The sequence below is a fragment of the Mugil cephalus genome, chromosome 14, assembly GCF_022458985.1.
Source record: "Mugil cephalus isolate CIBA_MC_2020 chromosome 14, CIBA_Mcephalus_1.1, whole genome shotgun sequence".
Taxonomy (NCBI): domain Eukaryota; kingdom Metazoa; phylum Chordata; class Actinopteri; order Mugiliformes; family Mugilidae; genus Mugil; species Mugil cephalus.
The window spans coordinates 757,050-817,473 of NC_061783.1; the positions used below are offsets into that span (position 1 = coordinate 757,050).

The window sequence follows — 60,424 nt, forward strand, 5'->3', positions numbered from 1 at the left end:
GCTTCCAGAGTCGTGATTGGAGCGGGTGGCTTCCTTCACCTCTCACATTGGCTGGTCTTTAACAAATACACTCATCTTTTTACATACAAAACCCCGCCCCCCGTACCGCGTAGGGGGAGCCGAAGGATGCAAAACAGCGTATTTTAGCCCTATGTATTGTCTTCCAGGCATCCGTTCAACGTGGCTATGCATGATGAATGTTCGTGGTAAATACATTTCGAACAGATGTGAGGTGACACAGAATTGTAAGAACAACGGGTCATTCTTGAGAGCATTGTGCATTTGAGTTATTATTTGACAAATTTACTTTTTAAAATATTGTGTTTATGCATTATTGATAAGTAGAATCGATATAAATCAATTAGTTTTACACTTCCAAAACAAGTCGATCGTGAAAATTAATTTACAAGCCTCCTAACCATGCGCCTTCACCTTCTAATCGTAGTTAACAGCAGAACATATCCTGCGCCTCCCCCTCTTCCGTCTGTTTGTCTATCTATCTATCCATCTATCTGCCTGTCAGACAACAATAAGGGCACAGGCACACCGTGCGCCGTTTAGTCCTGGTACCTAAACACATTGTTAAAAGCCGCTGATAGCGGTGAAGAATCACTGATGCTGGTTAAGAATAGTGAGCGTTGACCATTTGCTTCTACACAGTAGCTGTTATTCTGCTGGATGATCTGAACACATCGGTGAGTGATTCTGTTCGCCGAGCTTGCTGCGGGGAGAGAATTTGTTGACATTTTTCACATTCAGCGCCATTTGCAGACAGGTACACCTACCGCTCCCTTTATTGTCCCTACTCTCCATCGTTAGTTTTTTTAAAAATGTATTTTTAATTTATTCTTGTTCTGTTTTCTCTTTGTTTCTAAATTGTGTGTGGAGCATTTCGTATTTATAAATTAATCGTACAGTTTAGAACGCAATGCCTACTTTGTTCCTTCTAAATACTGACAGGCCTGATTTTCATCATTTTGTTACACAACACGTTGAGGCAGAAACAGTTGGTGTTTAGTGGAAAACCTTCTCGCTCTCATATTGCTTAATGCCTCTAGCGCTGAAAACTGCCAAAATATTATCCAGTCAAGTGATGCTGTGGATGCAGGCGTTAGTCGGTGTTATCAGCTTTTCCAGCAAATTACACGATCACCACGGGGGCTTCTGATCTCCTACAACCATTGGAAGAGTCGGATGTTCATATTGTTCTCTTGAAAGTGGAAAGTTGGATCGGTTCCGTTCAAGAGCTGCAAATATTAATTCCACTCTCTCTGTTGTTGTTTTGTCTAGCACTTACCCTACCTACTGTTTGAACAAAGTGCTGTGTCCTTTAAAAATAATCATCACATTTTGCATGTGTTATTAATGCATCTTTATGTGCAAATGTTTTAGTTTCATAAAAATAATCTGTAAAACAGACACACACATACACACACACATTATGTATTGTTTAACAAAGCGAGTTGGTTTTGCATATTTTTTTTTAAGATTTTGAATATGTATAATGTACAATATTTGTATTATATATGTGTGTGTGTGTGTGTGTGTGTGTGTGTGTGTGTGTTTGTATAATAAGCTAATATTTAGCTACCAGGCAGGCACAGTTTCGGCTGTTTAGGCGCTGTATGAAAACGATCACAGGACCATGTAAGTGGGGTTTGCACACTGACTTCGTTTTAGTTGGTTTGGTAGTGTTCAGATTCCATATTCTGTGTATTACTTCAGTGGATGTTATGCCAATGTGAAGATCTGATTATAGAGGGTCCACTGAGGCTGGGATATTATTCAACTGAAAGGGCAACATAAATGTTTATAAAAGACATCAGTGTCATAAAGTGCTGACAGTTGATATGTTCAGCTCCATGACCAACAAATATCCTCATCTAACCTCTAACTCACATTCTCTGTTAGTATCCTTTACTACTATTTGACACTACATGCATCAGCCATGTAATCACACTGTCATGTGTGAACAAAGTGATAATTGACCCTTTGTTGGCCTTTGTGACAGAGGGGGGCTCTTACCCATTGTGAAGAATCACAATTACAAGTTTCAGTTACTAACCGAGTCTGCGTTTTCATTATGGATATGAACCTGCACATTGCTATTGTTTTTCAAACAACAACAGTAACATATGATGTCAGGACTTTACAAATGGATTACAGTAAAGTTTACAACTCAGTGAACCAAGTCCCAAATGCCTTATTTGTGGTATACAGTATGGTGGCGGCTATCATAGCTAAGGAGTTATCAAGCATGTGTATTTGTCTGTCTGTTCTCTATATATATAGAGATACAGAGATAGGGCTAGCACTTTACATAGCAGGATTCAGACTGTTTTTATATTATAGTATTATTGAACCCCAACTCTTTCATCTGAGAAAGCAGGAAGGTCTCAGACAGAACCAGAATTTGGCCCTGTGGCCACACTGGAAAAAAAAGTTTTAAGAGACATCAAAATAAACTCTTGGGAGTTTGGTGGAGTTAAGAGCAGGAAAAAAACAAAATGCTATAAATTAACAGATGCAGCTGGTCATGTAGCTGCAACACATGCAGTTGTACATCCCACTATAATGTTTTGGTAAAAACACAAAAGGATTGTGTACTTTCTATTCATTTAGGCTAAAATGACTTAAATTCACTTGTTGTTGCAGTAGTTGACTTATCACACTGTATGTGAAGGCTTGTCTTAAAGTGATAGTAACACCCAGTTTTATCATTGTATTAAATAGTCTTACTCAGATTAGTCTGAAACATTTAAATGTTATCCATATATCAACGTGAAATTGGATGTTGGGTGATTTATGATGTTTTTCTTATGACTCATTGCTTCTTATCGGTCTCTGTCGTTGCTTGCTTATGTTTCACACTGTGACATATTCACCATGGACAGATGATGCCTCTTCTCCATCACTGGAGACTAATAGTGAACAAAGAAATGCAAAGTTATATCTCCTCATTTTCAGTGTTGTTCTTCTTCCACATTTAGAGATGTATGGAAGGAGGGAGGAAAGGGAAGGGAGAACAATAATCCCTTTTTTGGTGATTAGTTTTTGTATTAGATGGTATCGTGTAATGGTTTTTACACAGAAACCTATTTACACACACTTTTGAGCACACCATAACTTAGTGTCTTGTGCTTTATGAGTCAGTGTTCTAAAACCACAGATATAGCAAGGACTTGGATGGCATCGATAAGATTTTATTAGGGATGGCTTGATACCACTTTTTAGCATCAGATACCGATACTGCAGCCTTGAGGATCGGCCGATACCGATCAGTTTGTTTTTGTAACTCTAAAAGTTGGTAATAATACACGGATGTAATTTGCTTGATACTGACATCTAAAAACATCACAGTACAACAGCTAATCTGGTCGCAAAAAAAAGAAGGAAAATATGTGACCACAGCTGGAGTTATGCTGTGACTTTATTAAAACTTAAAGCTCACATAGCTTTTAACAGCATTTGTAAACACTGCACCAGTTGCACCATTCTAATGTTTGAAATGAAATAAAAAAAACGTGGTGCAAATATTTAAATTAAATTAAATAATTTCTGTGTTTAAACAGAAATGTCACATTATACCTCATTGACATTGCAAAGATGCAATAAATAATTTCAATAATGTATGCAAGTTCCTGCACTGTAAAAGCACTGCGAACACACCTCTGTCGCGTGCAGCTGCAGCAAGCGTGTGACGTGTGTGGATCAATTGTAGAACGAGCGATTGACAACATGGCAGAAAGCCAGCCTGAGCCTTTAGTTGAAAAGAAAGGTAGGACAACTGCGGTCATTTGGAGACATTTTGGATTCAAATTGTCGGATGTGGAGCAGAAAGACATTGTTTGCAAAGCTAGCATAGCTGTCGTGTGTGAACCCCAAAGAAACATGACAAATTCATGTAACCATTTAAAGTTCTGCCATAAAGTGGTCTATGCCAAAGTATTGAAGGAGCAAGAGTGCATTAACTTCAGCCACCACCGCTTACAGTCCTCCATTGAGGACACTCTTTACAATGCCACTCCATATCCCATCGGCTCCTGGTGACAGCGAGGCACAACGGAGGATGTTACATTTATGGTATAAAAAGTTATATTTAAAGTTGAGTTTTGGTGGTTCATTAAATACCTTTTTTGAAATCAGTGAATACTCGTGTTTATTAATTGTGATTTCAATATCAATCAAAAATAATTGTGACTATTATTCCACACGGCAGACATGACTACAGCTCTGCAGGCTTCTGTTCACGTGACAAAAACATAGGCGAATGGCAACCATGGGACAGCTCAACAACAGTGTTAAGGCATGTGGTGCAAAGTGAAGTTGAGGATATGTGAGATAGTTTGGGCTTATGGATCGGATGGGGTGGGTTCTAATAAAAAATCCGATAACTGATCCAGTCATTTTGGCGTGGATCGGACTGGACCATCCCAAGATTTTATTGATAAGAATGATATTATCGATTCTGCTTATCGATACGATTCTTTGTCGTTTCCCTTCTCAATTCCTCCTGTGAATGCATGTTGCATGTTGTGTTTTTACAGTCCCTTCTGGTGAAGTGAAGTCACTTTCAACTGTTTCAGCCTTTATGCAGTCGCGTCTTCCTTGTTGTCACATGAGTGTCATGTGATGTGAACGATGTGCTTCTACTTAAAGATTCCTCTTGTTTTATGGCGGTTGGCAATCAAATTTTAGGTACATTACAGCCACCATCTAGAGTGGGATGTAAAGATTTGGCACGAATCGATAAGGGGAATCGACAAACACGAAGGCTAATGATATCTATGAACTGAACCAGTTGGAACCAGTTCTTTAAAACAACTGGTTATCGCTGCCCAGCTCTAGTGAGGACAAGAGTGGACATGGCTGTATCTGGATGAGAGGGGATGAGAGCAGAGCAACGAAGCTAGAGTGATGCTTTGGTAGCAAATGTTAGCATGTGGATGTTAACATGTTGCTCAAAGCACCGCTGCAGATTAACATCACTTCAGCCACTTCCATGTTGACGCTTTTGTTCCCAGTCACCACTGCATATGTGCTGTCAGTACATCAACAAATTAGGAAAGGTGAGATGTCTCACTCAGAGTTAGTTGAATTGGCTACAGTTAAACATTGTTTGGCATGGTACTGTATGCCGTGGGAAACACGCGTATGATGCCACTACCAACCTGTCAACTGTCGACTAACGCTATTTTCGACCCAAGCGTCCCCTGTACGCTATAGTATGTGTCGTAGACAATCTAAGCACATGATAGCATGCACCATTCCAAACATGTAATAGACCAAAATGCTGGGGAGAAACTTATCTAAAAGCCTCTATCAGGCATTGTCACCTAAATGAAACACAAATAAAACCCCAAGCAATTGTATAGGAAAACGACGAAAACGTGAAAACGGCAAATGTCCCATTTAGTGCTTCTACAAACCTCAACACGTCAGGATAGCCACACAAATGGGGTGCTACTTGAAGTGAAAGCAAAGATGCTGTTGATTACAAAGATGCCTGTCTCTGTCTTCACTATGTGACAAAAACTCAGAGAGCTAGAAGCCAAAGAGTCACAAAAATAATATTCGCAAAATCATAAAGTATGTCTTGCCTGCTGTTTTGTGATTAAAAGTGAGATTCCAGCTCCAAAAAATGCTGATAATGGCTTCTTCTATGACTCTGTGTCAGTTTGAAATTAATCATGAATCTCCCGTTTGTTTGCATAAAAAAGAAGAGGTTTGAAGATGTAACCCATTTATTTTGGGTATGGCATTTCTCACAGGAACTAGAAAAATAGGAATAGAGAAGAAGAGGATAAGCATCGAGTGAATTTCACATAAGCTCTGAGCATGCCTGGAATGGCAGCATTTCATTCACAGATGGCACTCCACCAGAATGAATTTATATGCATTGGTTGCAGTACACTGGGCAGTATATTTTCCATGGCCCCATTATGATATTCTGATGACGATATAATTTAACTGCTCAGAGTCTATGTATAGTGTGTGGTGTCTTGAAATTAATAAAGTCAATCACTGTTGCTAATACCTCACATATGCAACATAACCCTGATGCGTAGTTAGCAGCATGATAGCATGCTTCCTCTTTCCCACAGATGTTGGTAGGGTTCAGCTGTTTATTTTTTGTTCATCAAATACTCCTCGCCTCAGAGTCATTTGGGTCAGATTCACAGCTTCAAGTTTGTTTCTAGATATTTTTCCAGCACAATGGCCCTGTGTGGATCATGAGGCTTGTGAGGAGGGAGGGACAGTGACTGATAGACATCCAGATTCCAATGCGCAACAGCCTTTAATCCCGCACAGGGACAGATTAATTTTAAAGCTGCTTTTAGTGCTTAAGCCCTCTTTCAGCACTCTATGCTACCACAAAGTCTGAAAAATAGAAATGCTTAAGAACATTCTTACTTTTCACAAATGCATTTCAGTTTCAAATTTTTAACCAAGCCTTACTCTAACTTCAAATCTAAGAACATATTTATAGTGATTATTGTTTGATCCAAGATCATTTCAGATTCATTAAATTGTCTGAATGTTAATGCTTCAAATATTATTTGTTTCTAAGTTTGTGTTCTGTGTGGAGTTTGCATGTTCTCCCTTTGCCTCTGTGAGTTTTCTCCAGGGGCTTGTATGGTCAATTTAGAATTACCTGAAATGCTTGTCTTGGCACAGCCAAAAACATGACAATAATTCATCATTTACCATGATCTACTTCAGTCATTGAGCTTTGTTTGCTTTGCCGAGTGCCTCCAACATGGTGACTTCCGGATTGATGATTGATGCACTGTGAAAACCCTCTATTGATTTGTATAGGTTATAGGTCACAGTAAAGTTGGAAAAAGTTCAGTGTGGATTATTGATTTTGGTCTTATTTTTTTACACCACAAAAAAAAAAAAAAAAAAAAAAATAACAGAGGCATGTAGATTTTTGTATCCACTGTACTTAGATATGTGAACATTCTCAGTGATGAATTTTAACAAAGACAGATACAGGTCCTCTCTCACTGAAACTCATCTGTCCTTCACATATGTGACCCACAACTCACTGTGTTCACACTATGCCTTCTGGATGTTGGTCACTTATAGCTTTCCCAGGACAAGATCTGAATGGGACCTAAGAGGTTGTTAATGAAAATCTCATTGTCAAAAAAAGATTTTTGAAATATATAGACTTAGACTTAGACAGATTTGAATGATCCACAAGGGAAATTACTTTGTCACCGTAGCTGTGTTGTATATAAAGTAAACACAAGAAAGATAGAATAAAATGAGATTAAAGTAAAATTAAAATAAAAAGTGTAATCAAAAAAATTACAGAATTAGCATTATGAAAAAAATTACAAAAATAGTTGTCAAAAACAACGTCCGAGGTTGTTTGGTCAGTTGAATAGCAACAGCGGCATGGATCATCACATGGTGTTTCTCGTCAATGGTGTTTCCTTGTCGCTGGGGGAAGGATGTAAACGCCAACAGAGTGTGTCTGCCCGCAGAGTCTGAAGCCGGGCACAGACATACTGTGGTCCTAAGCCAGATGCTCAAAGCTCTTCTCATGACACACTCCCTCTGGGTCCCATCAAGCACACACAGTCCATCCATCCCGCCACCAAATACCTTGCGTTCCTTTGAGGACAGACGGCGCCACCGACCCGAAAGCTCCTTCTCTGCTCTTCCACCTCCAACTCCAGTCTGGCATCCCCAGGACTTCTCCTGAAGCTCAGCGGGACCCTCAGGCCTCATTCTGGGCAGCTCAGAGGACATGGACAGCGCTAACAGGAACACACCAATGGAACACAATGGCCGATCCGCCGAACTCCACAACCAACAACCAATGATACAGCCAAAAACAAAAATAAAAACCAAAAACCATTTGATTGGTTCAAGGCACCGAAAATCAACTGGCAACATGTAGCCACTCTTTCAAGTGCATTTTTCAAAATTTTTCATTTTTCTTCTCATTTCATTTTTTCAAAAACATATAATTAATTGTTCACTGTACTGATTAAAGGACAGTTGTTTACTGTTATTAGATTGCCCTACATTTTCTACTGCAGGTGTGCTCACTGGCATAATGCACAAATATATGAGGTTAATGAGAGGAATTATACATACAGGTAGAAACAGATAATTGTAGAGTTAGAGTCTCACTATTGTCAGGTTCTTGGACAACTAACCCTATTTACTGTTCAACAGTAACAGTCCAGGAATTTCTCTCCAAACTGTAACCACACAACTACCAAGATATCCCAACAATGCTGCAGCAAGTCACATCACAGCCCTAACTATTAAATATTTTTTGTTAATCATCCCCTCCTCTCTGACATAGTTTTTGTTGCCATATCAACATCTTTTCTGAAAGTTATACAGTTGTATGTGTTTTCAGCTGCCAGCTGATGCAGTTTTTGAGGCCATCACGTACTGTAAGTGATGTAATTAAATGTTTTTCTAAATACATTACAATATAAATGACCAGACAGGCACATGTTTATCACATGTTATCACATGTTAAGTCAAGTATGAGGTGATGAATATTATCATGTTGTTGGCAAACTACAAAATGTGTGTTTTATCAGAAGGGTGAGGATCCCAAAAGTCCCTTGAGTAACGTGAGACGGTAGATATAAGCTCGGTGATAGTAGAGACACTAGTGAGAAACCAGTGCGAAATAAATGTTCTTGCAGACATGTTAATGGTCCTAGTGTTGTGATTAAAGTGATTTCATGGATGTCATTGCAAGTTTATGTGTTCTCAAACAGGAGATGTTATGTGTAATGTTTTTATCTTTTCATGATGGATGGCAACAGAACACAGGACTTTCTAACTGCATATTACTGTATAATAATTTGTAATATCTGCTGTTAGTCTTACTGTTAACTAATACAATTTTTCCTATCCTATCCTGTGTTTTCCTGTGTTCCCTATACATCAAGCATTCTTAAGCAAAATAAACCCCAAAATGTAATTTATTCAAGACTCAAAAGGACATTCCTCCTCTTATATACATGACAGTCTATTTTTTCTGGTGTTCTGAAGGAAGTTTGGAGGAAGTATAAGAAATTAATACAAGTGACTTAATCAGTGAGGTAATACCTTAAAAGCAAAATTTGAGTTTACACCTTTATATAGTAATTGAATACCTCATGTTCACTTGATGTTGTCATATTAGCATGGATAGCGTGTTTACAGTGTTCTGCATTTTTTTTCTCTGCCTCTAACAGCTGTTGCCATGACAACTGACGAGGCTGAAAGTCACCAGAAGAAGGCGGCGCAGCAGGAGGAAGCCGGCCAGGATGCCAGGCTGCCTTCTCCAGAGGATGAGCAGCTCCAGCTTCAAAACCGCAATTCAGCTGGCCGGGGCCTCTCACGCCTCTTCTCCTCTTTCATGAAAAGGCGGTCGCAGTGTGAGGGCGAAGGGGGAGAGAAGGGGGAAAAAGAAGAAGAAGAAGAAGCCAAAGCCCCAATTGCTGATCCTGAACCTGAGCTGAAAACAGAGGGAGAGGTCGCCGTGGACCAGCATTCAGTTAGCAGTGCTGAGGCCCAGGTCAGCCCCTTAGCCATTTTGTCCGTCTTCTTCTGTGTGGTCAAAAAAGAGTTACCAAGAATCTTCAAATTGCAATTTGACATAATTCTAAGATGAATACCTGCATACACACACTCATTGGTCACCTCATTAGGTAGACTTTGCTTGTATAGGGTGGACCCTCTTGTCTTCAGAACTGGCTCAATTCCTTGTGGCATAGATTCAACCAGGTGTTGGTAACATTCTATAGAGTTTGTTATCGACTTGATAGCATCACGCAGTTGCTGCAGATTTGTCAGCTGCACATCTACAAAGTGAATCTCCTGTACCACTACATCCCAAAGGTGCTCTGTTGGATTCAGGTCTGCTGAACGTAAAGTCCATTTAAGTGAACTAATTGTCAAAAAAACGTTTTGAGATGATTTTAGCTTTGTGATATGAAGGTGTGTTATACTTAGGAACACTGTGGCATTTAAACAGTAGTTAATACTATAGGCCCACAGAATGGATCCATGCATTTATGTTGTTTGTATTAACTTATGACTCTACTCACCCTGTTGCCTTTCTATCAGCTTGAACCAGTCTGGTCATTCTCCTCTGACCTCTGGTATCACAGAGGCATCTTTGCCCAGAGAACTGTTGTTCACTGAATGATTTGTCCGTTCTCTGTAACTCTTGAGTTGGTTGTGCATGAAAATCCCATTAGGTCAGCACTGTCTGAAATACTCAGATGAACCGATCTGGCATCAACAGCCATGCTGCTATCAAAGTCTCATAAATTACCTTTCTTCACCATGCTATGTCTACATGCCAAAATGCACTCAGTTGCTGCCATGTAACTGGCTGACTAGATATTTCCATTAACAAGGACTTAAACAGGCGTTCCTACAAAGGTGGCCAGTGTGTGTATCCATGCATACAGTCTTTTTTCCCTCTGTAACCATGTCTGTAAACCCTGTGAATACATGTCAGAAATTTAGCCTGAGGTCACATATATACATGTACAGCATCTAGAAGAAAACAGTATTTCAGTGCAAAGAGAGGGTGTAATGTGTAGAATTTATCTGATCAGGGAGTTTTTTTTTATTAGGTTACATAACATGATGGTTAAAATTCAGACATCAACTGATTCATCACATCTGTTATAATATAAACCATATGCACTGCCTTGCACAACAATGTTTTGATGCAATTTCTTTGCAAAACATATGCCCAATATTATGTGGACATGACAACAATTCCTAAAATAACCATTAAGGGACACATTATGTAATTTTTAAGTCATTTTTTTTAGTGTAGATTTTTTTTAAATGAACTTTCTCATTTCTAGACACTTTGCTGTGACATCCAAGACTGTGGTCAGATGCAGTCTGTTTGTTTTCATTATTATTGGGATGTGTCTATAACTTGTTTGGAGTTCACCTGTGGCAAGTTTAAAAGATTAGTTATAACTGAGAAAGGCACATATTTGTATATGAGTTTTAATTAATTCGTGAAATTCTCTGAATACATTTAGTTTGATCATTATGGTTTGTTATGTGAGTTTAAGGGGAACATTTTACATACAAATGTCCTCTGAACGTTCCTCCTTTAAGTTTACTATAACACCTTGATGCCTGTAGAGGTAAAAATGCTTATTGTCGATAAATGTTTCAGTGACACTGCACAGTCATCAGAGTGTCTTTGTCAGGCTCTGCAGATAGAAAAGAAAGAAGCTGAGGAGGAAAAGGGTGGAAAAGAGGAGCGCAAGAAGGAGAAGGGAGAGGATGTTGCCTTTGAAAAGGAAGGAGAAAAAGAGGAGAAGAAGAAGGAGGTGGACGAGGAGAAGGAGTCTGGACCTGATGGAGGCCCTAAGGAAGAAAAGGAGGAGAAGACCTCAGAGGAGGAGGCCAAAGCCCCCAGAGCATCACGCCGTTCTAAGACCATGCAGATCAAAGTTACCCTGCTGGATGACACTCTGTTCGAGTGTGAGTTGGATGTAAGAACCTTTTTATTTTACATTTTCTTACACACGACACATCGTCATACACTCATACAACAAAAAATATTTGGTTACTTTCTTTAAATTTAATATAGCATACATATACTTTGGCTTTCCTACAAAACTGACTCCATCCGTAACTTTTATATGTTTTCATAAACAGCTGTAACAAGGCAAATTGTTAAGTGTCCAAATATATTTAATGAATCAATTATCTGACAAACAGAGAATAGGTCAGTAACTGGCTAAAATACACCATGGGTTCTTGTCCTTGTTCCAAGACAAATAATTAGCTACTGCAGTATAACTTATTGAAAAAGTGAATGCTAATAGATAGATGGAAAGGTGTCTTGGGCTATATATCAGCATACCAGTGAGATTGCTTATTCAGTCCTGTGCACTGGCAAAAGCACTTAAAATGGGCTCATTAGCGAGAAGATGGCCTATTCTGGTGGATCACATTTTGGTTTACATCATGAGTGTTGCCAAGTGTGTTTGTGTTGCTTACTTGGGGCACCAGGTAAGCAGCATAATGGCAATGACAACAGTATGCTTTATGGGAAGAAGTCAAGCTGGAAAACGAATTGTGAAGTTTTGCGCAATTTTCTGCTGGGAGACCTAGGGTCCTTCCATTGATCTTGTGGATTTTGTTCTGAGTCTAAGCATTGTTGCAGACCATGCACACCATTTCATTGAAATTGTATTCCCAGACAGCAGTGGCCTAATCTACCACAAAGTATTTTTTCAGGAATTATCTGAGGAACACAGCAAGTTCAAGCCTGAAACTATCTGCTATAGTTTGGGCAGACGAGAGCATGTCATGTAACAAGTCAACCAGGAGAATGCAGCCTTAATGTCATCCTAATGGGAGTAAAGACAAGTACTACACAAACCTTTGCTTTTAACTTTGCAGCTTGAACCTGCAGTTGCAAGTGAATGCTGAATGTTTAATTACTCCCGTGTGTGTGTGTGTGTGTGTGTGTGTGTGTGTGTGTGTGTGTGTGTGTGTGTGTGTGTGTGTGTGTGTGTGTGTTTTAGAAACACTGTAAAGGCCAGGACCTCTTTAGTAGGGTGTGCGACCACCTCAACCTCCTGGAGAAAGACTACTATGGCCTGGCCATTTGGGAGACGCCCACCATGAAGGTGTGTAAGATTCTAATAGTCAAGGAAAAAGAAGCTTATCATATGTAGACTGCACAGATTTTAACTGTTGTCATAACAAAATCTCATGCCATACGTAAAAATTTCCTGATTAGACTTGGATGGACCTGACCAAGGAGATTCGCAGGCAGGTACAAGGTAAGCTCAGCTTAAGTCTTTTTCATTTTGGTAAGATTGGTAAATTCATACTACGTGTATATTTATTACAACACACCGTCCTTTTCTTCTTCAAGGTGCCAACTACAATTTCACTTTCAATGTGAAATTCTATCCACCAGACCCAGCCCAGCTTTCAGAAGACATAACAAGGTACTTTGAGTATTTCAGTCATTTTGTGTATTACAAAGAATTTTATTGTATAAAGTCTAAGCCGTGGATGGGAAACTTTAAAGAATTAGATAAATTATCCTGGTAAGATCTTTCCTGAGTATTTCGATCACAAGTTGCCACCTTAAAGACAAACACATAGTACCTTCCTGGGTGAAATTAAGAACTGCATTAAGATAAACAAATTCAAATATCTCACAGTAATCACATTTGTTCATTTTAGGTACTACTTGTGCCTTCAGCTACGGAAGGATATCCTGCAGGGCTGTCTTCCTTGTTCCTTTGTCACACTGGCTGTGCTGGGCTCCTATGCCCTGCAGTCAGAGCTCGGCGAGTACGACCCCGAATTGCATGGCAATGAATATGCTAAGGAAATGAAAATGGCACGAGGTCAAACCAAGGAGTTGGAGGATAAAATGATGGAGCTGCACCGTACATATAGGTCAGAACACTGTCTCAACTACTTTTTAATTAATTTGCTAAATAAAGGTATTGTTGACAGTTATATTATTTTGCTTAAATTAAAATGCTGTATTCATATATTTACATACAATTTCGGTCAACTTTCGATATCCAGACAAGTTCACGTCTAAATGGTTGGAGAATATACTACTGGACTAGTATCAGCAGAGTGTAGCGTAGACAGTAAATATAGTTGTCGTTGTGGCAATATATATCAATATATGTTAGTATGCTTATTCTTTTTGTTTCTTACAAAATGCTTTATAACGTTCTACATTTTAAAAATGCAGAAACATGCTTGGAATTAGTTCTAACCAGTGTCTAGAATTGTGAACATGTGCAGTACAAATGATGGAAGTCATACTACTTGCATATATTCTTTACATCTAATCTTTATATATAGATAAATGAAGTAGCATACAAAGTAATACACCTAAAAACACCTAAAATGGCATGACTTAACTAAAATAACTATCAAGATTTACACCATATTACAGTAATCAATTAAATGCTCTCTGCACAACATTACCAGTGCCCTCTGATCATTAATATAACTATAGTATATATTTGCTACATTTTAATTGAGGACCTACATACAGTAATATGTGAGGGAACACCTTTCCCTGCTTTCATCAACACTTTCATCATAGTGCCAAAAGATTGTGTTAGATTCCTTTTGGGGTGTTGTGGCAGGTCAATGAGTCCAGCCCAGGCAGATCTGATGTTCCTGGAGAATGCCAAGAAACTCTCCATGTATGGAGTGGACCTCCACCAGGCAAAGGTGAGCACAAGAGCTCTAACTTATTGGTTCCATTTTATTGTTAAATGCTTCACTGAGTGATTATTAAATTGTAATTTGTCTTTTTAGACCACATACGATAAGGTCCTGTATAGATTAATTAAATCTATTCACTTAATGTGACTCTTAATATGCCATTAAAACAAATAGAATAGATTCATAAAGCCTGTATTTTGGGTGTCATATATTGCTTGGCTCACACGGAAAGAAGACATGTGATTTGTGAGGTTTTACATCAGAAACCAGGTCAATCTCTCTGTATCAGGGGAGGGATTTAAAATATATAGAGAAGTGAGAATCTTCGACTATACCACTCCCCTGTGGATGATTGTGAGCAGTACAAGCAAGCTGGACCTTAAAATTACATTCAAGATTGCAACATTTTTTAGTGTTTGTACAACAGCTGGAAAGCATTAAAAACAGACTGAGCAGACATAATATAGACGTAATAATTTAAGTAAATAATAATACATAGGTAAGCGTCTGATTTCATTAGGAGCTTGAAATCAAAATTAATCAGAATCACTTTATTGATCCCAGGGGGAAATTACTTTTTGTTAGAACAGCTCCTACTCAAAGTGCACCAGTGTTAAGAACAAAGAGCAATCAGAATAAGTAGGAGACAATAAGGATAAGTAAGAGAATGTAAAAAATATAGGAAATTTATTTATAACAATATGTACAAGATATAAGTGAAGTGAAACCAGTGTTCCTAAGAGACGAGGTGAACATAAATGATTGCACATTAATGAATTATTGCACATAAAATAAATAATATGGGTTCTGTACCGTCAGAGTGAGGAGTTGTAAAGGCTAATGGCCACCGGCAGGAATGATTTCCTGTGACGCTCTGTGGTGCATTGTGGAGTGATCAGTCTGGTGCTGAAAGAACTCCTGACCCTCTGACACCACTGTCAGAGGGTCCAGCTTCACTCCCACAACGTCACTGGCCTTGTGTATCAGTCTGTTCAACCTGCTGGCGTCAGGAACAAATGATTAAGATTATGAGAATAATGTTTCTGAAACTCATGCACAAAGACCCACATTTAAATGGTAGGTGTTACTCTAGTTCTTTAGACAACACCAGAAGTTTGGTTGACAGCTTGAACACCAACCAAAGTACAGCCAAGCATTAATTCATTGGTATTTAAGAGGTCTCTGTTTATTGTACTGTCTTGTTGCTAACACATTTCCTTTCAGTTATCGCCCATTTATAATCTGTATTTGTGGTGCTCAGCTTTGGTGTCTTCGCTTAATGAAATCTGCACATCCTGAGGATCTTTCTTTTTATTTTGAAATTGCCCTCCATCAAATGTTTAAATAAAAACATTTTACAAAAATGCCGTATAGCAGTATAAGTTACCATAAAAATGTAATTAAATAAATAAATAAAATGAGTTAACAAATAACAATAGGTAATAAAACCCACACACCCTACGACCCTAGTGAAGGATTAAGGGGTATGGAAGCTGAGATGAGAAAACTCACACAAATCCATCCATAAACATACACACACATGCATACACATACCTACATACACATATACCCACATACATACATGTAAATGAAGGTATAAAGATGAAGTATAAAAACAAGATGTGTGCAGTTCCTGATGATCATTAATAGAAATCTTTCTCTTATTTTGGATATCTCTGTCAGGATCTGGATGGTGTGGACATCATGCTGGGTGTTTGCTCCAGTGGCCTGATGGTTTACAAAGACAAACTGAGAATCAACCGTTTTCCCTGGCCCAAAGTTCTCAAGGTGTCATACAAGCGTAGCAGCTTTTTCATCAAAATAAGACCATCTGAGGTACATGACTTATAAAGTGAACAAACTGTCTTTGTTCACCGCTAAGTTCATACTAACCAACAACAAAAACAGTTATTTTTTTAGTTGAGCTGTTTGTGCGTGTTTGTTTCAACAGGTGGAACAGTATGAAAGTGCAATTGGCTTCAAACTGCCCAATTACAAGGCAGCCAAGAAATTGTGGAAAGTGTGTGTAGAACATCACACTTTCTTCAGGTGGGGTTTCTTTTTTCTTTTTTGAGCAATGTTAAGGACTTCATACAGTATGCTTGCATTCTAAAGAGGTCAGAAAAGCAGAATTAACAGTATTTGTGTGTAGGCTGACGTCAACTGAGATGGCCACCACTCCAAGGAAATTCCTAGCACTGGGTTCCAAGTTTCGGTACAGTGGTCGGACTCAGGCTCAGACCAAACAGGCAAGCTCTTTGATCGACAGACCCGCTCCTCTGTTCCAGCGCTCCTCCAGCAAGAGGAACTCACGCAGTCTTGATGGAGGTAGATGTTTTGACCATTTTAAGCTAGATGAAAAGTGTTACAGTGAAACAATTTGTATCTCCTCAAGGAAGACAATTTGGTGTAGAATGAGTTGGCCTTTATCTCTTGTCTTGTCCTCCATGAAGTCATTAGCACGGTTTACAGTTGTTCATTTTGGACATTCTGTAGTTACCATAATCACAAAACTCAAAGGGAAATTTTTATTTGTAATTTTATGTCCAATATCCTTTAATGCATGTGATGTAAGTGTCCAGGATTAAAATAAGAATAATTTAATAGTCATGCCACAGATCTGTTCAGCACTGCCCTAACACTACCTTGAACTAGATGTTCACATAATCATCATCACGTATTCATTTGTATAGTATGCTAAGTGCCTGTAAATTGCTGCTGCAACACTTACATTTCACAGTTTGGGATTAACAGAGTACTTATCTCTCTTTCCACCCCAGCAATGGCTTCTACACCTGACACCAAATCCACTCGTCCGGTCAGTGCCCCTGTTATGTCACCGGTGTCTCCTGGAGAGGTTACCTCATCTCCATTGCTAGCCTCCCTGTTTCGCTCTGACCACCATGACTGGTCCACACCCAAAGGCCACTGCTATGCACACAGGAAAACAGAGTTCAAGGGAGAATGTCACTCAGAGTACATAAGGAGCCACAGCCCAAAACCAGAGTCCACTCCAGAAATCAAGGTAGAATACACAATGCTTTGTGTCACCACATGTGTTAAATTCCATCAAGTTTTCGCTCACAATACTGAACAAAAAAAAAAAACAATGAACCTACAATCAGAGATCAGTCAGGACTTTGTCCCGTGGATTATTATTAGAAATCAAATTTACTGGATTAATCAAGAAACATAAAAATGTAAAAAAATAATAATAATAAAAAAAATAATAATAAAACAAAATAAATAAGGTTATTAAGGTTTATTAAGGTTATTGTCCCATGGAATGAATTCTCAATGTGACTATGTTACCAGACAGTGGCCAGGAGAGAGCGGAGGCACTCCCCCTCTGTGGCCATTACCAATGGGGAAAAAGAGAGAAAGAGCCAGGTTTGTTTGCTTGGTGCATTGTCAGATTGAGACTGGTTGCAACCGATTATATCTCCTTTGTGTAATGTAAAATATGAAATACAGCTATAAAAATATACATGAATGTTGTTTAATGATATACGCTTGAATGCAGCAAACACTAAATGGTAGTAATTTATGGTCAGACAGAATGTCTGTGGACTAACAGATAATTCTTTACAGTTACACTTACATAAAATGGCCCAACAAATCTAAACTAAATATACTAATATTTCCCAAATCAGTCTACACTTATCTTTATCTGTATTGCTACTCTTGATTTTCAATACCAACAACCACCTATATATTTAGTAAAATCTCTTAAGTGGAAATTGCTTGTACTGTATTTTTAATTTTTTTTTTTGCTTAATTTGAAATGAGATGTTAACATGTCTTTCTGTTATGGGGGAGCAGCACTCGCTTCAGGACAAAAAAACATCGATGGTGCGAGTGAGAAAGGTTAGCATGCATCTGAGCCAGTGTTTTTGCTGATCTGCCATCTGTGCATTAATTCCCCCATCAAGAATCTTTTGATTTGCTTCTTGCTGCCTAACAGTGCTGTTTTCCATTCCAGACACGGACCATGCTTTAATCTCTTGATTGCTTTATGATTTCTGCCTGCTTGGATGTTATTTTTTAGCCACTGGTATCCCCTACAGCTGTTGGACAGCTTTTCAAGTGTTATTGATCGTACAAAACTTACTGTAGTTTCTACAGAAACTGAGATGTGTGTACTATTACAACAAAATACTACTACTGCTATATCCAAAAAGCATTTAAAAAGGCAACTCTACTGGTAATAAGAAGAAGACTAAGAAGAAGGAGATATGCTGGTAATAAAACTGAATGCTAGAATTAGTTTAGCTTTATTAAAATACAAAGGATTTGAAAAGCAATTTAAAAGCTGTCACTGACTCTGTCTGCTTCTATAAAATTGGTAGGGAGTTCCAGAGCTGAGGGCCCCCGACTTCCTTGAGACATCACCAGCCAAAGCAATCCAAGGATTTCAGTCAATGGTTAATAAATCAAATTTAGATCAAAAACTGAGCAGTAAACAGTGTAGATAGCCATGTCAACTTCAAAGATGATATATTCATGTTTTATCATTTTGAATCTTCTACCCCAGATGAACCAAAGTCTATTATCCCTGGTTTGCTCATTAGATTAACAATACCAGTACACACTGTATGTCAGGTTCCCTATGAAATCACAAGACACAACCCAGTGAATTGTATGTATGTAAAACTGTAAGTGGGTAGGGTATTTTTCTGAACTATAGTATGTATGTGTATCTTTGTGCATGATTTAGGAATTTTCACCAGTCCATTACAAGACAACAGAAAAACTAATATACAAATTCCTGAAGTGATCCAGCATACACAGTGATACACAGTGAACGTCCACTTCATTTACACCGCACTGCTGCAGTATTTGCATGCACAGCATGTAACTTCCACTCGAAGCATTTAATGTTTATCTTTGTGCCTTCTCATACACTGCGTACGATTGGTATGTGTGTATGTCTGCGTGTGCTGCTGCACTGCACACACTGGTAACTGCAACCCACGCTCTGTGTTCCTAAGACCTTAAAATCTCTATTTTTTGTGATTTCATTTTATTCCCATTGTTGATATTGATAAGTGGAAATCATTTCAATGCAGTATGGTGAAGTTTGAATAAATTCAAACTACTCTTCTATCTTCCTTATTTTCCACAGAAGAGAGCTAAGAAACTTGAGGGTGAAACTATTTATATAAGACATAGCAATTTAATGTTGGAGGTTTGTATCTTCAGTCTTAAGATATCTATCCAAATTTGTTTTCAGTTTTCCACCTGCATGAACATTGTGTGTATGTTTGTTTTGCTTTGACTCATCCATTTCTCTTTCTTTCTTCCCTCTTATTTTTCTTTCTTTTCTTTTCTTTTTTTGTAGCTTATCCCAAAAGGGTTGGCATGCACTATTTTCCTCTCTGACTGTCATGCAAGTAGATTCGTCTTACTTTGAAATTTTTGTGCCATTTCAGCATTTCATTTTATGACATATATGACTGCGAAACCTCACCAATGCAGCTTGCAGTTTAGTACTTAATTGATCAGCATGTTTAAAGTGGGAGGTGTTTTTATTTCAAAATAAAACAATTTACACTATTCTAAGACATTTTGAGTTGTCAGAGCAGGAAATGCATGAACAAAAGTTTGACCTAATTAGATGTCCTAGTAAACTGCGGTTTCGTACTGTGACAAGTCAAAATGTCTACTGCAGAAGTGCTTTAGTGACAGTAATGATGAAAAGAAAACACCCTGTTCTCTTCCCCAGTCATATATGTCACTGTGATGTCACTATCATTTTCTGTACTCTTGTTGTTGTGGTTGTCATTTGTTCTTGTCGCTAAGGATTTAATTTTCTTTGTGAGACTGTGAACGCTTGTCACCCTGATTACTGTGGTCAGTGAGCTGTATTACATCCTGTGCTTTTGAGGAGAAAGTGGTGATAGTTGCCTACTAAAGCTAGAAAACACCAGTGCGGTGAAATTAACCCTCTGTGTGTAATGCAAGGTGTGACTTGCAACAAACCCATAAAACTGAACTTTACAGTAGAGTACAGTATGCAGACTACTGAATATGGATGTACACACCATTCACTTGCTGTGCTTTGGTTCTTTTAGAGCTGCTCACCGTATGTTTTTTTTTTTTTTTTTACCTCCAGTGTTCCTTTCATTAATGGGTTATCTTGCTGCCATTGATGAAAACTAGACACAGTGCAAGCACATTTCAAAATAAGAGCAATAGCACATATTAAAGAACTACTTGTCAATGTATTAGTTTTTACAAAAACATATTATACATATAACAACCACATTATACATTGTGAGTGATTAATTATTTATCTATTTAGGAAATTGTCTCCCTTTACTTAAACTATGAGTGTTCTCAGTCATGGTGTTCTTTCTATTGACCTAGGTAAATCCTTTTCCCTTTTCTTTCACATCTTTGTAAATTGTCTTGCACCATTGTGTTTACGCTACTGCTGTTATTGTTTCTCTTCCATCTACCTAGTTTGACTTCTATATTCTTGTTCAAGGACGTGGACAAGACCCAGACTGAGATCATGCGTCACCACACTAGCATCAGTGAGCTGAAAAGGAGTTTCATGGAGTCGGTACCAGAGCCTCGACCCAGTGAGTGGGACAAGCGTCTTTCCACCAGCTCACCTTTCCGTGCGAGCATCAATGGCCAGGTGCAAACAGTGGTGAGTCCAGAAACCTTAGCAGAAAGAACTTTTCCTTTTAATTCTAAAATGGAGTGGCAGATCACAGATTGGTAAATATAAAGATTCCATGTTGTTGAAAGGTGTGTGTTTTTTCAAGTGAAGTAGCTACAGTGTGCCAGCAGCTTGTGGTATCTCTGTGCTGGACTCTTGTGGAGTTATAGAGTTAACATGTCAAATGAGGATCCTTGAAATGCATATTCAGGTGCTGAACCTTAATACTGTGTATTATACCGTTGTTAGCAATGGCCATCAATGTGGTCCATTATGTCTTCATAACTATACACTTGTCTGACACTTGGTGGTGCTGTTGGCTTTCCCCATTCCATTCAACTGAATTTACATATATATTTGATGATTTGATATGGCATGTGTGTGTTGGCAGGATGTTTGTTGCCGTATGTATTAATGTAGCTGGAGTGAAGGTGGTCTAATCTTGTGGCACTCTCTGGCACACATTGCAGAAGGTCAGCATTGTTCACTGTGTCTTTATAGGCATTAAAGGGGACATGAAACAATCAGGGGCAGCACAGTGGCTCAGGGGTTAGCGCCTCCCAGCAAGAAGGTCCAAAGACATGCTTGTTAGGCTAATTGGTGACTCTAAATTGACCCTAGGTGTGTGTGTGAGTGCGATAGACTGGTGACCTGTCCAGGGTGTACCCCACCTCTCGCCCGATGCCAGCTGGGATTGGCTCCAGCAACCCCCGCGACCCTAGTGAGGATTAAGCAGTACGGAAGTTGAGATGAGATGAAACTTTTGGAACATACACCAACATAGTAAAAGTGTACATATTTTAAACATAATGCTGAAATTAAACATAATAAAACAGTAAAAAGTCAGCTTTAAAGAAAATCAGCTTTTAAAATGTATTTCTTTCGTTCTAACTGCCATCTTTATGTTACATCACGCCGATGTAGTTTATGGAGCTCCACAGGTCTGATACACAGCACTCCAGACCATGAAGATGAGGCCACGGCAGCAGATGTAGCTTAGAACTCCACGTCATTGGATTGGTTAGTTGCTTTGGCTGCAGTTTTTCTCTCAACCAATCCAGTGGCCTACGTGTTTGAGCCACTGACAAGTTGAAAGACCCTCGATCACAAGATCAGAAATTCAAGATCAAAAAAAAAAAGAAGCGAAAACCCCTTCAAGTGTTAAAAAGGGGCATTCAGATATTACCGTCTGTGTTTCATGTGGTGCAGTAACACGGAATAAACAAACTGTGTTGTTATCGCTCCGTTTGCCGCCTCACTCCACTGCATGTCAGAGAATGTTTATTTACTAACGATCCTAAATCAGACCCACCTTTACAGACCGTTGATATAATGATTTCATCCATCTTAAGTTAATAGTTAAGCAACATCTCGACTTTGCGCTGTAACATTTGTCCGGACTCTGAACTGAATTTACCACATTTATAATTCTTAAGTGACAAGAGGCAGAAAAAAAACTAATTGAAATCAGATCAATCAAATCAAACAAAAGCCTCAAAAAAGTACAAACTCCCAGACATCACAGAGATGTCGATTCGCACTGGATTATCTTATCTGAGGACCTCTGTTACGAGGTGGGTAATTTGTGGTGTAATTTTTACTATACAAATCACAGACATGGGTGGTTCACACTGGATTAAGATCATAGATGGTTACAAATTGGTAAAACTAGTCCCATGTGAATAGGGCTTTAAATTTTTGAGCAGCTGATGAACAGCCCATTTCAGTTAAATTATTGTTTTCAATAAATTGCCTGCTCAAATTTTTTGGTCTCTTCCTCCCATTTCTTTTTGCATTTTCAAGCTCTGTTTAGAACCTACTTAAGATCCAACGATGCAAAATGCAAATTCCAATTCAATTCAATTCAATTCAATTCAATTCAGTTTTATTTATATAGCGCCAATAACAATACAAATCGTCTCAAGACGCTTCACAAAAACCAGCCTGCAACCTCCAGAGCAAGCCTGAGGGCGACGGTGGCAAGGAAAAACTCCCTTTTAACAGGAAGAAACCTTGAGCAGAACCCAGCTCATATGGAGGGACTCATCTGCCGAAGGCCAGCCGGGTAGAAACAGAGAAGATAGAGAGAAAAGAAGAACAGGGGAACAGATAAGCAAGCTTCTGTCATAGATACATCTATTGAGCTGGAGGAAACATGTAGAATCTAATAATATAACACATAGCTGATGGGGATATAAGAGGATTCATGGGCAGGTTGGTGAATTGTTCATATAGGTAGGAGTGGACAACTGGAGGAGGCCGATGTAGTTTATGGAGCTCCACAGGTCTGATACACAGCACTCCAGACCATGAAGATGAGGCCACGGCAGCAGATGTAGCTTAGAACTCCACAGGTCAGATATTCAGCACTCCAGACCAGAGACCCTCACAAGATGATGGAGGGGGAGGGGAGCGGAGGGGAGAGAGTAAGACACAGTGGTTAGTAAATTATAAGAGATAGAAAATAAAATGATAAGATATTAGAGGACAGGAGCCAGAGAAGAAAGAGGAGAGGACATGTCCTCAGTGCATCGTCCCCCTGCAGCCTAAGCCTATAGCAGCATAACTAAGGGATGTTTAAGTCCAGCCCTAGCTATAAGCTTTTTCAAAAAGGAAAGTCTTAAGCCTGACCTAAACGTAGACACTGTGTCTGTCTCGAACCCAAACTGGGAGCTGGTTCCATAGGAGAGGAGCCTGAGAGCTGAAGGCTCTACCTCCCATTCTACTTTTAGAAACTCTAGGAACCACAAGCAGACGTGCACTTAGAGATCGTAGTGATCTGTTGGGACAGTATGGTACTATGAGGTCTTTCATATATGATGGAGCTAGGCCTTTCAGGGCCTTGTATGTAAGGAGGAGGATTTTAAATTCAATTCTAGATTTTAAAGGGAGCCAATGAAGAGAAACTAATACTGGAGTAATATGATCTCTCTTGCTAATTCCTGTCAGTGCTCTTGCTGCAGCGTTTTGAATCAATTGGAGGCTTTTTAAAGAGGTACTTGGACAGCCAGACAGTAACGAGTTACAATAATCCCGCCTGGAAGACACAAATGCATGAACTAGTTTTTCCGCATCACTCTGAGAAAGGATGCTCCTAATTTTGATGATATTATGAAGGTGAAAGAAAGCAGTCCTGGTCACCGGCTTTATGTGAGAATTAAAGGACATATCCTGGTCAAATATAACACCAAGGTTTTTCACAGTAGTACTGGAGGCCAAGGTAATGCCATCCAACAAAAGCAGGTGATTAGATAATGAATCTCTGACATGTTTAGAGCCAAATACAATAACTTCGGTTTTGTCTGAGTTTAAAAGTAGAAAATTACAGGTCATCCAAGCCTTTATGTCTTTAAGGCATGCTTGGAGTTTAACCAGCGGATTAGTTTCATCTGGTTTCATGGATAAATATAGCTGGGTATCATCTGCGTAGCAATGGAAGTTTATGCCGTGCTTTCTAATAATATTGCCTAAGGGAAGCATGTATAATGTGAATAATATTGGTCCTAGCACAGAACCCTGAGGAACTCCATAGCTTACTCTGGTATATATAGAACAGTTGTTGTTTACATGGACAAACTGTGATCTGTCTGACAGATATGATTCAAACCAGTCTAGTGCAGTTCCTGTAATCTTGATCACACTTTCAAGTCTCTGTAGTAGAATATTGTGATCAATTGTGTCAAATGCAGCACTGAGATCTAGCAGGACAAGTATAGAGACAAGTCCATTATCTGAAGCCATGAGGAGATCATTGGTAACTTTAACCAGAGCTGTTTCTGTGCTATGATGAGCTCTAAAACCTGACTGAAACTCTTCGAACAAATCATTCTTGTTTAAATGATCAAGCAACTGATTGACAACAACCCTTTCCAAAACTTTAGAGATAAAAGAAAGGTTGGAAATTGGCCTATAGTTGGCTAAAACATCTGGGTCAAGATTGGGTTTTTTAAGTAATGGTTTAATTACAGCAGTTTTAAAAGACTGGGGAACATATCCTGTTAATAAAGATAAGTTTATCTGATTTAATATGGAGGTATTAATTAATGGATAAACCTCCTTGAGCAACTTAGTCGGGATGGGGTCTAGAAGACAAGTTGATGGTTTAGATGCTGTAATAACTGAAGTGAGCTCAGGAAGATCAATTAGGGAGAAAGAATCCAAATATTGACTAGGTCCTACAGAGGTTTCTAATGCCACTGTACTTAGATCTTTGACAGATGGAAGGGTGCTATGAATTTTATCTCTAATGCCAACAATTTTATCAGTGAAGAAGCTCATGAAATCATTACTGCTGAGTTCTGGAGGAATAGATGGCTCAACAGAGCTGTGACTCTTTGTCAGCCTGGCTACAGTGCTGAAAAGAAATCTGGGGTTGTTCTTGTTTTCTTCTATTAATGAAGAATAATACGCTGTCATAATCTTACGGAGAGTTTTTTTTATAAGTTGTTAAACTATCTTTCCAGGCTATGTGAGCTTCTTCAAAACTAGTGGAATGCCAAATTCCACTTGTTCAAGATTAAAATAACACAGTTTTACAAATATACAACTGTAACACAAATTGTTAAAATGTCTTATTACAGACGACTTCGTTTAAATTCCCTTCAAGATTCTTCCTTTAGAGTGCAGCTAGAACAGGTGGTGGTGTCAGTGGTAAATGGTGGAAATGAACAGGTTTATCCCAGTCTTTAACTTTATAGAACTAATGTTAACATCCAGGAGCAATGCAGGTCATACCTCATTTAATTGGTTTTGTTATCTGCTCCTCTTTATGTAGCTGCTCAGTGCGACCGCAAATTGAGCCAATGACGTCATGTCCGGTGACACAACAGCAGTGGCAATGCCCTGTGTTTTAACAGTGAAACTTCAATGGCAAGATTTTGAAAATTCTTTCGCAAATCATGGGTTAAAACTTATATAATCTTTTAAAGACCTTCTTTAAATTATCATACCTATGTTTAGTATTTCATGACCCCTTTAAGGAATGCAACTTAAATGCTTTGGCTTAGGTCATTGGCTAACTTGTAAAAAGGTGTCACATGTTCTGATCCCTAATCTGCTGCTGATTACTCCTTTACAAAGTAACTTAGTTATTTTACTGATTACTTAGATTTAAAAGAACTAAGTTAGATTACAAGTTACATTATTAGGCCACCCGTCTCAACGTTTTGCATATACTCACTTCATTGTTGTTTGGTGTTGGAGCACCTCCAAATGTTTCTTTCGCCAACAGAGTGGACAGTGAATCTTAATATTGTTTCCTTTAGCTGACACAAACTCAAAATAGTGCCCTATTTCCAGCTAGAAAATGCACATCTCTCTCTTCCCTCCATTGATGTTTGTGTCGCTGTGTGGTATTACACTTGAGTTGTTGCATTTGTGACGTCATTCCTGCAAAAATATATATTTTTACTCATGAAAATGGAGAAAATAGTAACACACAGTGATTTGGATAAGTAACTTTAATCTGATTACTGGTTTGGAAATAGTAACACGTAAGATTACTCTTTGAAATGAAGGTGTGCCTACTTTCCAACTAATTGATGAGGTCACAGAAGCGGTTCTTTCGTTTCATTTCCCAGTTTGTACATGTTCACGTCTTGTCCTTGCATATTATTCCCTCCTACTTAAGATGCGAGCAGAGGCCAAGAAGAGACACGAGGAGAGGAATCGAAAACAGGCATCTTTAATAGCCTACCGCTGTCTTTTATGGTCTTAGTTGTCTGGGTGTTGGTTGGCTGATTAGCTCCTGTGATTACCAGTTCTGCCCTTAGTTGTAGCTGATGACTAACTAAAATAAACAATTTTTTTTATATACTTTAGTTCTTGATATGTTTTAAGTGACTGTACTCACTCAAGTATAGACATGTACTTGAGTAAGTACAGTCACTTAAAGTGCTGTCATTTAAGTAGAAAGAAATTTAATGAGGAATCATGAAAAATCTAAAACAAAAGTGAATACCAGTAGGTCATTTTCTTCCATTTCTTCCAGTTTTTAACAAAAACATTTCCACTGAGTCTCAGTTGAGAAGTTTTTTTCTCTCATAGTACAAATCTCACTATTGCTCTAAGGTGGAGTTCCTTCTTGTACCATTTTCTTGTTATTGCCTTTTTGCTCACAGTCAATATTATCTTAATTAAATATTTGTCCTTGCCAATAACATAATCATTTATAACACATAATACATTTATATGTGTGGGGGTGGTGACATGCAGGAAATGGCGCCCAGTGCGGGATTCGAATTGGGGCGGTCTGCAGTGAGGACTGTAGCCTCAATACATTAGTACTTTTTCTTGTCTAGTATTTATCCATGGCTATCACCACTGTCTCATTTGAAACATCATGACTTATTCAGACAGAAAGGTTAATTATCTACTTTTTAATTGTTCTGCCTCTCACTATACTCCAGCGGAAATGATGAACCAAGACTAATTATTTGCAGTAAATAAATAATTCCCAAAAATTCCCGCCAAGATGGATATTGTGACTTAGATAGTTTTCTTTTTATTTTGGGTGTAATAAAAAAATCTTTTTCACTTGTTACCATGTTGTTAGGATGTACATGGAAGATGTTTCTTGTATGTCTGAATGTCTGTATGTCATTGTATGTCTGAATAATTATGTCGGGTATTCCATTTAAGATTCTTGGTCCCTGAACTATAAATATCTTTTTGTTCTGCAATCTATAATTTTCTCTCACTTCCTGGAAACTTATTATATTTACAATTATTGTACATATTGCTGTAATCCCTTTCCTTTTCCAGGCCTATAGGGTGTTAATAATATATTAGTTTAAAAATCAGTGTGTATTTTTGTTCTAAAAACAATATTTGCAATTTCCCATTAGGAGCAGATTTTGTTTATCTGTGGCACAATAATGGTAACTTAATTACTTATCCTTGACATTGAGTTTGCAATCTAACAGGAGATACAAAAACATTGTGCGTTTTTATTCATTTTTTCTTTCATTTTCTTTATCTGAGTTGTCAGCATATTTTTACTTTTTGTCAGGTTTTTTTCCTTTTCCCAGTCTGACAGCTGGTAGGTCTGTATACACAGATGTTACCCAAACGTACTGTATGTGCTTATCTTCATAAAGATAATGGAACTGTGATCCATCAGAGTTGGGCATTCATGTAGAGGCACATTCAAATGCCAGGTGTACACAGACATGACCTTTGCCCCTTTTATTAGACACTGCACTCAACTTTTACAGTTATACACAGTTTGTGGTCACAGAACTTAAAATGGACTGGCTTTTAGTCTATTGTGAGAAGGGAAAGGAAAACCTTGTATCAACTCAGATACAGACTCAGTCCACTTGCACTTACAAAGGAAGACGGTTCAAGTTTGATTAAGACATATTTTTACAAATTAGGGCTGTGGATTGCCGTAATAGGTCGGGTCAATGTCGTGGGTGTTAAAAGACTATTCACCAATCCAACAACCACTACGTTTTTAAAATACTGGTGTTCTTGGCCCCATTTCCACATCACAACAATTGATATATGAATGGCTACTGCAAGCTAAACTAACCATGTAGTCATTTAAAAGTTTACGCGTCTTAAGAGACTGACCTAATTTTTTGTTAGCTAATTTGACCTAAGGGTAGACTGGCGACCTGTCCAGGGTGTACCACGCCTCTTGGCGGATGACAGCTGGGATAGAGTCCAGGAACCCCCGTGACCCTAGTGAGGATAAGGGGTAATAGAAGATGAGATGAGATGAGGTGAGACTTAAGGGTTAGCACATGCATACAATATGTCAGAAAATTGTAATAAGCAACCCAAGTACAGTTAAAACATGAATTTTTCACGTCATAACTTTTGTCAAGCATTGAAGTCCTGGAAGCACGGGCCTGGGTTTGCTTTGAATATTGTGAGCAGCGAGTCTGTTTCAGTACTGACATCGTTGGTGGGGAGATGCAAGTTTTTAAAACTGAACCTGGGCACGCCTGCAATTATGCAGGTGTGAATTAAAAGAATTTATGACCCTGAGAAGGCCGTCCCATAAACCCACGAAGAAGCACGAATGCCTCATTATAAAAAAAGAAATTAGAAGAAAAAAATCATTATAAGAAAAGAAATTTGTAGTGTGCACTGAACCAGGTTGACCAACTTCCAATGATGATTGATTTAATATTCTTAGTAATTACGCTTGGTACAGTCATTCCAGTCCGTGTGCCTTCAGCCGAAAACACACACTTATTAAGGCATGTTGTCCTTGTTTACATGCTATTTCCTGTTGTTTTTACAAAGAAACTTGCATGCAGTTATAATACACTCTTTAAGCCCTCAGCAAAAAACAACTGCTTTATACAGTCTGAATACCCCCAGTACCAAAAGACACTATTTTGGAAAAATGAATGTCTGCATACAATAGACTCCTGCCTTTGGACTATTTCTGTTGATGCCAAGCTTGGAGAGATTGCTTGTGCAGATTGTTTGATGATTAGACGAGATTAACCTACTAGTACGAATGTGATTTTGGGGCTTTTACTGAATTCACATAATTTCTCGTTTCTGCTCCTGTCTTGATATAGCATTCTGTCATTCACATACACTTATATGCAACGCACCGTAAGCATTAATTACCATAATAATCACAATATGACTTGTCATTATGTATTCTAGTATGTATTGCTCTAATTTGCACTATTGACACTAATGTCATTGGTCTAGGTAGGAAATCATTTTTAAGCTGTAGTTTTGATGGACTGTGCAGCTCAAGAGAACTCATTAATAGCAATAATTATAAAGAAAAAGTAGCATTGATTGGGAGAGTTCAAAGCGACTTCTCGACGCCCAGTTATCTTGATGCTGATCACTTTGGCAAACTGGACTGATTTAATTTACCTTACCCTGTCTACAACAGGGTAAGGTCTGTAGCATGAAGGGACAGAAAATTCATTCATACATTTGTACCTTATTATGTGATTATTACAGCACAAATATTGTCTTGCCACCTAATATTGGGGAAGTCACCAACTACTATGTGCATTTTGCCATTATGGTGTTATTCTGTGAATAATACATAATTGAGTGGGTTTACATAATTCAGTTGGTTTAGAAAGGGTTTCATGTGTATGACAGGAGAATTTCCTTTTCGATAATGTTCTCATTTACGTCTGGGAATACAGTATTGTAATATATAATGTGTATATAATGTGACAGATTCAGGAGGAATTATGCAATCAAAAAAATCAAAACAAGGGATTGTGATGCTTGTGATAATCAAAGCTGCTGGTTTTCACTTTTGGTCTGTACTTCAGATAGAACACCTCCGATACCTTGACAGTTGACGGTGACATTTGATTACATGTTAGAAACACGGCTAACAAGAGAATTGCCCAAAGAGTGGCTTGCACAAACAAGGACATCAATACGAAAAGCTAGTATGGAAGTATAAAGTTAAAGGAACAGTGGCTACACTACCAGCTCCTGGTGGCAGGTAGTCAAAAATCCTGGACTGACTGCAAAATACCTGCAGCAAGACTTGGTGGCAGCAGGGACTGAGGCTTCCTCAGTAAGGCACATACTGAAGGGCTTCATGCATGAACTCCAAGACGTACACCACTAGTGACCCAAAAGCACAAGAAGAGTAGGTTCCAATTTGCCCAAATAAGCCAAAGATGGTTTGGGATTCTGTTCTGTGGAGCGATGAAACAAAACTGGGTCTCTGGAGGAGAAGAATAAAGCATATGCTTTATATGCATATGGTGCCTACGGTGAAGCATGGCAGTGGTGGGGCTGCTTTTCTTCTTCTGGCACAGGAGACCTGCAGCGTGTGGAGTTGGATTCAATTAAGTATTCTGAGAGAAAATGTTTGTGAGGAAGCTAAACGTTTGGCATCATTGGACCTTCCAACATGACAATGATCCCATCGGTACCTCAAATTCCACCACGACTTGGTTTCTGAAGAAGCACTAGAAGATACTAGAGTAGTATCAAGATACAAATCCCACTCTGGTGGGATTTGAAAAAGGATGTTGCAGCATGCAAACCCAATGATATTATTAAACTGGAGACCTTTGGCAACGAGAAATGAGCTTAACGTCTGGTGTCTCAGACTTAGATTTAGACTTAGACAGACTTTAATGATCCACAAGGTAAATTAATTGGTCAGATTTGCTTAATTGTCTCCAACTCCAACTCCCTACCAATCACGTTTCCAGCCTTCTGGAGCAAGTTGTTGATCCTGCTGATGTCTTTTTTAATGGCACTACTCCCCCAACAAACCACAGGAAAGTACAGGGCACTCTAACAGACTGGTAGAAAGACTCTAGTAACTTGCTGCACACATTGACAGACCAGAGCTTCCTGAGAAAGTAGAGTCTGCTCAGACTCATGTATCCACAGCATCATTCAGTCCCTCCAGTCCAGCCTGTTGTTCATGTGGACTCCCAGGTACTTGTATTGGTCCTCTCCTTCCACCTCCAGGCCCTGGATGATGATTGGCTCCACTGGTATCCTCTTCCTCCTGAAGTCAATGACCAGCTCCTTGGTCTTGTCCACATTCATGAGTAGGTGGTTAGCCCAGGACCCATCCACAAAGTCCGCGATCAGTGTCCTATACAGTTCCTCTCCATCTCTGATACACCCTACCACTGCAGAGTCAGCAGAGAACTTATACAGTTGGCAGGACCCAGAGCTGTATTGGAAGTCATGGGTGTAAAAAGTGAACAGAAATGGAGATTGGACAGTCCCCTGTGGTGACCCCACATTACAGACAACAGTATCTGTTAGGGAGCCCCCCCAGCTCCACATACTGGGGCCTGTCAGACAAGTAATCAACAATCCAAGGGACAGTGGAGGAGCTGACACCCATCTTGAGCAACTTCTCACTCATCAGAAACAGACAGCACTTGATCCTTACAGTGTCCTTCCCACCATCCAGGTGAGAGTGAGCTGCAGGAAATACATTACTGAAATATCCACACCAACAAGAGGCTGATACACAAACAGTAGCGGGGTTTCCATGGTGCCACGGGAGGGCAACCATCCCCCCTGCAATCTGATTGGCCACCCCGTGTCCCCCACCCATGGTCAATGACTTGTGGTAATGTCAATCATTGTGTAAAGCACTTTACCGCCACTGCATGTTAAAAAGGAAGCGAAACTGAAACCTTGTGTGACTACACTGTGTTAAGAACTCATGAAGGCTTTTATTTTGGAAAAAACACAAAGGAAGTGGCTCCACGCCTTCAGGCCTTCGCTAATGAATTCGTGTAACTTTTTGCGAGGTGATGCTTCGAGGTGCACTGACTTAAGGCAAGAACATAAACTACAGTTTCTTTAAGACTGTCACGACAATGTTTTGCCATCTTCTGTTCCGTTTGGGCCAGATTTGAAAAACTGTTCATAAACAACACTGCAGGTGAGTTTTACTTTAGTTAGCTCTCCATCTGGATAAACCGACTCTCTCCACTATTTCAGTTACGTTAGCATCTGTCATGTGTTTCGAAGGCAGGGAGAGATCTCCAGTTTCTTCACAAAGAAGAAAATAAGCAGGGAGAGTGCAGGTGACCAGCAGGAGTGTGGCAGTGAGGGTGAAGCCAAATATTGAAGTCAGAATATTGTTATTGTTGAATATTGTGGAAGTCAGAATATTGTTAATATCAGATGTCAGAATAATGTTTTAAATGGTCCCGGATGTTGTAGAAATATAGTTTCTAGTCAGATAATATTAAAGTTAAGTAACTTTTTGTCTACATACACTTAAGATTTTCTACATTTTTATCAGTAAAAGAGTGTTTTACCTCCATATTTAACCCGTCTACATCATTTACGAACAATAATCATCTATTGACTTTATTAAAAGTATGAATATTGTTTAATTACTGTACCAAATAATGTGGAAATATAGCTTCTCGACAACATGAAACAGCCCTATTTTAATTGTATTTCTATCCTTACCGAGGGAAAATCCTGCAGAACAACATTTGAAAAGAAACTGTATATCTCCACCTTTTGTCATTGAATACATTTTTTATCAGTATTTTCCTGAACTTTTACCTCCATAATTTAACACCTGCACATAATTTGAGAACAATAATTATCTATTAACAGTATAAAGTCTTTGTGTAGTAAGAAATACTATAAATAAGTATGAATATTACTTCATCAGGCTGCAGGCTAAAGTAGAAACATAGTTTTCTTCTAAAGTGATTTTGTGAAAACACATCTCTTCATTTATGTTTTTCTACATTTTTACCAGTACCAGAGTATTTCCCTGGACCTTTTCACCTCCTTCACATCATTTAAGAACAAATAATCATCTATTGACACTTTATTTCTGTGCATGCGCCTGTTACCGCAGATTTTTATTTTATTATTATGGAATACTGTTGTTACATTGTAAGAATTTAAGTGGTGCTTAAAACAGATTACTACACAGAACACTGCTATGTTCACTGTACAGAGCTAGAAGCACAACGTCTGACTAACTCTGTTAAGCAAATATCGTGTTCCGTGTGTTACTACTTGGTAAGAGTACACCCATCAGGTTTAATGTGGTCAAGAAAAGCGAGATGAAAACACTGTGTGCCTGTACAATATGAATATTGAAGTGGGCGATCAGTGGCAGCCTTCATTTTTGTTACTTTTGGGCGGCCTCCCCCGGATTAGTTGATGTTAACCCCTGTGCCCCCCCACCAGAAAATTCCCTGTCCCTGTACACAAACTGAACAGGGTCCAAGACAGAGACCACTAGGGGTCTCAGCTGAGCCAGGATGAGTCTCTCCAGGACCTTCATGACATGTGACGTCAGTGCAACTGGTCTGACATCTTTAAGACGAGATGGAATGGGCTACTTCGGCAGTATCCTTTCCAACTTCAGACTTAGGTTAAACGGGTAGTGCAGGATGCCAGTCAGCTGTGAAGCCAAGGTCTTCAGGACCTGGGGGTTTACACGGTCTGGGCCTACCGACTTGCCTTGCTTGACTTTCTCCAACTGTGCTCTCACTTGGCCAGGTGTCAGTCATAAGTCTGGTTTCCTCAGTGGGGGTGGGAGTTGGGGGTAGAGCAGAGGTGATAGGCAGCAAGAAGTTGATGTTGAGTTGTGGATTGGCCATCTGGTGGGGTGTAAGGATTGCTCAAAGACATTCAGTTCATTAGCTCTATCTGGGTCACTTTCCTGTTGCTTGGCTTTGGTATTGAAGCCGGTGATCAGCTTCATGCCTCTCTACACGGCCCTGGTTTTGTTCTGCTGGAGCTTGGCCTCCAGCTTCCTCCTGTAGGTGTCCTTACACTCCTCTTGTTCAGCAGATCTCTCAGCTGGCTGGTGACCCAGGACAATCATAGTGGGGATTATTGTATCCTCACAGAAGTTGATTCGGTGGTACAGTCCGTCATGCTATCTATAGCTTTCACATCGAGCAAGAAACCAGGGTCAAACGATCTGGGAATCGATCCGGCCCCTTTTGACTTCGATGTGAACAGGAATGCCGCTAAGCTATGAGAGGAGAAAAAAGGAACACACCTGTCACAGAAGTTGGTAAAAACCTAGGACTTCTGGCGATTTGAAAGCACATCAAAAGCGGGTTGACCTGGGTCTGAAAATCCTGTGGATTCTTGATGTGGAAGGGGTATAAATCTTTCCCATGGGGCTGGCAGTTCACATCCCAGTTGGTGGTCTCAGAGGAGACTTCACTAGCCTTTTAACTGTCCTTTTGGAGACAGGCTGCTTCTGCAGGAACATGCTCAGGTGTTAACAGGACCAGGATGTGATCAGATCGTCCCAGCGGGGGCAGGGCAGTGGAACTGCAGGCGTGGACTGCCGGTGCGGTGAAGGGCTCAGGAACGCAGGCATGGACTTCCGGTGCGGCGACCGGCTCAGGAACGTAGACATGGGCAGCAGGTGCGGCGACCGGCTCAGGAACATGGACTGCCGGAGCGGACGGCTCCACAGGAACGTGGACGACGGGAGCAAACGGCTCCTTAGGAACTGGAACATGGATGGCGGGAGCAAACGGCTCCACAGGAACTGGAACGTGGACGGCGGGAGCAAACGGCTCCTCAGGAACAGGAATGTGGGGCGCAGGCACTGGGAGCGCTGCGGGCAGCCAGGTCCGGGGCGCAGGCACTGGGAGCGCTGCGGGCAGCCAGGTCCGGGGCGCAGGCACTGGGAGCGCTGCGGGCAGCCAGGTCCGGGGCGCAGGCACTGGGAGCGCTGCGGGCAGCCAGGTCCGGGGCGCAGGCACTGGGAGCGCTGCGGGCAGCCAGGTCCGGGGCGCAGGCACTGGGAGCGCTGCGGGCAGCCAGGTCCGGGGCGCAGGCACTGGGAGCGCTGCGGGCAGCCAGGTCCGGGGCGCAGGCACTGGGAGCGCTGCGGGCAGCCAGGTCCGGGGCGCAGGCACTGGGAGCGCTGCGGGCAGCCAGGTCCGGGGCGCAGGCACTGGGAGCGCTGCGGGCAGCCAGGTCCGGGGCGCAGGCACTGGGAGCGCTGCGGGCAGCCAGGTCCGGGGCGCAGGCACTGGGAGCGCTGCGGGCAGCCAGGTCCGGGGCGCAGGCACTGGGAGCGCTGCGGGCAGCCAGGTCCGGGGCGCAGGCACTGGGAGCGCTGCGGGCAGCCAGGTCCGGGGCGCAGGCACTGGGAGCGCTGCGGGCAGCCAGGTCCGGGGCGCAGGCACTGGGAGCGCTGCGGGCAGCCAGGTCCGGGGCGCAGGCACTGGGAGCGCTGCGGGCAGCCAGGTCCGGGGCGCAGGCACTGGAGGAGTTGTGGGCGGCCAGGTCCGTGGCTGCCTGACTGCAGGTCTGCCTCCCTGGCGGCCAAGAGGGCCATGCCTCCCAGTCGGGGCCCTCCTAGCCAGGCGAGTGCCCTCAAAACAGAGTTGGAACTCTGGCATGAGCCACAGCCCACTCCCGAGCATAAGCTTGACGTAATACACGATTACTCGCCCAATTTCTTCTGCCTTATCAAAAACAAAGTCTGCTGGGTCCATACTGGTCACGTCGTTCTGTCACATGGGGGAGTTGAGGAGGTTGTTGAGGTGGTAGGTGAGGACCCAGATGCAGGACTATTGATGAGGCAGGATCTACAAAACAAAAGGTGTTTAATAATTAGCAAAAGGTGCTGCGCACGGCAGGAAAATACAAAAACCAAATATACAAAAGAACCATCAAATATGGCAAGGAAATACGATAACAAGACGTGGAACAAGGACGAGGAAACATGGAACATGGCGTGGAGAAGTTAGACTAACATTAACAACGCGACAAGGAACAAAGGGAAAGGCAGGGCTAAAAATACACATGAGGGCTGAGAATTGACAAGACACAGGTGAGACACATGACAATCAACGCAGGTGAAACCAATAAACAATCAAGAGAAGGAGGCACAAGACAGGAAACTAGGAACTTAACAAAATAAAACAGGAAACACAACATGACATGGACAGACATGACAAAACCACAAGGAAACGTCAAAGCATGATGACAAAATAAAAGACAAACCTAGAACCTTGACAGTTACATTTGTCATGTTGCATCATTTAAATTGTTCTTGATTGATTTGTTTATTGTAAACATATTATGGTTTTGCCAATTACCCTAATTTGTAAGTATTAATAAGTGTTAAATAATTTTATTTTTATTTTTTTACTTTAAAAGAGAAAATTACAACTGACAGGGAAAATGTAATTGATGCTCATTGTCACCCCTGTGAGTCTACCAATGCTAATACAGTGAGTGTAACATAATGAGTATGTTGATTTGTTTTTTCTCTATAACAAAAACAAAATCAGTACAAAAAGCCACAATTTCAACTGTGCAACCTAGATGCAGTTGTAGTATTGGAAGGATTGCAATGTGTGAATGTGTTTCTTTCAGTTAAATGGTATAATGACTGATGTTACAGTTGTTTTGTCTCGATAAAGCCCTCAGAGCTTTTGTTGCTGTTTATTTGATTCCTGCAGTCACCTGTACTAAAGACCCAGACAATCACCATCTCAGATGTCACCAACTCTGTAAGAGGAACTGTCACCTACAAGGACATCCCCTTAGTTCGCACTGAAACCAAGACCATCACATATGAGTCAGCACAGGTGAGGGGAATTCAGGGAATTTCACAATAAAGAAATAACATTTCATAAAATATTTGCAGATTTAAACCTATTTAAACCTGCTGTGCAGAACATTTGTCTTCTGGTGAAATTCCCCTGGTGTACTCTTTTCAAGTCTTCTTGAAAGGTGGTGGTAATTATCTTTATCAGGCATGCAGGCCTCTTTCCAAACAGAAGGGCGTAAAACAGCAAAACTACAAAAACAAGTAGTACATGATGAGGAAATGTAATGCCTACATATGCTACTCCAAATGCTTACCAGTCACTGGACAATACAATGACATTCCATGTCTGTCCTTAATCTGTTCTCTTGTTCCAGTGTAATCTAGTGAGGTAAAGCTACTCCAATGGTTATCTATATTTATCCTATTTTTAAGACTATAATCCTTCCGTCCTCCAGTCCTAACTCCAAAAGTCTTTTTCTGTGCAACAGAAACACCTCCTCCGTTTTTCCTCCACATGCTCCACCATATAACCACTTCCTGTAGCCTATTCCTTCAGCTCTGAATCAAGAAATAATTGCTGGCTACATGTGTAAAACGCTGGCAAATTATTGTTGTTCACGACCCTGTACTCACCTACAATGGAGGGATGTGATTCCGATTAACCTGGGTGCTATCTTCTTTTCTTGATTAATGGTCAATTCCTCCACAGACTCAAGGTAGGAATGGGGTGATTTTTTTTTCCTTTGCGAGAGAAAAGATTGTCCTTTCATCCTCCAGGTACAGGTGGATGGCTCAGTCCCAACCTGAACATCTGGCTGTCCTATGTTGAGCAAATCGCTTGGCTTGGGAAAAGGCAATAGTTGAGTAATATAGTTTGTGTAATGTGCGTTTGTGAAGAATGAACTTACCTGTACAAAACAACCCCAGATGCTCAACACAGGAGAACCAGTTCTTCAGGTCAGGTCTTCAGGCAATTCCATCTTCTTTGTAGAGGACATCTTTAGCTATTTTAGAGTAACTGTTGGGTTCTTGGTCACCTTATTGACCAAAACTGTTCTTTTTTTTTTGTCCTGATATGCATTGTGCATTTTGGGACGTTGGTGCGTATTCACTGGTGTGTGCAACAGACTGGTCAGGAAGTCAGTGGAGATGGTGGGAGACTGGAAGAGGATGTAAAAGCTATCATCCTTACTGGAGAACCTACCAATTCACAAGACTCTGTGAGCACTGGGCTGCTCCTTCACTGACTGGTTATGTGTTACTCAGGGTTGGAAATGATAATTTTATTAATTTAAAATGAACATAGTCAAATGTGCAAGGAAGTAAAGTGGCCTGAATATTGCTGAAGCGACTGGACCAATAATGGAAATTTAGCATCAATTGTAATTGTCTTTAAGTGTATTGATTTGTCTTTGTATAAGACTCAAAATGTGTCTCCCACAGCCAGTGGACAGCCTGGCAGAGAGAGACGCTGGAGTTCTGCTGAGTGCCCAGACCATCACCTCCGAGACCATCAGCACCACCACTACCACCCAGATCACCAAGGTGTGCTTTACTAACAGCCTCCCAGTCCTGCATTAATACATATGCACGGCCCTGTTCAGACTTGTATTAGCATCCGTCCTGATCAAGTGACCATCTTAAAGTACAGGTGTGAACACAGAGGACACATATTTCAGGTCTGATCACTCAGACCACATCTGGAGATGGTCTGGGACACTAGTATCCCCAGTCTTTCAGCAGTACAGCCAGCATCGCAATAAAAACCACCCACTTAAGAGTCGTGAATGAAACTAAATGAATGAATGATAAATGATGATAATGAAAACCCCTTTATTGTCACTAGTACCAGCGAAATCATCGCCTAAAAGGAAAAATGTTGTATTAGAGACACATTTAAAGATGTGAACTGGGTTATGTGTGATCCAATCACTGAGGATGCATTGAAATAACCAGGTCTTAACAGGGCCCCTGATTCACTATTTTAGTTTGACTGTTAACGTGGGTGTAGCCTCATCAACAATTATTTGATTAGGATTATTTTCATTGCAAGAAATGTCCTTCTGTCTGTTTGCCAAAATAGAGCTGTTGTAGTTAAAAAAAACACTGACTCAATAGCCTCCACTGCACAATGTGTTTTTCCAAAGTTCTTTTATGAACAAGTTTTAAATATCTCCAATTTCACTAGCTTGTAAAAATGTAATCCAATATGAAACTATTTGGGCACAAGTTATACCCTACCACATAACTCACAGATTCAGATTCAGAAAGGGGTGAAGATTTTAATGCTCACTAAGTCTTTCCCTCTACTTGGTCTTCTTCTGTGGCATCTGTGTGAACATGAAGTGATAGAAACATGCATGTCCAATTAAAACAGACATGATACACAATGTCAGTTTTAGTCTGTCATGATTTTGGTACTGACATGACATACTTAAAAACATGGCATACACCCATGTATAATAATTTATTTTTAATTAAAAGCATATATTGTTATGTTGAAGTCAACTAAAAAGTCAAAAGGGACCTGGGCATAGGACTGCGGTGTTCAGGCACAAAAACAGGAGTTTAATGAACAAAAAGTTCACAAAAGCTGAAGCGGAGTTCCCAAAGACAAAAATCAGTCTACAGAAGCTGTCTGACAAACAGTGGAGCTTGGGCTGTACCCGTAGCAAAAAGAAGAAAGCAGGCACATTAGGAATTGTACATCAAAAGTTGATGACTAGTTCTCATGTTACTACCATAGAGGTAAACTGAAGAACTAAGGATGAGTTGAAAGTCCTTGAGCACTCCAGTGTTGTACACCCAGCAGCAGCTCTATTCGCCACACACAGACACACAGCAATGCAGACATGGAGGGTGACAAGTCACATCTAATAATATGTATGTATGCTCCGGATTCCTTTCATTATTTTCCATTTTTTGGCCTGAATCACATTTCTGTGACCTGGAGCAAGTTGGAGACATGAAACTAAGCAGTATTCATGTAATGTATGTATTCAGTAAGAATATAAGTCACCAGCCAGATGGTGGCCCTCTTATTAAGGGCCAGAAATTACGTGCCTTCACACCATAAATCTGACTGTCTTAAGAATTTGCATATTAATTTCATTGGTGCATGCAATTGGTGGCAATTAATTGTTAAGGACTCAATTTCTCTTAAATGCATCTGGTCTAAAATTTCTGACACTCTTGCGATAACCTTGAGTTGCTTCATTCTGTCATGGGTTAGAGTCTGCAGGTTGTTACATACAGCTATATCTTTTATTGCTTGTGTTTGATTTTGTGTCATGTCTCTGTTGTAGACGGTGAAAGGAGGAATCTCAGAGACTCGAATTGAAAAGAGAATTGTCATCACTGGAGACACTGAAATTGATCATGACAAGGTGAAGAATGTATTTTTTAATGTAATGCCATTCTTGTCAGAACTCTGCAGTAATAATCTTGGTTAACCACTATGTGAAGTTATATGTTGCATCAGATTTCTGCTTAAATGTCCTATATGCCAGATAAGCAATGCTTGAATTAATTAAGCTTAATATAACTTATTTATTATTATAATTTCTGCATGTAAGTTATTTTAATTAAATTTGTTAATATTATTCTACTTAACAAGCAGTTGTCCTTGCTTCATTTTTCAGGCTTTGGCTCAAGCCATTAAAGAGGCAAAAGAGCAGCACCCAGATATGTCTGTTACCAAAGTGGTTGTACACCAGGAAACAGAGATCACCCCTGAGTAAGACTGACCTATCCTTTGGAAGGTGAGTGTCCACCATGATTCTACCTTCACTCAGCCCTGACCGTTCATTCTGTGGTCTGACTTGAAACTCCTGGTTGACTAGAAATCGCTTAATTTCAATTTCTACTTACCCGAAAATATGACAAAATCTAGTCCAGGAAAAATAGCGATGTGGGCAAACCTTCTATTAATATTGTCATTTTGATTAATCTATGTAAGGCAGCTGAGCTGGGACAATTTGAGAAAGCTCCTGCGAGGGAGTGGTAAGATTGATTTTGCTCAACCAGGTAATATTGATGTTGGATGAAATGTGCGATTTGAAAGAAATGGAAAGTGCTTTTCAAAGGACATTCATTTATTTTAGCTGACCATGTAAAAGGGAAAAGATTAATTTATTGTTAAAATTATAGTATATAGTATATATTTATAGTACACAATATTTGTAATATTATTATACAATGTGCAATATATGTATGTATGTGTATGCATAAGTGTATGTACAGTATATGTATGTTTTCTTAACATCGTACAAGTGCTGGTCTTTTCCACAGCCTCACATCAGTCAAAGCGGTGGAGGCAGGTTCATTAGCCTGAAAGACCCAGTCTTAGAAAACTGAATTAAATTGGCCACAGCAGAGGTCTGGACTGGATTTACTGTCTGTGGTCTGCACTATAAATCAGTCATGTACTAGCAGGCAAGAGAAAAATGCCTACCCTCTAGTTCAGAGGTTTCCTATCAAACCTCGTCTTTAACTGTAAAATAATGAATTATTTTGCTTAGAAAGCCACACATAACGAAGGGTCAGGTATGGCCAGTGGTTTCAGTGGGCACCTCTTTCCTCACTGTATATACATTTGCTACATTTGTGGATTGCACAAATAAAGACATGTTGAAGAGATTTAAATCCGCACAAGGTTTTAAAGATGGAAGAACTTTCTTATTTAAGCTGCTTTATTTTTTTGAAGCACTACCAGACTATCACTCTTTTATTTATTAATTAATTTTCACTCTCATCTCATAGAAAGCTGCCTGCTGTGTTGTGGATGGCTTTATCGGGAGCTTACCTGAAATAGAGAAGCTGACTGCATAATGAGCTGCTGTGTTCGTACATCAGACACTAAATACAGGCAAATTGAATTTGAAAACTGCAGCACACATTTACGCAATTCTGTTTTCTTAGTAAATTTTGACCTGCTTTAAAAGATGCCTCATAGCACATTTCATTATATAGTTCCAGATGGACCTGCAATGAGTCACCGAAGTAATGATAGACACTGAAGCTGTAGTTACACTAGATAGCTAGATAGACCTCAGCTTCAGTCACTGAATGACCTCTGCCTGACCCAAGGCAGAGGTCCCAAAAGCTTCCATTAACAACATACTGTTGTCAGACACCACAGGACACTCTCAGAAGGCCCATGTCTATTCTCTAATGAATGAGATGTGCTTTGGAGGCACAAGGAACACATACACAATATTTAGGCAGATGGTGATAATGTTATGCCTGATCAGTGTATATGAAAATAAGCAGAAAACTTAACCATAATAAGTATCCCATGTGGTTTTAATTGTGGCCATGTTTATGGGATGTGGATCTGGGATGGATCTGATGCTGTTTAGCCAGCTGGCAAGCAGGTATGTAAACTCCGATCAATAATAATTATAGTCTTGTAACACAACCTGTGTATACCTCCACAGAGAGAAAAAAAACAAAGGAAGGAATCTGTTAAACTATTAGCAAATTCTGTAAATCTCGCAGCTGAGGTCAGAAGGTCAGAGAGGCGATCTGAGTTTCGCAAATAAACACTGATATCATTTGGGGCGCAGTCGATTTTTATAACAGCTGCTGTGTCTAATGGATCTCTACTGTTGTATCAAAACCATAAAGAGCTGGATGTCGTGTGTGCGTCATGACTGGGTGAAGTCGTACATATTATGGAACAAACTGTTTAATGTCTGTCACTCACTGAAAGCACACATATATTGTTGTCGTTTTTTTTTTTAAATAACAGAATCTAACACATCTCATCTCATCTCATCTCATCTTCTGCTACCACTTATCCTCACTAGGGTCGTGGGGGTTGCTGGAGCCTATCCCAACCGTCATTGGGTGAGAAGCGGGGTATACCCTGGACAGGTCACCAGTTCATCACAGGGCTAACACAGAGACAAACAACCATTCACGCTCACACCTAGGGTCAATTTAGAGTCGAATCTAACACAGCAGTCATATTAAATAATTTCATTTGTTATTTCAACAACCATCTTTACTCATCTCTATCTCTATGTAACATCTTTTATTTTAAAAATTCACAGTGTTACTTATTTTACTTGACTAGGACTTACTTATTTAAACAATCCCTTGTTTTCTGTTTTCAATCATTTATATTGAGAAATCTATGGTTACCTGTATGATCCCCAGCACATGAAACACAATTGTTCTTGAGCAAGACAGTTAATCCAAATTGGCTTCCAATGAATGGCACTGGTGTGTGAATGAAATGTGTGTGTGCTTGTATCAAACGAATGGGTAAATGTGTTTACCCACTGTGAAATGCTTTACCAAAAGGTAGAAAGGCGTTATATGACTACAAGCCATTTACCATTCTGTGTGTTTCCTGCTCTTCTCAAATACTGTATATAATTTTGGTTGTGGCAGTAGCTCAGGTGGTAGAGTGGTCAACCAATAACCGAAAGGTTCAGATTCACATTCAGAAAACTTTATTTAGCCCCAGGGGGCAATTAAGAGCAAAAAGAGTAGGCAACAATGATACAAGACTGATTGGAAATGCTCACTTAAAAATGTACGTAAAAAAATTGTAAATGTAAGTAAACACATACATACATAAAATAAATGAAAAAGGGAACACACACCTGGTGATGAGTCGTGCAAAAATCAGTAGTGCAATGACTGAACATTATATACATTTTGGGTGCAAATTTGGCAATGAGGTAGGTATGGTATGATGTGAAAAATGGTAATGAGTCCTTTACACTTTTTTACGGAGTAACTATAGGAATGTAAGTTTATGTGATAAACTGGGGAGAGGCTATGAGTTCAGGAGCAGGATTGCCCTGGGTACAAACATAGCCCTTCTTCTCTGTGTCTGTTGCCCTACAAGCAGGGCAGTGAAGCTGGCAACCTGAGGGGAGTCACTCAAACGGTGGGTAGAGAGCATGGGAGCGGTCCTGGATAATCCAGTTTGCTAATTTAAGTGTTGACGGTTTGATCCCATCCTTCATCTGTCCATTGTGTCCTTGGGCAAGACACTTGTGTTTCCTCACCGGTGTATGACTGGGCTCGGTAATGCTTGGTGGTGGTTGGAGAGCCACATTACCACCAGTCTGCCCCAGGGCAGCTGTGACTACTGGGGTAGTTTACCACCACCTGGGTGTGACTGTGTGAGTGAATGAATAATGTATCCAAAGTAAAGTGCTATATAAGACCAATGTATTATTATTCCAAAAGGCGTTTGAAGAAAGGCAACTGGAACGTCAGTAAACGTCTTCAAGAAATTCTACAAGTCCAGTTGCCTTTCTTCAAACGCCTTTTGGATTACTGTGACCTGGATGACTGATAACCTTCACAGACATTATTGTTGTTATTATCATATTTTGCATTAATACGAGAGATTGGTTATTAAAATACTCTTTCTCTTTTTCCTGTCTTTGTCCATCTGTCCATCTCCATTTTATTTTATACCATCTTTTAACCACAAGTAGCCCTCTCAGATGCCCATTTTTTCCTCCTTACTTGTGTCTCAATCACACCATTTTACCTCAGCATCCAATCAGCGGTCACCAACCTTCCCTGCCTTGAACGTCTGCAAGACTACATCAGAAGAAAACAAGCTTCAATGCTCAACAATGGACTTAAACCAAAAGTGTGGAGTTTGACCAGAAGGAGACACAGTCATGAGAAAAATTGACAAAAACTCTCCCACTATTCCCCACAATCCCCATTTATTCCATTTACTGCCAAGTCACCACTAAAGTAATGACTTTCAAAAAAAAGAAAAAAAAAAATTTAAGTAGCAAACAAAAAAAAAAAAAAAAAAAAAGTTAAGTATTTATTGGCCTGCACTCTGTGTGGAGTATTTACGGGGAAAAAAATCAAGGGCATTTTAATCTTGAGATTACTGGTACTTTATTTTTCTACAGTTTTTCTTATCATCAGAATTGGATATCAATAACTTGGAAGTCAAACATTTTTTAGCAATGTGCAATGTATTCCAAACAGAATTGAGGGATTGTGGGTAATTTTTTCTTGGGATTGTACATGTTTGACTCGATTACATTTTAAAGCAGTTTTAGTATCATTTGTTGTACAGCAAATATTTTATTCTCCCTCTCAATGTGAAAAAAAGTATTTTTTCAATTTATGTATAAACAGATTGAGTTTATCAGGGGAAGGGTTCACTCCTTTTGTTATTGAAAGTTCTGTTTTCATCATTTGTTGAAAAATTTTAAATTTATCATTGGTTTAGCTGTTTAGCTGTGTAGTTCTTGTGTCACTAAAACAAGACGTGTGTAAGTGTACTGCTGTACAGAGACAGCAGAGGGCTGATATATTTTCTTTATTTATTATCTCTTCTTTATTCTTTTTGTGTGTTTTGCATTTTAGATATACTCGGCAAAATATGTGACATCATGATTTTTCCTGTTCTGGTCGTTGCGGACACTTTTAGTCATTTCTACTGAGCATGACATTAGAATATGTAGTGTTTCTGCATATGTGACACATTTCTACTTTTCTATGAGATGGGCAGTGTGTAGTCATCCAGAGAAATTAAATTCAAGAGACAGTAAATGAAAACTTTGCAGTTCAGAGTTTGTTCTAACGGATATCGGAGCATTTCAAAAGCAAAGAGATGAGCAAAGGCTGACAAGTTGCCATATTAAACACCAAATGCAATGGCAAAGTAATCAGATGTTTTCTAATCACCGTAAGCTATAGTACATTGAGCTCTGAACATAGACTGTCTATAAATATGGACATTGTATTGGCCTGATGCTAATATCCCGGGGATATTGGCAGCAGCATCTTGCAAGTTTGGAGCCAGAATCTGCTCAGTATGGTCCAAAAGTGGAGTCACTTGGAGCATGGCCACACACATTATCTAGTTAAACTCTTATTAAGGCGTATAAAGAGTATACATGTGACGTCAATGTATACCATCTGTATATGCCAGAGAAAATTGATTTCCAATCTCATTGTCTGTCTTAGTCGGACAATGAGAACTCCGATATTAGTCAAATCTAGTCACTTACGTTCACGTAAGTTGTCCAGTTAGAGACAGATTATGGAAATAATTCTTTTTTTTTTATTTTTATTGTAGTTGTAGTGTTTGTAGTTATATTTGCAAAAAGGTAGTTAATGACAGTATGCGACCATGTAAATTTCAACGTCATATTGAAACTAAGCACCACATTTTATATACCAAGCGTGTGCAGCACATACAAATCATCAACAGTAACAGTTCTTTATTTATTCCTATTGTCACAATCTTACAGGACTGCTGGCAACTGATTGTCATCATGAGTTCACATCCTGTTTCTATAGTGTCAAATAACAAAACTAAACAAAAGTTCAGAAAAATTGACACTTGAACATGCATCAGCATTATATTAACTACCTAGAATGAGAGAATTAATTATTATTAATTATATTAAAATGAAAAGAAAAAAAAAAAAGATTTGCTGTGTTTTTTAGGATTTTAGTTTGGCCCAAGTCCCATCTACTAACCTGGAGGTGGAGGAACTATTCGGGGGAGCTGTACTTGCTTTGCCTTCACTTTTGGTTGACTGCTCCGTCGTCTATCTTTATACAGTCTATGGTTCTGAAACATATACATGACACATAAAGATATGATAGCTACAAAGGATTATCAGATTAATACATAGTTTGTTACAAATTTAACCTTACCTTTATCTTTATCATGAGTCTCAAAGTGCTTTACAGCCACCATGTTACATCTATCAATTTGTTAACACAAGTGCAAACACATCAACTGACAATTTGAAGCCAAGCCAAGCTGTTTGGGTCAGTCACATGAAACTATTAAGTGAGTTACACATGAACAAAAAAAAAAAAAAAAAAGGTATGGTTTGTTTTATTCACTCACCACAACAAAGCCTCTATTTTAAAAAATCTGGCAGAACATCAAGTAGTGCTCAAACTGTTCTCTAACTTTTGTTAATGAAATTGTGGATTATCAGTTTATCAATACAGATTTTTTGCGTTTACCAATTTATGGGAAAACAGGTTGTCTATGTAGCGACAAAAAGTCGCTACATAGACAACCTGTGGTAAATTGGTAAATGCCGAGCAGGCGATTGAACCTTAAGGTGATAATCCACAACTACAGTTATTAGCACAATAAAAGCTGAGTACTGCTGGGTGCACTGTCACATTTGCTTCACAGGGAGTAAAGTAGAGGAAGGAGTGAGGAGAAACGAGAGACAGCATTAACATGCCACCCACATAAATTCAGCATGGATATGTGACTATACTTCAGCAATCTTAATTAACCAACATAACCAGATCATCGATGCACTATCACAATTATTATCCCAAAAGACCAAACAGTCATTTGTAGACATGTTACTAATTATTGTATTTTAGCACAAAGTTTGATAAACCAAGAAACACAAAATGGATTTTAATTGCCAACACATAAAAAGACCACTACAACATGTGTTTCTTATGTTGTTAGGATACTATTTTGCCTTGAAGAATGTCAGTTGAAAATGATCCCTAATATATTAAAATGGTTTAAGTAGTTAGTTTACCTTTGATTTTCTTGATTGTAATTCTATAATTTAATGGTGAATAATGTAGCTACACCATTATAGTTTTACCACAATAATTTCAAAGATCTGAGTCTAGTTATGATTAACCGTATTAGTCGATTGTTTTTGTATTACATCAATATACAAATCCAAGAGCGCAAAGTTAAGTCCTTTAAGACACACTGCCCATTCACGTCAGACGCAGAGTAGTGTCAGTACAGCTCTTACAGCTTTTACCTTATCAATTTGCAAATGTGATGCTTTTATTTTTAATATTCTGTACAGCTGTCCCAACATATCCTTTGTTAATAAGTAATCTTATGATTCTAAGTTCCTTGTTGATTGTGAACTATCACTTTCACCATTTCACAATTATTCACAAAATAAATTCAAATTTCGACACTGAATTTTAGTTTGATTTCTATCCAGCTAAAGTTTGGACTACAAAAGAATCATTTAAGCTTCTGGAGTTGCCAAGATTGTTGAATTCAGTTCAGTCTAATTTCCAGAGTAAGCATCAGGGTGGCAGCGGCAATAAAAAATTCCCAATTCAGTTAAATTTAATGTGATTTATTATGATTCCATTTATTTCAGTATAATATTCAGTTTAATCTCAGTTCAACTCAATTCAATTCTGTGCTTTCAGTTCAGTTGTGTCTATAGCAATATGATTTGTCTGTAGACAAATTTCAACACCTACAGCTTGAAATCCCCGGGGGAAATAACTAGAGTGACAGTTGCAATGAAAACCCCTTTTAACAGGAAGGTCTTCTGGTGGGATCCGTCTGCTTATGGAGAGAGAGAGCAGCAGAAGTAAGCAAACATGCCGTTCAATTCATGTATGGAGTAAAGAGAAAGGCAACTGGACTGTAGTTCAGACAGTCCAATGTTAAAGAGTTAGCATCTTTTTGTTACAATGGCAGGAACAATTGAGTATTCTTTGCATAACTGCAATTTGAGATGCCATAACTACTAAAAAGGCACCTTAGGGGGAGCATGTATAGGAACAGATTGGTCCAAGAATAGAGACCTGAAAGACTCCTCAAGATGGAAATGCCAAGGAGAATACAAATACACGAATGCTCCAACTAAGACTACTACATACTAGGGTGTGTCTCTCTCTAACAACAACTGGATGGACAACTGCAAGCCATGAGGACTGGGCAAGACAAAAGATGGAGTTTATGGAGCTCCACTTGGAGGTGCAGATGCTTCATATTTGACTGCAAACCATCCCTATGCGTGCTGATGGTTATGATCAAGAATAAGATAGTAAAAGAAACACTTTTCACCCCAGCTGTGACTTTTTATCATGTCCATGCATAGCATAATCAGGATGATGGTCTAGAGCAGTGGTCCCCAACCATTTTTCCCATTTCTCATTTTTTCCCTAAGTTGTCTTGAATGCAGCATCGGCTGCAGCTGGATCTCAACCAAACTATCCAAGACCCACCCCCACCTTACTTCTGATTGGCTGTCTTGTTCCATTGGTAGACAAATTCAATTGACTGATCGAACCCGAAAATACTGCAACTGCAACACAACAAATAAAGAGCGGGTGCATCATTGAATGTCTGTAACAGAATTAGCATTGCTCCAGATTGAGGTTCACTAATCAAAAGTCAACTTTCCCAGGAAAGCTGGTACGGTCAATCAGCCTGCTGACTGACTATCGGCTTCCAGAAAGGGCACTGTCAGGATCCCTGGCAGACCACAGTTACACTCACTGACCTCCATACACCACAAAAAAGACAGACAAATTGGTGTATTTACGACCTTTAATCCCCTCAGGAAAGCCAGCCAACTGGACATTATTCCTCTTGTTTCACATCAGTTAGCTTAGCCTTTAGCTGTAACCTCATAACTGACTGCAGGAAACTCAGTGGTAAGGTCACCCCCCTGATCTGTCACAACTAAACAAGAACAGTGTCAAGGTTGGAGGAGGTTGTAGAGGAGAGGACCCAAGTGCAGGACTATAGATGAGGCAGGCAGGGAATTCAAACAAAAGGTATTTAATAATTAACCAAAGGCGCTGCCTACAGCAGGAAAACCAAAATACAAAAATCAAAAAGGAATCCTGGACATGGCATGAAAAACCATGGAACAAGCCATGGAAACATGGAAACATGGAACCTGGTGTGGAGACATTAACGACACGACAAGGAACAAAGGGAAAGCAGGGCTATATATACACAAGAGGGCTCAGGGCCAACAAGACACAGCTGAAATGCATGACGACAATCAACACAGGTGAAACCAATGAACAATAAAGGGACAAACAAGGAACACTGACAGGAACACCAGAACATAACAAAATAAAACAGGAAACACAACATGACAGACAGACATAACATAACAAAACCACAATAAACACAACAGGATTTCCAAAAACTTTATAAAATAAAACAGGAAACACAACATGACATGGACAGACATGACAAAACCACAAGGAAACACGACCGACAGGAAAATAAGAAACTTGACAAAATAAAAAACAGGAAACACAAAGCATGATTTACAAAATAAAAGACAGACAAACTATGACAAACAGAAGCATCACCCTTTGGATTTACTGGCTTAGGAATGATTGTGTTAAATGCAGATGGGGCTCATATTATTAAAAGAAAACATTTTTTTTGTGACTGTTTTAGTGCTGTGTAATACCACCCAGCTGCATTTCAATAACGCTGGGAACAAACCCCTTTCAGATCAGACCCAAATAGGGATGTAAGACAAACAACAACATACACACTCATACATAAAAAGTCCTCCTCCAGGGCTGGAAATGTCAAGATTCTAGTGGTTTTCCCTGTTTCCCCCTCACTTTTGTGGCGCATGACTTGTGTTCTTTTCCCTGTCTTTGTGTGTGTGTGTGTGTGTGTGTGTGTGTGTGTGTGTGTGTGTGTGTGTGTGTGTGTGTGTGTGGCGGAGCTGGAGTTAACCACTTTCCTGTACACCTGCACACCATCAGCCACTTCCACTCTTGCCTGAATATAAGCCTAGTTCAGTTCACCACTCATCGGCAGATTGTCAGCTTACTGCCGTTGTAGTATGATGTGCATAGGCTCGCTAGTGTCATCTTGCTACTTATTTTGTCTGGCTAATCCTGTCTGCACTTTCTGTTCCTGCCTTTGCCTGCTCCCCCCGGACTCAAATCATTGCTCTACACTGCTGCACCTCCAGCTGGAGCTCAGCAAATCCACAAACATTAAAGGCTGTCTTTTTCATGGGTCCTGTTGGGGCTCAAGAAATAGGCAGGTCCAGCCCTTTGTTAACCATGACAGGAGCTGTAAAAGTTTACAGCTTCTAGAAAAGGGTTCCATGTGTCGTGTAATGTCTTAGATGAAGCAGTGAGTGAGAACTGTCTGTTACCATTTCATGTCTATATACATGAAAAATCCTTTTCAATAAAGAAAGTAGGAAAAAAAAAATATTCAGAATTCAAGAGGTTGCCCTCTATTTTTTATGGACATGCTATCTGTAAGCATAACATTGGATTTAGCAGTTGCATTGGGCTTGGCCCAAAACAAACCTTGCTAATCCTGTGTTGAAAATTCCACTCAACACACTTTCATCAGCTGCATAGCCATACATCTTGTTACAGTACCATACTGAGTAGTAGCCAACATTAACTTAAGAAAGCACTAGATGAAGTTTATTAATAGCAATTTAAGGAACAGCATGACATGCAAGAAGACACTTGGAACAATAAACAAAAAAATAGAACAACACAAAGTATATACAAGGGTGGAGGTGGTGCGGCTGCGGGAACCATGGAACTCTCCTTAACGGGTTTGAGCTTGCCAACATGAAAGGTGGGATGCACCCTCAGGGACCTGGGAAGGAGCAAACGGATAGAGACAGGATTAATCACTTTGGACACAGGGAATGGACCCACAAACCTGGGAGCCAGTTTCTGGGAGGCAACATGGAGAGGCAAGTCCCGAGTAGGAAGCCAGACTTTATGGCCTGGCTGGTAAATTGGAGCTGGTCAGTGCCTCTAATCTGCAGCCTTCTTCATGCGGTCTGCACTACAGAGGACAACTCTCCAAGCAGCTGCCCAGATGTGGTAGCAATGCCGGACCACGGCATTAGCAGACGGGACGATGACCTCCTTTTCTGTCTCGGGGAAACAACGGAGGTTGGTAGCCAAAGACACACTGGAAGGGAGTCAGCCCGGTGGCTGTGGTAGGAAGGGAATTGTGGGCGTATTCCACCAAAGGTGCTTGCTCCAGGATGAGGGGTTCTGCGATACCGAGCAATGGAGGCAAGTCTCCAGTTCCTGGTTGAGCCGTTCTGTCTGGCCATTGGACTCAGGGTGGTATCCAGAAGTGAGGCTGACAGTGGTGCCGATCAAGCTGCAGAATTCCTTCCAGAATTGCGGGATGAATTGGGGCCCCCGGTCTAACACAATGTCTCTAGGAAAGCCATGGATACAAAACACATTATTCATCATGATTTCTGCCATCTCTTTAGCCGACGGCACTTTAGGCAAGGCTATAAAATGTGTCATCTTAGAGAATCTGTCCACCACTGTCAGAACAGTGGTCTTACCTTGGGAGACCGGGAGCCCTGTGACAAAGTCCAAAGAGATCTCAGCCCAGGGTCGACTGGGTATTGGGAGAGGTTGCAGCAGCCCAGTCCGAGCCTGGGAGGAGGTCTTGTTTCTAGCACAGACAGGGCAAGCCTCCACATACTGGTGGTCATGGAACGGCTCATCCATGGAACCTTTGTCAGATGGCGTACATGGTTCTCCTGATTCCCGGGTGGCAGGTGAGCCTTGAGGTGTGAGCCCAGTGAATCACCTGTGGACACAGAGCAACAGGGACAAACAGACGATTTGCTGGACAACCACTAGCTGCATGGATTCCTCTGTGTCACTGATGGGTACTGCTCTCCTCAGGACTGACGATGAAGAATGGAGCGACTCCCTCCAACCATGTGAAGCAGGCAAAGGACGACCTCTGGCATGGTCCTGGAGAAGTGCGGCTTGTGGCTTGTCCTTTTTCCGCTCCTTCAAGCGGTGGTCAGTTCTGGCTGCCAACGCGATCAAGGAGTCAAGATCCTCAGGCAGATCGAGGGGAACCAGCAAATCTTGAATGGAGTCTGAGAGAAAAGCATCATACAGTGCCATGGCATTCCATCCGCTAGAAATATTATTTTTCTGTTTTGGTGTATGTTCATGTAAACCTTTCTTTCTTAGAGTTTGGGGTACTCTAACATCAGGTCAACAAACCATATACTCTTTATGTAGCACCATAAAGAGTGTATATCCAGTAGGATGTTCTGTTTGTATTAATATTAATTACATGGATGTATCCTGCGAACCCTACCTGTATCTCCTAGTAATCTCCAAACTGCACCACCACTGACTACCTCTCCACATGTATTTAGAGGGATAACTGAATAAATGAAAGTGAGATATTTTGAATTTATATATACTAATACCAATTTGCCATTCTTACATCATGCCTCCCTGTTATTTCAGGCAAATAAATCACAGACTATTTTCAAGAAAGCATAGTTAAGTAACTAAGGTAAACATTGGATTTTAATTTGAATTTTTTTAGTTATTTTAACAATAAGATAAACTATGAAAATTGTTAACTATTCTCCTCTCAGCTATATTTAATAGCTGAGCTCAAGTGAGTCTCCATATTATTATCTCTCTTCGCTGTTCCACAGCATGCTTATAACTAAATCTCACTATTGTGCATTTGTTGACCGAAATCACTCTGGAGAGCTCCGATTCAAATGCACTGGCTGGCAGCTTAGATCTGTGTCCATCTTTCTTATCCTGTCTAGAAATACACAGAGCATACTTTTTCTGTTTCTGGCAACCCAGTTTCAATTTTGCACCTGTCTTCTCAGTGCATGATGCCAATTTTCCTCCAAAGCTTAAGGCAGTTTTGTTTTATGTGTTCTTTCACAAGCTCCTCCACCATAATAAAAATAAAAACCCTTGACTTCCCTTATCATATTAAGCCACACCATAACCAGATATGAAGTGGTCACGTTTTTTTGTCATGTAAAGCTGCACCTGACAGACGAGATAATGAGAGTTGTGGCACACTTCTGCCCCCCTACAGAGCTGTGTCTCACTACACTAACATCCAGAATGTACAGCGGTGAAATGGCATGCATGTAAATCTCAACTCACTGATTTTATTTAATTATCACACGCCTTTTTGAGTCTCTGCGTGGATGAAATCACTAAGGTATCCTGTGTGTGTCATGGTTTTTGTCAGCCACCTGGTGTTTTATTTCCTCTCTGCCCATTGGCACTGTAGTGGAACAGATTGTTGGCTTTCTGTCCTTTGCATGAATAATGCTGCATGCACAGCATATATCTTTATCAGTATCAGAACAGACTCTGGCTCTGTAAATCTTATGATGGAAGCGGAGCTTGGCACAGTACCAGTGGAGGAAGTTCATGGTGCAAGCATGCTCAGAATTATTGATAAACATGGTTGGACGTGCATGTTAGCTAGCCTATGCAAGCCTTCTTGCAATTCAGCTTTAATGTATGTCTCTTCAAAATTATTTCAGAAGTTCAACTTTGAGGGTGGTCTAACAATTTTGTATATGCTGTAAATATGTATATCTTTTATAACTATCAGAGTACATTACAATGTAATGAGATTGATATCCAATGTGTAGAGGAAGTATTCACATCCTTTAGTGTCAAAAATGCAACCTATACTGTGAAAGTACAACAGTTGCGGATATTTCCTGTTTCAAATGTGGTAGTTAGGGCTCTATAACTGATGTTAAGTTGATGTAACTAAAAATGTATTTAATAATCTTGTTCTAGCCTTGTAAATAAATACAACAGATACAAAAAGAAAATTACTATTCATTCATTAATAAGTCATGAAATTATCACTTTTCCTATCAAATCTCATTGGTGTACTGAAATGTATGTGTGAAAACATAATCTGTAACATGCAAACAGGCTTCATTTCTGTGGAGCACTGTACGCTTAGTTACAACAATTCATATCGTTCTTCTTGTCAGCTTGAATTAACATAAACCATTCTCCTGCAATATGCTGATTCTGTTTGTTTGGTGCGTGTCCTTTTACAGCTATCTTTCTGAGGACCAGTTTAAGTTTTACACCAATGGAGTGTGGACATCTGTTTTTGGACAGTCTTCATTTCTTTAGGCTGCTTGAGGATTAAGACTTGGTTTTAGGTTAAGCACATGAGGTACCCAGCCTAGAGAGTCACCAGTGCCACGGCGAGCACCACCAGAATGCCCAAGCAAGCACACACTGGAGCAGCACAATAGGGCCACATGCGAACCCCCCCGAGTCGTGCCATGAATAATGACAAGTGAAAGTGTCCCTTTTCCCGTGCTTCTTCAATCCCCATCGAGGAACCATTGCCCTGCACCATGACCCTGTGACACTGGATGTGGTGTGATGCATTAAGAATGGAAGAAGGGAGGAGGGTTAGGTGTAGGGGGTGGCTAGAGTACTGCTGCACACTTCTGTCCTGCAGCCTGCCCCAACGGAGTGTCCTCTGAACCCGCCCTGGTTCGTCCCCTAAGGGGTGGTGCATTAAAATCATATGTGGGGTGTATGTGGTGTGTAGAGTGCAACTGTCTGTAAGAAGTAACATAATGGAAAGTGTATGGTGAGTGAAGCTTGATGTAAGTGCAATCAAGGAGGCAGGAAAGTGAGGGACTGGTCCCGGCCCAAGGGACCCACAGGCGGTGCAGGGGCCCCAGGGTATTGTAGAAGGGTCTGTTAATCTTAAATGACTCAGTTCCGTGGCTTGGTTGGAACTTTAAGGAAGATGAATGATAATTTATTCCCGTGATGATGAGTGAACTCTTATTCTTAACTTAAAATTTCAAAATACTAGACATACAGTAAGTGCACACTTAGCAAAGTTACTTTGGGTGGAGAATGTCAATGATGTTTTGATCTTGAGTGATAATTTATAGTTAAATACAGAAGGTAAAATAAGTGTTGAACACGTGAGTTTTTCATAGTAAACCTATTTTTAAAGGTGCTATTGACATGGAATTCACCAGGTGTTGGTAACAACCCAAGTAATCTATACATAGAAAGAAACCAAAACAAATAAGTTCAGAAATTAAGTATGTGAAATGGCACAGGGAAAAAGTATTGAACACGCTTACTTATTTAATTTAATACTTTGTACAAAAGCCTTAGTTGATAATGAAGCTTCAAGACGCCTCCTGTTTGGAGAAACTAGTCACATGCTGCTCAGGTGTGATTTTAGTCCATTCTTCCACACAAACAGTCTTTAAATCTTGAAGGTTCTGTTGTGTGACACCTTGGTAATGACACAACTTTGTATAGGCCATCAGTTTGGACTGAACCAGCTGATATTCATTTGCACTGACAAGGGGCAGGATGGCTTTCTGATCACTGATAGATTTCACCTGGTGTCTTGGCTTTCCATGCCTTTTTCCATTTGTGCTCTTGTTTATCCCTACTAGAGTAACTCTATGAACACTCAGTATACCTACTAAGCCTATCTGTATTTAATATTTTGAATATAAGTTCTGTTCATTTAGTTTTCATTCCTTCATATAACATGCATTACTTATGTATTTTTATGTGTAGTTCATATTAACTCATCTCACTCTCCTGCTGTTCTCTCTCTTTTTCTGTCTATACTGAATTGGCCTGAAGCGGATGGGTCCCTCCATAGGAGCTGGGTTCTGCTCCTATGGAGGAAGTAAACTTCCTGTTTAAAAGGGAGCTCTATAAAGTTTCTTAAAGGAATTTGGATCGATATTGAGGCTATATAAATGAAAAAATTGAAATTGAGATAAATTGCTAAAAAAAAAAGAATACTCATTCTCTACTTCTTTAAAACTTTCTATTTAGATTTATCATCTTGACTACCAATGACAAGTCTTAAAGTTTACCCAAACTTCAGATTAATTACAAAAAATTACATTTATTTAACATACTGACAAGACGACAAAGGTTGGTAATTGCATTTGAAACGATGCCATGACTTAATAACGTTAGAGAGGAGGACATTCAAGTTTGGAAAAATCTATCCATCCATTATGCTTATGATGCCAATTGTTTTTGCTGACATTGTAATAATCCTGTTTTCTACAGCCTGGTTTCAATGGTATCGGCATTTTATAATGAGAGCCTATGAAAATAGCCTCTGAAAATAGCCTCTGTGTCATATTGCCCCTCCTTCGCCACCATTGCTTTTTTCAAGTCAACATTTAAAGACTAGGGTGAAATGAACATTGATGAAGTCCAGTCAATGGGTTATTTTAATGTAAAAATTTGAAAATTTATAAAATTGAGTGCACTTATTTTATTACAAAAAAACCCTACCCTGTATGTGTCAGCAAAAATTAGACTTAATGTGTGTCGCGCAGAGTTTGATTCAGCTATTTTGTACTGACAACAAAAAGGATTTCGATTTTGCTAGGACAGTACCTAGCAGTCACGACATTATGACCAGCCATCAGAACAGCTCTGGTCTGTCAAGGCAATGGGGAGTTCTGGTATCAGACACAAAGCTGCTAGCAGTAGACCCTTTAAGTCCTGCAAGTTTTGAGGTGAGGGCACACAAAAGAGCTGCAGTTGCTCTGAACTAGTTGTCCAGCCATCATTTTAGTCTCATCAGTACCTTCCACTTGTCCATTTTTCCTGATTCTAACATGTCAACATTCAGGACAAAATGTTCACTTGCTGCCTAATATACCCCACCCACTGACAGCAGCCATGATAACAAGATACTCAGTGTTATTCACTTCCTGTCAGTAGTCATAGTGAGTTATGTCTTATTGGTGTATAGACGAAAACTGAATTGGGTTGACTAAATCTACATCTAAAACATCAGTAAAACGGAACTTAATGAACTCTTAGTACCATACAGTACATGATAACTGTGAATGCCCCATGATATGCCTTTGAGAAGAGTTTGGTGCTGATGTTAGCAGGGAGACAAGTTTGGCTGGCAGTTAAGGCTAACGCACCTCACACTCACTGCCTCATAAAGACTGTCAGCTCAGCATTACTCTGACAATGGGACTCCTCTGTCTTTTTTGGCTGCTGCAATATTAACATATATCACAAAACCAAATCTGTAAGTACTGCAGTCAGTGTGTACTGCAGCAGGATTTTCTGCTGCCCAGAACTGCTCTTGTATTATGTATTGATGATTTTTCACAACCTTTGCAGATATAGAATATATTTGTTCTTAAATCCATGTTGCAGTTTGTTTTAGACTAGGACCAGAAGTACAACTTTGCAATTTGCAGAGGTTGTGCTGTTAACTAGCACCATTACCTTGTAGTATTTTATTGGATATACATTACAATAATAGAGGGAGGAAGTGATTTTGCTATGGCTTGATTGAACAAAGGGAAGTGAGAAGATCTGGCTTTGTGCTGCTATGGGATTTTTGAACAGAATTATAGTCAAGCTTTCTCTTATCCATCCCACTCAGGGAAGATGCCCACTCAATTACAAATTAATTCAATTCATTAGATCCAAAGTTATTTAGTTTATTAGATCAGCTCTTGTGTCATCTCATGTCAAATTTATGATTTATCTGATATAAAAATTCGGCATTTCTTCCCCAGAACTGCAGTGCCACATCAGACCATTACCACATGTGTTTCTTATGAAGCATTTTTACATTATTCCCAGTTACTGGGTCAAACTCCATCTCTAATACAGTTTGAGTTGTACCAGCCAATAATGAATAAATCAGTGGAACATGTCACTTAAATCCATTGTTAGGAACTACAAAGAAACATGGCACATGTCAATTCTCACAAACTGAGTGTGGAACATGGAAACCATAAGATAGGCCCCCTAGACAGCTATTACTACTCTTAAAAAGTTAAAATTTCAGCGGTGGGAGACGCTTGCATGCAATAACTGTTGAATGGGTTCTTCACCAGTCTAGGAGTACTAGAGTACTAGACCATCCCCACCATGAAGAATTATTGTGGCTGTATCAGTCTGTGGGGATGCTTCACAGCAGCCAGCCCTGAACTGCTTGCTAAGGTGGAGGGTAAAATTGTTGCAGCAAAAGGAAGGGGAATCCTGAAGGACATTCTGACTCAGATCCCAAACCTGAGTCAGACTGTCTGTAGTGATAAACTCAGTGCATCACACTGAGTCAATGCCTAGACCTAAATCCAGTAGAGAATTTGTGGTTGGACATGATAAAGACTATTAACAATCATTTGAAGGAGGTAAATACTACAATAAAATGGGGGACTGAATTCTTGTTATAGACACTGCACTATACATGTATACTTCAAACTATGTGGATATCAAACTCATAATGGCAGCTTAATTAAACAGAACATAATGATAGACAGTATGTAAGATATATCATATTGAATGCTTTTTTATATATAACACAACTAGTGTTGGAAAGTGACAAAAATGAAAACATAGAATTAAACTACATAAGTGTGCCCACTGCTAAAATAAAACCTTTGGTACAGCAAAGGCACTCACTGACTTGGAAATATTTCCCCAACATTTTTCGTACAAACATTCAACATCTGTCAAAATGTGAGGGTGTCTCTTATCTCCTGTTGCCTGTCTCCTGCATGTTGAAAACGTGCCATTCAGCATGCCAGTCATGCTGAATTTTCAGTTTTCAAGTTGACACCAGATTACAATAAAGATCCCCAGAAGAAGGTTGCTGTGACCACCATGCGTTACCCTGGATATGGTGGCCTTTTGCTAATGCACTGTTGTTTTTACACTAAACCTTCCTTTCACAATTTTGGCAAAATGTTCAGTCTTTAGTCTCACCATATTTTCCCACATAGTTTGGGATATAGGAATATATTTTTGTGAGGTTTGTGGTGGTTTTAGTTTTTGCTGTTTCATGACAACCTGCCGGGGACAGTTTTCTCTTTGTCTTCTCATCAGTTTTAAAGGGACATTATGTTCGTCATAATATTACAAGTTTTGCCATATTTTTCCTTTTGGTTGTCTTTTCTTTGTGTTCCATGGTATATCTAATGCCTTTTTGCAGCCTTATCTTAAGCTACAGCTTTCATTACTGATATCCTGTGGAGGCTGTAAAAGATATTGTGCCTGTGGGTCTTGTAGTACCATTCAGCCAAGGAGAACACTTTGTAGAGCTGAGATTCATTCGGAGTCAATCAGAGTCACTTTAGATGCAGACATGCGTGTACTATTTCACATGAGTTGCCATCACACAGGCTGACGTCAGAGGTGCCTTTCAGGCTGTAGGCTTTAAGCAACATTTCTCATTTCTCCCATTGCACTAATTGCATGACATTCATTTGCATTAGGAGATTTTTTTTTACCGATTCACAGTTGAAAAATAACCTTAAATTGCCTTGAAGCACTTATTATGAATTTAGCACACTGACAAAGGCCCTTGTTCGTTTCAACAGAAGCAGCTATTTTTATGGTCCATATTGCATAATGTTGAGCCACAGTTGGCTCTCATTAGTACTGACATCAAAGGTACAGAATGTAGACAAGCATTTAATATCTATGCAAAAGGATTTGCACTTGTGTCCGTTCACCATATACAAGGAAACTTGCTGCATATAATTAACAAGGCAACATTTAGCCCCCTAGAGAACACTGTGAAGTTGATGTTGTACAGCTCTTCATGTCCACTTAAGAAGCCATATGTTTCTGTAATGTTCAACAGCATAATTGATCACCTTTTTATTATTTATTTTTATCTTAGATTAATTTACCTAAGTCACCAGATATTCAGATTTAATTTATTTACATCCAAATTGGAGGAAAAGTGTAGGAATTACAACAGTTTTAATGTTGTTTATAGTGGTCTTTTCCTTGAATTTTACAAAAGAACTGTCAAATCAGGAAAAATAAACATAACTTCTGTCTATTTCACTGAAAAGTACTGTAGTACAAGTTGTCCTGGGCTTCGTTTCTTCCCGACTCACAGAAATTAAATCACAATGTAATTCACTTAAATCTTTCAGTTTTGTTTGTGTACAGAA

The 60,424-nt window shown here is 39.8% G+C and overlaps 1 protein-coding gene across 14 annotated transcripts; it reads left to right on the top strand.

The window, feature by feature from the left end:
* The first annotated feature begins 546 nt into the window (after positions 1-546).
* epb41a (erythrocyte membrane protein band 4.1a) lies at positions 547-47,841 on the top strand. 14 transcript variants are annotated; one of them, XM_047604612.1, is made up of 21 exons: positions 547-695; positions 9,222-9,544; positions 11,214-11,501; positions 12,543-12,647; positions 12,761-12,803; positions 12,899-12,974; positions 13,216-13,434; positions 14,148-14,235; positions 15,913-16,065; positions 16,181-16,278; positions 16,382-16,557; positions 17,010-17,254; positions 17,545-17,619; positions 18,052-18,096; positions 19,355-19,417; positions 20,720-20,887; positions 36,811-36,939; positions 38,346-38,447; positions 40,208-40,288; positions 40,544-40,663; positions 44,363-47,841. In XM_047604612.1, the coding sequence occupies exons 2-20, from the start codon at positions 9,230-9,232 to the stop codon at positions 40,640-40,642; spliced, it is 2,568 nt and encodes an 855-aa protein (XP_047460568.1). In that variant the 5' UTR covers positions 547-695; positions 9,222-9,229; the 3' UTR covers positions 40,643-40,663; positions 44,363-47,841. The 14 variants fall into 14 exon arrangements, with proteins under 14 accessions (XP_047460568.1, XP_047460565.1, XP_047460569.1 ...); XM_047604609.1 differs by having other exon boundaries at positions 44,366-47,841; XM_047604613.1 differs by lacking the exon at positions 19,355-19,417 and adding an exon at positions 19,571-19,618 and having other exon boundaries at positions 44,366-47,841.
* The last annotated feature ends 12,583 nt before the right edge of the window (positions 47,842-60,424 follow it).

What these genes read in the sequence shown, in the direction of transcription:
- epb41a (XM_047604612.1), top strand. Translation starts at nt 9,230, where the DNA reads ATGACAACTGACGAGGCTGAAAGTCACCAGAAGAAGGCGGCGCAGCAG. An exon ending in CTTTCAGAAGACATAACAAG is followed by an intron (nt 12,975 to 13,215) that starts GTACTTTGAGTA and finishes TGTTCATTTTAG; the next exon opens with GTACTACTTGTGCCTTCAGC. An exon ending in CTACCACCCAGATCACCAAG is followed by an intron (nt 38,448 to 40,207) that starts GTGTGCTTTACT and finishes TCTCTGTTGTAG; the next exon opens with ACGGTGAAAGGAGGAATCTC.